Genomic DNA, 72,089 nt, shown 5'->3' on the forward strand with positions numbered 1-72,089 from the left:
AAAATCGGAAGTTAATTCCATGAAATAGCATGAAAAATAAACAAAAAACGAAAAAACCATCTAGGTGCACATTCTTGGGCGCACAAAGGGTGCTGTCAGCAGCAACCCGCGCGCACAAGGGTGTGTCACCACCCCTGATTTTTTTAAAACTTTAAAAAATCATAACTAATTCAAATAAAATCGAAATTAAGTTCTGTAAAAAAGTGAATTGCTTAATTTTTTCCAAACTATCCAAAAAAAATAATTTCAGAAACGAAAATTCAATTATTTTTCATAAAATTTTACAAGCATCAATCAATCATCATATAACACACAGATCAACATGAAACCATCCAAATCAACACATATCATCGTTTTAATTCAAATTTCATGAAAGTAAATCATTACCATGGCTCTGATACCAATTGTTGGAGATATTTTACCAGGATCTAGATTTACTAACAAGTATGTTTCATTAACATCCTAATCTGAATTTCTAAAACAATGAAATAAACACATATAAAGTTTAGGAAACCTTACATTGGGTGTAGTGGAATATAATCACTCCTTCCATTCAGATCTCTAGCCCTTGATTCCTTTCTGTAGCAGAGCATTATCAAGATCTGAACCTGGATCTCTTTCTCTCCTTCTTGTTAATTGGATTCTTCACAATTTTCCACACTATGATTGAGATACCACTTGGTGTGTGTAGGCACTCACTCTATCACTCAAGGCTGAATAAAAATTTAAGAAGAAAAGAGAGGGAATGGTGGTTTGAGCCATATGAATAGGAGGCTCAATTTTCTGAAAGTGAATTTCATCTCAACTGTTTTGTGTGAGTGTGAGCCATCACTATCAATTTATAGTTAACCACCTAGATTTAGGTTAGATTTAATTAGCATTAAAATAATAGAAAAATAAAATGGTAAATTACACACTAAGTGGCCGGCCATGTAATGGATTGGGCCCCACTTTGCAATTTTGCCATTTTATCATTTCTACATCTCATTTTCTCAAAAATACCAATTTTCTAATTTAACTAGTTAAATGCCAATTCTAATTATTTAATAACTAAAAATTAATTATTAAATAATATTGTCATTTAATATATTTATTAATTAGACTAATCAAAGTCTCTTAATTAACACATGAACCCTAGAAATTCTTTCTTCACAATTTTGCCCTTGCTTAGTGAAAATTCATAAACTAGACATAGTCTAATTTTAGAATTATGATTAATCAAAATCAATTAACTGAGTCTTACAAGCGGTATGGTCTCAACTAGTATGGGGACCATGGGCCCATATAACCGAGCTTCCAATAAGCAGATCAAGAACTTACCAAGTAAACTCACTGACTTATTAATTCCTTGTTGCATCCACGCATAGAACTTGGAATTGCACTCTCAGTCATATAGAACGCTCTATATGTTCCACGATATAGATACGCTATCAATTATCCATTATTATAATCCCAATAATCAATGATCCTCTATAGATGATCTACATTGCATAGGGATAAAATTACCGTTACACCCTTTCAATGTATTTTATCCTTAACACACTTGCCAAGTATAAATAATATTATAGTGAACTAATATAGTCACTAAAATGAGCGCTCTATCTTTTATCTTCATTTAGCAAGCTCGAAGAAAATCATCGTTTCACTTGTAAATACCTATAGAAGTTATAGATTCCATATCTATGATTAGCCCTCCCACTCAATTGCACTACCATGTTCCCAAAATGTACGTATCACCCTGACCCAAAAGTAGGCTTAACTAACAAATCAAAGAACATGTATAATACTCTTGAGATCGAACCTAACCATATCAGGATTAAGATCATTTGATCTAGGATAAACTAGGTGATATTGAATTGAATAGATATTATGGTAAATTTAACATATCTAATCAAAGTTCAATATCGGTCCCTTCCAATGTATACTCCATACATCTGATACTGGTAAACTTTGCCAATGCCCTGGAAAGGACATAACACTTATCCAAGGTGTAAGTATACCTATCGCTGATTATCATGCCAGTCTAAATCCAGTGAACTGCCAAATCAGGGAATTAAACTTTCGAACTTATAAACATGATTATATTCCACTGTGCTGACAACATTGTAATCATGAACAAATACATATGTTCTGGACTTAATAGAATTTATGCATTAAATAATCATGAAATAAATCATGTGAACCATGCAACATAAAATGTTATTTTTGATCTTTATTAACTAGTAAATCTGATTATACTGAAATGGGTTTTATTTAGGGCACAAAACCCAACAAAACAATAATACAAAATCGGATCAGTTTCACAGAGGAAAAATAGTCTGATTGGGGTTTTTGGAGGAGGCTTACAGTGGACTAAGCCTTGGAACCCAAAGTTAGGGTTCGGATATCCCAAAAGCCAGAGGATTGTGCATCAAAGAAGAAAAAAAAACAACAGTTAGTACTGAAATTAGAGAGAAACAGAGAGAAAAAGAGAGTATCAAACACTGTAAATATTAGGAATTACCAATTCGTACCTGTGTGTATTGAAATCCAATTCTTGTAATCTCTGATCTTTGAAGATACATAGTGGAACGAGGCGAGCTCGAAGAGGACTTACCCAGCACAATATTTTGGGAAACCTCTATAAAAATCTGGTGTTTTCTTCTCCATTTTCTTTTCTGAATTTACTGCTGTGTTTATTCTATTTTATGGGTTTTGTTCATCGGGTTAGGTTGTATTTCCTGTGTTAAAATTGTTGTGCGATTCTGTAGCTGCCTTCGTGTTCTTCAGTGAAGAATCACGAAAGAGAAGGCTCGGTTTAAGGTTTTGTTCTCTGGTTCTCTGGGTTGTTTTAATTCTGGGTTGGTGGTGTTCTTCGTGTTCTTCAGAGAAGAACAACGAAGAAGATAAGGCTGCTCTGCTAGGGTTAGCTCTTGGAGGCATGTTGTTGTTTGAATGATAAAGAAGCAATATATATATGTCTGATTCAACTTTAGGGTTTCTTGTGTGATTAAAAACGACTTGTAGCTCTTAAATAAAAGGGTTGTCGTGTGGTTTATAAGCTGAGAGTCAAAAGAGGATTTGACTGGATAATAAAGGTCAGATTTGACCTTGGTATACTGATTAATGGTTTTCTATGTGTAAGGTTATATTAGGAATAAATTCCTACATCTTCAAATTCTAACTGTCTTTATATCAAATAATCTCAATAGTTTCGAGAAAATTTTTAACGATCTTTAAAATTCTTGAAGTATAATGAAATTTCGTATTTTAATATTCCCGGTTTAATTATTTAATTAAGTGATTAATTAAATGTGGAATAATGAAACTGGTATTGAAAATATTTTTTCCGTAATTACAGATACAACTCTGTAACTCCAGAAGAACCCAGAAAAACAAACAGTGCATAAAAGTAGAAACACACAAGGTTTTTGTACGTGGTTTCAACAATCTTTTCAGATTGTTACTAGTCCACAGGGCCATGCCCAGAGATAAGATTCATTATATCAGCATCAAAAATACAAAGTAATTGACTTATGCATAAATAGAGTTCCTCTTATTGTATGCCGCAAGCTTGATGCATTCCACCTACTAACCGAATCTTGATAAAACTCCAAGAGCTCGAAATCCCTTCGATCACCTTGAAGAGTGCTTGAATACTCCCGATTCAAGACTTAAAAAGCAATCTCCCGAAAGCTTGTAAAACATTCTCCCAAAGGTTGAGTGCTTGAATCCTCCCGATGCAGGACTTGAAAAGCAATCTCCCGAAAGCTTTGAAAAACCTTCTCCCGAAGGTTGTGTCCTTGAATCCTCCCGATGCAAAAGCAATCTCCCGAAAGCTTTGAAAAAACCTTCTCCCGAAGGTTGCACTGTTGTTCTTCTTCAATGTAGACTTGAATACAGACTCAAGACAATACACACTACAAATAAACAGAGTAAGAGTCGAACAACTCTTCTCTACAAAACAAAGACACTCTTTCCTTAAGATATGTATACAATTTTAAGTGTATAAAAGAGATACTAAACCTAGTTGCTATAAGGTGTATTTATAATCAATATACACCTTATTGACAGCTTACACACAGTCTGAACAAGACCTCATCTCACTAGAAACTTCCCTAAAATAATTCTTCAATCAGCCCAGGAATTTCTATTTCTGTACCTACAAAATCGTGGGCAGTAAGTACAACTTTCTCTTATAGAAAAGGAAAGTTTAGTTTCGGTTTTCTCTTCAAGAAATCTGATCTAAGAAAATGGAAAACTCACACAAGATCCAAATAAACAGCTGGTTAGATAAGAATAAATGTGTAATCAAAACTTACCGTTTTTATCTCAATTATTATAAATAAGAAAGCTTACAACTTTCCTTCCAAGTTTAGATACAAACAATAGGAAACCAAATTAAACATACCAGTTGAAATTAATAGGAAATAATAAAATATTTTTGTCAATTAAATATGCTAAAAATGGAATTAACATATAATTTAATACATTAATTAGCAAAAATTCTAATTAGTCAAACTGCAATGAAACCATATGTACATAATCCCTATATAAAATGTATTTTAAACGTAGGTAATACATAATAGACCCATATATTTACGTTGACAGCCCCGCATCCACTCCTAGAAGTAGAAATGAAAATGAAAAGTTTGAATCATAGATAGAGATCTTGAAGGAGAATATAACCTTTTTTTTTTACATTTTTTTTTTTTTTTTGACAATGAACGAAAATACTCAAAAGTTTATACAAGTTTTTTTTTACATTAAGGAGAATATATTTTCATTTTTTATTTTTTTAAGGAAACGAGAATATAATATTAGTTATATATATATATATATATATATATATATATATATATATTATATGGGATATAAAACTAGAAAGTTGAATAATGTGAAAACTAAGAAGATGTCAAATGAAATCTGGTACATGCAATCAGGATGTGTGTGCACCAAATCAATCGATTTCAATTCATGCTTAAATTGTCAGCACTAGTAGGTATATGTAGTAATGCGTGCATGCATGCAGTTCTTTAGAATTTTAATTGTCACAAATAATTGAGACTGGAGTACATGATATTAGCCACGAGATTTAAGATCAAGAAAGGAAAAAAAATAAAAGGCAAAATATACATTATAGTTGTTTCAGCTTGGTTATTTCAAGGTCATGTCATCTTCATGAGATTTATTATGAGTGGTCCTATATATTTATGTTAAAGATATTGAATTCGAACATTGAATGTAAAGAAAAGTGTATGTTAATAGAATAATATATTGTTTTTATTATTATTTTATTTATATATAAATGTCAATATATACAGTTAGAAAATGGTCCAATTTCTTTTTCCCATTTGGCTAGAACATTTTCCAATACAAAATTTTGAATAATCGCTACATAATGTATACAGATACAGATACAGTTTCACTTTCACTTTCACATTTTCGAAAAAGAATAAAAAATAGAAAGCTCATGAATGATTGAGTTGGGTTTAGTATGTTTTTTGTGCATCGAAAGTGAAATGCAAGGATATCCTTTTTTGAGAAAATAAAAATAATTGAATAAATTTTTTATTATTATTATTAATAGAGTGCATTAGGTGATTAATGAAGACCACGTGGTTTGATTTATTAGAGTTGTATTTTGATTGATTCATTGTCGGGTCCATCATCACCTAACAGCAACTAATGGCTGGAGATATATAGAAGAATGGGTCCTCTCTCATCTCAATCTTTATATACTTATATACATATACATTTATCATCATCATCATCATCATCATCAAGAAGAACACTACTTGATTACTTGACCATGATACCTTTTAACATTCTTTTGACTAATAATTTGTTTAAATCTATACATGTATTGAAATTGTATAATGTACATAGTAATTTTGCAAACTAGTAGTTTAATAACCTTTACAATTCAAGACAGTTTTCGTTCTTCTTATTAGACTTTACTCCAAATTTGTCTTTAAGTCGGTTTGTGTTCATTATGTCAGTTAGTGGTTGACCGTTATTTCTGTTAATTCATTTTACCGACTTAGTTGGTTGGTTATCTCTTGTATATATATTTGTATTCTTGTACTCGTTTTCATTCAATTAGAGAGTATTTTCATTTCTCTCAATTGTTCAATTTTGCTCTCATTTCTTTTCGCAACATGGTATCAGAGCAGGAAAGAATGCTTTCCCAGATCTGATTTCAATCACTTCCGCCCTTCTCCTTCCTTGCTTGTCGTGCTTTCTTCTCCGAAAATGGCGGTGACTAATCAGACTCTCTGAAGTCCGCTGTTCCTTCTTCTCCGATTAGTACTCTATTTCATGTGTTCTTTCCTGGTTCTCCTTATCCAGGGTATTTTCTTTTCTTATATCACCATGTCCAATGACGGCCAAGAAATTGGATCTAGAGCTGAAATTCCAAGCACTGTCATCGCTGGAGATCAACACCAAGCTACAGGTCCTAACAATCAAAGCCTTCGCGTCGTGAGTTTAAGAAATCCTCTTGAAGACCCTTCGGATCCATATTATCTCCATCATGGAGATAACCCTAGTAACATCCTTATCTCTCAACCCCTCACTAGCCAAGATAATTAAATTTCTTAGAGTCGTGCTATGGAGCTGTCAAAAACAAACTATGATTCTTGAACGGTTCTATTCCTAAACCCTCTCCCAATGACTTTAATCTTTACAATGCTTGGATTAGAAATAACAACATTGTTATATCATGGATTCTTAATTCTGTGTCTAAAGAAATTTCCTCTAGTTTGTTGTATGATGAATCTGCACTAGCTATCTGGACAGATCTAAAAATTTGTTTTCATCAAAGAAACGGGCCACACATATACAATCTTAGGAAAAATTTGATGAATCTTTGCCAAGAAAACCAGACCATCAGCATGTACTATACTAGGCTGAAGACCATCTGGAAAGAGCTGTCGAATTACATACCAAATTGTACCTGTAATGGATGCACTTGTGGTGGCGTGAAGAAACTTCAAGAACACTATCACATGGAGCACATCATGTCTTTCTTAATGGGTCTCTCGGATCACTACTCTCAAATTCGAAGCAATATCTTGCTAATGGATCCCTTAGCAGAAGCAAATCATGTTTTTCATCTGGTGACTCAGGAAGAGAGTCAAAAAGGTGGCTTCACTACTGGTAATGACTCTAATTCCAACTTGGCTTTTGCTTTTCAATCTGATAAAAATACCACTGCCAAGCCTGATTCTCAGAGCAGCAAGAACCATCCACCTAGAAGGAATAGACCTTTTTGCACTCATTGCAATATTCTAGGACACATGATAGAGAAATGTTACAAGATTCATGGATACCCTCCTGGTTTCAAAGAAAATAAATCGAAAGATGCTTCAGCAAATCAAATGCAAACCAAAACCGATTCCAACACATCTACAGACGAGGCTCATACTCTTTTACCTCAACTCAATGCAGCTCAATATTAGCAGCTTTTAAATCTCATTGCTAACCAGCAAAATGGTATGACAAACACAAGTCCTAGTTCTTCTTCAGGTTCCACAAGTATCATACTATCCAACCATTGCATCACTCCTCATAATGAATCTTGGATAATAGATTCTGAAGCTACAAACATAAAATTGTTCCAATATGTTTGTCCTATGTCTAAAATCAGGTTAATTCTTCCTAATAATGATTTTATTTCTATCCAACAAAGTGGTTCTATTATCATCAATAAAGATCTTACCCTCAATGATGTCTTATATGTTCCTAATTTTAAATACAACATCATTTCAGTTAGTTCTTTAACCATTGATGATGCAATTAGTGTACAATTCTTCACTAATAGTTTCCACATTCAAGACAAACTCAACAAGATGGAGATTGGCAGAAGTAGAACTATCAATGGCTTGTATGTACTGGACAGCCAGCCTCGATGTGCTGAAGTTCACTCTGTTACTGCCGATCTTTGGCATGCTAGACTTGGACACCTTTCTCAACAAAGACTTGCTCTTTTAAGTAAAGAACTGAATTGTAATGTGAATTCTATGCATAAAAACTCCCCATGTTATATTTGTCCTTTGGCAAAATAAAAGAAATTACTCTTTCCTAATAAACGTACTTTTACTGCTAACAAGGTTGATCTTATTCATTGCGACACATGGGGTCCCTATCACATTCCTTCTCATTCAAACTATAAGTATTTCCTCTCTTTGGTTGATGACCATAGTAGATTTACTTAGATTTATCTTCTTAAACAAAAATTTGATATTGCTAATGCAAATCCTCAATTTATTTTATATGTTCAGACACAATTCAAATGCATTTTTAAACGTTTTTCGATCGGACAATGCTCCCGAATTGGTGTTCAAAGATCTTTTTGCTGAACTTGGAATAATGCATGACTTTACTTGCATTGAAATTCCTGAACAAAACGCTATAGCAGAAAGAAAATATCAACACCTCTTGAATGTTGCTAGTGGCCTTTTCTTCCAAGCCAAAATGCCCATTCAGTTCTGGCGTGAATGTATCATGACAGCCACTTTTCTCGTCAATAGAACCCCTACTCCTCTCCTCAAAAATAAAACACCTTATGAGCTTTTATTTAATGCTGCCCTTGATTACACCAATTTAAGAAACTTTGGTTGCCTTGCCTTTGCCACCACACTTGTTGCTAATCGAACGAAATTTGCTCCTAGATCCAGGTCGTATGTTTTTATAGGATATCCTCAAGGAATTAAGGGATATAAGCTATATGATATCAATAACAAACAAATCTTCACATCAAGAAATGTTGTCTTTCATGAAAATATATTTCCTTTTCAAAGATTGAATGTTGAAGCTACTGGTATTGATCCACTCTCTCGCATGGTTTTTCCTTCTTCACATATTTCTAACACACACATAAGTGATTTTCCTACAGTTCCTCAGATTCCTGTGCCACCATCACAAGAACAACCACCCCAAGATCACATCATCGACAATGAATCAGTCAATGCACCAGCACCAGAAACAAATGACACTCCTGGCCCTATTGATACTGCCAGTAACTCGGGCCCTGCCCAACCAAGAAGACCAAGTCGACAAACAAAACCTCAAGCATATTTAAGAGACTACACCTCATCCTCTTAAAAATTTTATTTCTTATGATAAACTCTCAGATTCTCACAAAGCTTTTGTTCTTGCAGTTACAGCCCTATTCGAACAAGGAAACTACAAGCAAGCTAGCCAATATAAGGAGTGGAATCAAGCAATGCAATCCGAACTTTATGCACTTCTGAGAAATAAGACTTGGACTGTGATCAAGCTTCCTCCAAATAAAAGAGCTATCGGATGTCGTTGGGTCTATAAGTTCAAGTACAATAGTGATGGCTCTATTGAAAGATGTAAAGCTCGTCTCGTTGCACAAGGTTACAATTAGCAAGAAGGTCTGGATTTTTTTGATACCTTCTCACATGTTGCTAAAATGGCGACATTCAAACTTCTTCTTGCTATCTCCTCCATCAAAAAATGGCATACTCTCCAAATCGACATCAACAACACCTTCCTCAACGGTGATCTTCATGAAGAAGTTTACATGACCCTGCCTCCATGACTATCTATTCCTCACACAGAAGACACTTTAAATCTCATCTGCAAACTACATAAATCCATCTACGACCTTAAGCAATCATCATGGCAATGGTATAAGAAACTTTCTGATGCTCTCATTTCAGATGGATTCAAACAATCACAAGCTGATTACACCTTGTTCACACGCAGTTCGAAAGAAAGCTTCATTGCTCTCCTTGTCTATGGCGACGACATAATTATTACAGGCCCCAACATTCAGCTCCTGCATCAAATACAAAATTCCTTACATGCTCAGTTTCAACTCAAAGCCTTGGGACAACTAAAATACTTCCTAGGATTTAAAATTGCTAGATCATCCGAAGGAACTTTTCTTTGCCAAAGAAAGTACACCCTGCAACTTCTCGAAGACACTGGTTATACTGACAGCAAGCCTGCCAAAACACCTATTGTAACGCCCTAATGCTAAGGCACGCTACAGTAAATTTTCAATTACAGTGTAATCTTTGCTAATCAAAGAATTTTCTTGAAAAATGTGTCAAATTAAAACTTTTATATTAAATATTAAACTTTATATTATATCAAAATATTTACAAGTGCCGAGATCCCGTTTTCAAACTTCTAAAACACAATATTCCAAAATACATATTAATCAGGTCGCACAGCGACTACAAAATACAATTCCCAGATGTCCCAAGACCGAACACTCCAGGTCGCGCTGCTTTGACATGAACAACTTCATCCGAGCTCAGGTTCACTCCTGTTCAGCTTTCACCTTTCCTTTACCTACACATGGAAGCAGATATGTGAGTCGATAGACTAAGTTTGAAAAACATATAACATATCATATCATTTCTGACTTGTATTTAGGCGCCCATACACCTATTTACAAGGCTCAACAGATGAGTAAGAACGTTCCATACCAGGGTATAGCCACTATACCACATACACTACGTACCTCTCTGTACGAGTGTTGGTAGGGTTTGCTTCATACCCTGAGTACCTCTGAGTGATGTACCACACACACTCAGTACCTCTCCGTACTTATGCTGGTATCACGGTACTCTCAGATAACAATCACTATACCAATACACTTTATACCTTAACCGTATAAGTGTTGGTAGTGCAACCAACATTTTAAGCATGCATATACACATAACATATACATAACTCAGTTATTGATATCACACATTATATTCAGTTCTGACCTTCTTTTCGAATTCAAGTGTGTTTGCCGACCTGAACGGAAAGTCTCGTGCTAGATGGATGCCCTAATCACATTATAAACCGGGTAAGTTACATGATCAAAACCCTAATCCCGGGAAACCCAAAACCATAACCCTAGGTTCTGTTATACTTCCTAGAGGTTACCCAAACTCTAGAATTAGGGAAACACCCAACCACGACACTGAAATGGACGAAAATTGAGAAAATGAAGTGTTCGGGAATCCTACTAAAACCGGCTAGCCGGTTTTAGAGGTCTGGCAAAACTTGCTAGGCGGTTAGCACCAGTTCTCCCCAAACCCTTCACCTCTTGCTCAATTTTCCACCAAATGCTACCAAACTTTTCAGAGTACCTAAACAATGCATAGACAATATTTTCCAACCAGTATTTCACAGAAAAACCCAATGAATCAGTTTATGCCATTAGATTTTAAAGCTTTGAACTCAAAGCTCAAACTTGCACAACACCCATTCCAACCATCGAAGTCAGCTACATGAAGCTAATACCAATTCAATTGAACCCTATAATTCGAATTCTAAACATACTTAAACCTAACAGGCCCCAAATAGAAAAATCATAACTTGAAACTAATAAGAACCTTGAGAAAACACAACTAGAAAGTAACTAGGGTTACCTTAGCTTAAACCTCCTTGAATCCCTTGTTGAAATCTTCAAAGTTCAGCAGAAAACTCCCTTATTCTTGCTAGTTTCGAAAAGAGAGAGAGAGAGAGAGAGAGAGAGAGAGAGAGAGAGAGAGAGAGAGAGAGAAGGAAGGAGAGAGCTTCTCTTAATTTTTGGTATTTTCTCTTAATTTCACAAAATGAGATAAATGAAGGTTGATTAAGTTAATCCTTGCTGAAATAGTTTGCTAGGTGTCACCTTCTTAGGGCAGCCACCTATCCTTCACTAAAGGAAATGACTAAAAGGCCCTCCAAATTAATTCTAGGTGTTTCTCAAAACTAGGGGTAAAATGGTCAAATTCCATAACCCCGCTTAACCCCGATACTTTATTTTCTCTAAAATATTTCCCACTAAGGAATAAGATTCTAAACTCACCCATGTGATCAAACTAGCCATCCATCGCATTTTCCGTTGTCGCCGAGCAAAAATTACAAAAATAACATATTTCACATATAAGTCAAATAATACCCCCTAGAGTTTAATAAAATCTCCGGAATTGAGAAATTATAACTCTAATATTCATTCCTAAATATTGGAGTCTGCAAACAAATAATTCATAAATAATTATAAAAATAACAGAAAAGTACTAATTGCCTTAACTAATCCAAATTACTAAAGCGGTCATTACACCTATAGACCCAAGGAACAAGCTTGATGACCAAAAAGGAACCATCCTCGATGGCCCTTCTTCATACAGACAACTCATCGGACGATTACTCTACCTCACTCTCTCAAGACCTGATATCACATATGCCGTTAACACACTAAGCCAATTCATGTCAGCACCACGAACCCCTCATTTACAGGTTGTACATCATCTATTGAGATATCTCAAAGGAAGCCATGGCCAAGGACTTCTATACAGTTCCAAATCTTCTCTCCATCTTTGAGGATTCTCCGACTCAGATTGGGCATCTTGTCCTACAACTAGAAGATCCACCACTGGTTTTTGCATTTTTATAAGAGACTGTCTTGTTTCCTGGAAGACCAAAAAGCAAACAACCATTTCCAAAAGTTCTGCTAAAGCAGAATACCGCGCTCTTGCTGCTACAAGCAGTGAAATTACTTGGCTTCAATACCTGGTGAATGATTTCCATATACCTCAAGACACACCCGCATTCATCTATTGTGATAACCAATCTGCAATTCACATAGCTAACAACCCTACATTCCATGAATGCACCAAACACATCGAGCTTGATTGTCATTTCATAAGGGAGAAAATAAAAGCCTCAACGATTTGTCTTATCCTTATTAACACTACATTGCAGCTTACTGATGCATTCACAAAGCCACTACCTTCTACTACTCTTCTTTCCCATGTCCACAAGAAGGTTGTTGATGACATACACAGTCTATCTTGAGGGGGGGATATTAGACTTTACTCCAAATTTGTCTTTAAGTCGGTTTGTGTTCATTATGTCAGTTAGTGGTTGACCGTTATTTCTGTTATTTCCTTGTACCGACTTAGTTGGTTGGTTATCTCTTGTATATATATTTGTATTCTTGTACTCGTTTTCATTCAATAAAACAGTGTTTTCATTTCTCTTAATTGTCCAATTTTACTCTCATTTCTTTTCGCAACACTTCTAAATAGGGTGGTCATCTCATCATAGAAATTGAGGTATTTACTTGAATTCTATTTTCCTCCAAGAGAAGACAAAATAAGATGGGAAGAGAGGGCCTGTAATAATATTTAGAGAGCCAAATAGATTTTCTCCAACTAAAAATACAAAACATGTATAAATCTCCAACTTCACATTGTATTATTGATAGGTGGCAAACTTCGAAGAAAAACCAAAACATTTCAATTAAAAATGTGTAAGTAAACAACAAAACCTACAACATTATACAGCCAGCTATCCATAAACGCAACAAAATAATATTGTCTTTAATATATAATCTCTAAGCTTTGTAGCTTGTAAGAAATATACTCTTTTTTCTTGGTCAGAACTGAGTAATATGCTTAAACTTTAAGCAATATTTCTATCTATTAAAATAGAATTGTATTATTTTATCATAGACTAAAAGGATGACGAGAAGTAATTAGCCAAGAAGCAGATTTGTGATTTGAGTCATTTTTTAGTAAAAGAAATGCTGGGGCACAGTTAGGTGTCAAGCATTACAAAGTGGCATACTAACCATTCATAATGTACCATACTAGTATTGTATTGAATACTTTACTAATAACAATGCTTTTTGAGTAAATATGTCTTATTCGAAAATGAAAAGACAGATACTTTGGTAAAGAATTACACAAATTTAGCATTTATAAAATACAATAAAATTCAATATAAACATGTTATCTAAGTCATAAAGTGTTAAAACAATTCTAAACACGTTAAACATTTAAAAAGATAAAAATGAGACACAAATCGTATCACCTTATTTGTGAAAAGGTCTGATAATTTTTTATTTTTTTTACATGAACAGCACAGGATATTAAAACCATTTTCTCTAGGTAAGCTCCAATTTTCAAAACTGTGGCTAGTACTAACAGCTTTGTTACTAGTCCAAACTAAATTTACGCAGTTTCTGGTTTCATACATAAAGATTTGGTACATAATTTGCATTGAGCAACTAGCCCATTCATTCACCTTGGTTCATCTCATTTTACTCTCCTATATAATATTATCTACTACTTGAGCAATACATTCACAACTCTTTTCTTTTTTTTTTTTTTTTTTGATGCAAAACATTTACAACTCTTTTCACTAAAAAAAGACAAATATAGACAGAAGAAAGAGAAAGTAGCCAACTCAATTAATTAGGCAGTAATTAGAAAGTTGGGTCAGATGGATTTTCACCTTCAACATTATCTTCAAGAACGAGTTTGACACCATTGTTTTTAAGCGCATTAACAATAGCCCAAACTTTGGTACGGTTCTTAAAACCTTTCTTCTCTACCTCCTTATTTACATCAACATGAATCCCTCTTCCTTGTCCCTGGTCAAGGCCTTCCACCCTCAGCCGCATAGCCAGCACCTCTCCCACAACCATGGCAGCCTTTGCATTACAAGACCGGCCACACTCGAGCGAGTTCTTGATTGAATGTTCAACTGTTGATGCCGTCGCAATGATTCGCCCATTGTTTCTGTCTACCACATTCGCTGTAATGTACTTCAGGGACATGAACAACCGCAATACATACCGTTTCAAAACTGTCATTTTCTTTTTGAGGCTCCTGTTGTGTTTATTAGACAATAAAAGTTGTGAAATTGGGAAACAATGGACAAATAAGAAGAGTCATATTGAGATTACAGTCTCGCAACCCAAAATCATAATGCCTAAGAACCAAAACCTTTGCAACGCACCACCAGTACCAATGTCACAACAACCTATGGCTAAGAGCACAGAAAAAAAGTGGTACAGCAAACTTAGTGTTGCATAATGCATCATTAAACTGCAACAATATCACATCACAACCCAGTGATCACAAAGATTTGACACATACCTGGCAAAAGGTCCATGTTTATCAAACTTTTCATCCAAGATATGACAACGACACGAGAAAAAAAATAGTAACCATATGATCTTATTTGACAGCCCCAAAAATGAAATCGTTAAAGCATTGCATAATGCATCATTAACTCAAACCTAATTCCTTATAGATTTTTTTCAGAACCTTAGTCTTGAAAGTCCCGTCTCAGCAAATAAAGGAGTAGAAAGTAGAAACAAAACAATAAAAAGATCCAGGATACAAAGCTGTAAGCTATAAGTGCCTAAATGGCAATTTTGATAAACAATATCTACACAACAAAAAAAAAACAAGAAATAGATTTTATGGCTTTGATGGGATGTCAGTGTGTATATAGTGGCTCCAGGGGAGTCAGTGTTTCTAGAGCCATTGTAAGTGGACCTACAATGACTCTCACAAGAATACATGTAAGACTTGAGATGACTCTTCATGGGAGTCATATGAGGGGTCATCTAACATAGAGCAGAACATGGAACTTTAGATGGCTGTTCATGGGAAGACAAAAATTTCAAACAATTCGAACACACAATAAATTTTCTTTCAAATATCTTCGTAGCACACAACATTTCTAAAACATACTTCACAAAAAACACACAAATTGTTAACCTCCATTATTACCATTATTACCGTAACACACAATTTTAATCTCACTACGGCGGGTGAATATTTAAGATATTCAAACTCCTCTAACATGTGCATAAACAATCAAGGAAAAGAGAGAATTAATGTACGTACTTCTTGCAGTTAACCAACAGTAAATTAATTAAGTTTCCAATGTTCCTTGCTAAGTCTTAAACACAACCTACAAATTATATAAATTATAAAATGATATGAGACAATGTGATATAGAAAGAAACTTGTACCACTTAAGCTTTAGCTATATAAATGTAAAACAGAAGAACCAAGCAAGGTCTAGAACTATAAAATCATTGAACTGTAGAGAAAGAAGACAACTTTTTAAGCCCATCCTTTGTTTCTTCATCATATTCTTATCATTACAACATATGATATCATTTTAGTTACATAATAATAATTCATATAAGCTTTGGTTTTGTATTATTACACGCATGCATATATATACCCTTACATTTTTCCAAACCTAGGCAATAATAAGCAAATGCAACTCTTGCCTAGCTATTTAAGCATTAATAAACGTTTCAAAAATTAATTAGATATAACCAATTAACAGAAGCCCCTGTACTGAGGAATCTGTTTAAGGGATTCTGAACAAGAGACTAACAAACCAGTAGAAAAACTGACTACAAGCTGAGTAAGCCCAACAGGAACTACAGAAGAGCAAACAAAACTCTAATATTCATTCTCTATTCCACAATACTTTTTCACTATTAGTAATCGATATCCCAAACAATTTTCTTATTAGATTATTCATTAGACTTCGACTCATTAATTTATTTTTAATTGGTAAAACGAGAGTACTGGAAATTATATCATTTGTTGTCTTGTTTATTTGGATTATGAAAAAGTAAAAAACTGATATTGCGGATGTATGGAGGGTGGAATATTGAGTCCATTTTCTGCAAGTTATGAGACACAAACCTTGAAATGGAGGAGAATGGAGACTCAAATATTTAGGGGTTCCTTCGGGTTTCAATGGAGGACTCCGGCAACGGTATGGATGGCAGATGAAATCCCCTTCGGAGAATGCCGTGTGGTCGACGTTGAAGAAAACTTCGTGCAACTGGTTTGCCCCAGTCGTAGTCGGGAGGGTTGGGTGGGTGGTGGACGCCTTCGGTCGTCTTGCAATTAAGTCGAGAGAGAATGATGGCATTGATTGTGTTATGATGAGGGCATTTTAGGGATATTAGTATATTTTTTAAGATATATACATTTTAGTTACACTCCTATAGAAACTCAAATTTTGCAAAGAAAACGCTGAAACTCAAAATCAAGTAAGATAAAACCTTCAGTTCCAGTTCAAACCGTCCACTTTACTCAAAAGTTCACTACCAGCAACTGCACTAACCCCACTTAAATCCCTGCAAACATAATAATACGCAAATTTTGAGATATTGAGCTAAAGGGTAGTGTAGCTAAATTTTTAGAAATGAAGGTTACTTGTCATTTAGCTAATTATCCCCAAATTTTTAGTCAAAAAAATTCCTGAAAACAGAAAGTCATTTAGCGTGAAAAGAAATAAACAACATCTTTGTTTGATTATAGAGAAAATGAAACTTAAAAATGGAAGATTAAAAAACAAAAACCATTTTACCATTGGTTTCACTATTAATTTTGTTTCATTTTCATTTTGTCGACAACCAAACAAAGAAAAATTCAGTTCTAGTCGTCCAACCACATTCTTAAACGGGAAATTTGATAAATTACTTTTGGTAATGTTGGTTTATTTTTTAGGACAACAAATTTTAGGTTAATTAGGATTTTTACCCCCTAAATTTTGATATGTACCAAATCACTCTCTATGAACTTTTAAGGTCGTTAAAAATACCTCCTCAGATTGTTGGTTTTAAGGACTTTTATCTAATTTTAGCAAAAAAAAGTCTAACGTGGATGATTTAGTACATATTAAAATTTGAGGGCCACAATTTGGTAAATATCAAAGTCTGTGGAGCATGATTTAATACACAAACAATCACTGAAATAGTAAAATTAAATGAAATTAGACAAAAGTCCTTAAATCTAACAATCTCAATAGTTCATGGAAAATTTTTAGTGGCCAGAAAAGTTTAGGGAGCATGATTTGGTCCATGTCAAAGTTCGGGGGCCAAAAATCCTAATTAGTCTAAATTTTAAGGATTTATTGAACCATATCGTGTTTTCTATCAATTATTGTATTATTATCAGACTACTATCGGATCTTTATTCCTACCACCATACCTATCATCGTACCATATTGGACCACTATTAAATCATATACAAAAAAAAATTACAGAAAACACAAATTTCACATTCTAGGAAACAAAATAAAAATTTCTATTTGGAATCTAAAATTAAAAGTCAAAAACTTAAATTTATACCAAATATACATGAGTAATTATTCTTTCTTGGAGCACCACTAATAATCTAACTCTAAGTCTAATTTGCCTAAAGTAAACATATACAAGTAGGAGATTTAAAGATCGAAGATTTATATCATTTTGGGATAGAATATCAGGAATATAGTCATTTGCGTCATCCATTTCATAAGAAAAATTAAAGTGACATCATAAGCAAATGATTTACAAACTATTCATCTAATGATATACTAATTAAGTAAATTCGAAATAAAAAAGCTAAGTGGAAACTAATAAAGGATAATTTCGATTAAAATAAAAATCCAATGATGTCCCGGTAGGCGAGAGTCAAAGTTATTCTTATTTTATTAATCTCTTCATTGTTTTATATTGTAAACACTAGTCTAAATTGTCATCTTTGGATGTGCAACTAGATGTTACATTTATAAAAACTTATCTGTTGAGATCTAACACTATTATGTTTGTCTAATGGATGACAATCAAGTAAAGGAACATTGGAAGATAATCAAGTAAATCTTAAGATCAAGAAGAGAAACTATGTGTTAGTCGATAAGGGTGGTATTTTTAATACTCTTAGACTACACCAAATCAGGTTTCTAGACTTGCCTTGATGCTAGAAAGTCTACTGATAAGATGGTGATTACTTTGGGGTGGAGCAATGATTTTGGAGAAGTGTAAAAACCGATCTGGAGTCTCTAACTCTACCAGTGAGACTAAATGTTACAGTTGCAGGAAAGATACTTATTCAGTCTATGGAAAGTTCTATACAGTTTTTGGCATTGTACCAATATTAATTAACTACTAGTATTACTTCCTGACTAACACAGAAGTAGTTGCCAAAAAGTAAGGAATCTAGTATCCCTAGAGGAGTAGACATATAGAGAGAAATTTTACAATATCAAAGATTTTGTGATTAAGGAAATGTAATGGTGGAAGAAAAGTTTGTATTGAATATAGCATGTCAGATCCTATTATGGAGAGATTACTACATACTACACTTGATTTGGATATCAAGGTGTTGAGATTATATGAAATGCACTTTTTTATATATTCGTGCAAGTGAGAGTTTGTTGGGTTTTGTGCCCTAAATAAAACTCATTTTAATATAATCAGATTTACTAATTAATAAAAGATCAGAAATCATTTTATGTTGCATGGTTCATATGATTTATTTCATGATTATACTTAATGTATAAATTCTATTAAGTCCCGAACATATATAAATATATGTATATATATTTGTTCATGATTATAGTGTCGTCAGCACAGTGGAATGTAATCATGATTATATGTTCAAAAGTTTAATTCCCATGATTTGTCAGTTCAATGGATTTAGACTGGCATGATAATCAGCGATAAGGTATACTTACACATTGGATAAGTGTTATGTCATTTCCAGGGCATTGGCAAAGTTTACCAGTATCAGATGTATGGAGTATACATTAGAAGGGACCGATATTGAACTTGGATAAGATATCATAAACTTACCGTTATATATATTTTTCTAAGTCAATATCAATGGTTGATCTTAGGTCTATGGATCTTAATCCTTATATGGTTAGGTTCAACTTAGTTGTATAATTTATGTTCCTCAATTTGTTCGTTAAAGTCGACCAATTGGATCTTCTCGTGACATACAGATTAAGGTCATGGTAGTTAATTGATTGGGAGTGTTGATCATAAATATGGAATCTATAGCTTCTATAGGTATTTAGAAGTGAAACGATGGTTTCCTTTGAGCTTGGCTTGATAGAGATAAATGATTGAGATCTCATTTCAATAATTATATTAGTTTACTGAAATATCATTTATAGGTAGCTAAGTATTTTAAGGATAAAATACATCGAAGGGTAGAACACTAAATTTGTCCCTATTCAGTATAGATCATCTATAGAGGATCTTTGACTATTAGGATTGTAACTATAGATAATCATGACGTATCTATATCGTGGTACATATAGAGCGTTCTATATAACTGAGAGTGCTATTCAATTCCAAATCTATAGTGGCGCAAGGCGGAATTAATAAGTTGAGAATTTACTTGGTGAATTCTAGATCTACTTATTGAAAGCTCGATTATATAGGCTCATAGTCCCCTCACTAGTTGAGATACTACTGCTTGCAGACTCAGTTAATTGATTTTAATTATTCAATTATAATTCTAAAATTAGAGTATGTCTTATTTATGAATTTTTACTAAGCAATGGCTTAATTGTGAAGAAAAGAGGTTTTGGGGTCAATTTGTTAATTAAGAGACTTTGTATGGTCTAATTAATAAATTACATAAATGACAATTTTATTTAGTAATTAATTATAATTATTAAATAAATAGTTTTGGTATTTATAGGATTGAATCGGAAAATATGGTATTATTGAAAAGAAGAATAAGTGGTTGAAATAAAGTGGCAAAAATCTAACTAGAAATTGGTCTTATAGTGTACGACCATGATGTAAATTTTTGCCTAATATTTTATTCTTTTTTAATCCATGTAATTCAACCCTAATCCCTAGTTGAAACACTATAAAAAGAACATGATACTCTCACTCATCCACTTGATATGATACTCTCACTCATCCACTTGATGCCTTCAACCAAATCAAACCTAGTTTTCTATATCAGACAACTAGTAAGATGAGAGAGTTCCTTCCTTATTGATTTCAGCCTCCTTCATTGTTCTTCACCATTCAAAACCTTGAGTGAAAGAGTGACATGCCCACACATAGCAAGTCAAGTAATCAATCATAGTGAGTAAGACGGTGGTAACCAAACCCGAAGGAGAGAAAGAGATCTAAGTTTAGATCTTGATAATGCTCTACGACGGAAAGGAATCAAGGGCTAGAGATCTTGAACGGAAGGAGTCATATTATTCCGTTACAATCAATGTAAGGTTTTCTTAAACCCTTATGTGTTTATTTTCATTAATTTAGAGAATTCATATTTAGGATGTTAATACAACATATTTATTAGTAAATCTTGATAATGGTAAAATATTCCCAACATTACAAACGTTCCTAAAAGAAAATCCTATTTTGCAGCATTAGAGACAGCATATGTAGCAGCAAACCAGATCAGAAAAAGAAACTTGCCAAAATAGTGTCCAAACATGTATTTGGACTTGATACCTGCTAAAATCAGTGTGATTGATCTGATCTTATCAAGACACAATCAAACTCATTAAGGAGAAATAACCATGGTCAAAGTTTCCATATAAAGCCAACTTTCCATAAAAGAATTTCTTTTCTTACAAGAAGTTTCCAAACTTAAAAAATGGATAGCTAAATAAGATTCTTTCCTATGATAGAAAAAAGCATTGAAAACATATTATAAAGGTGAGAAAATCGGTTTATTAACACAAAGAAATCTCACCATAAATAAAAAATATTTTGACATCTAAATTGCAAAAAAAAAAAAAACAGACTTTACAAAGCCCTAACCAATAAAATTTTCCTCTCAAAGTGACTTTAGAACTGAATTATTGGATTGAGAAATTGCTTTGTATCCTTGTATTGCTAAACTATGATATACTAAACTAGTCAATCATTTGTGGTAATTTATTTATTGTCGTGTATGTTTGTTCATTTGGGGTAATTTTGTTCTGTTGTGTATGTTTGTTAATTAGTTTTTGATAAAGGGTTTTTTTTTAGTTTTATAGATTTATTTTTTGTTTGTGATTTTTGATGATGATAATGATGATCATGATTAATGTTTATCTGTTTTTGTTTTGGGTATTGAATAATGACTCTTTACTGTATTTATTCGCTGATTTTCTAGTTCTACATTGTTAATCAATACATTGATTTTTTTATGTAAATATTTTGATTATTTATCTATTTGGGGTTTAATAATAAGAATGGGTTTGATTTGTTAAAATTTTGATTTTGATAATTTGAAGAGTTTTAAGAGAAACCTTTTTCTTATTGAATGAGTTTCTATTATTGTAACTTATAATTTTTACAACCTGTTTGTTGGGTAATATAAGGATTGTAGTCTTTTTTCTTCTTCTTTTTTTATATAACTTAAAAATTTTCTGCTTAATATGCTTAAAAGTTTGTGTTGGAGAGAAAGAGTAAAGTAATAGACTTGAATAATTCTTGTTTTGGGTTGTTTGTATATTTTTGTTTTAATATTGTTGGATTAGTTAATTGTTTTTCTTCCATTTTTCTTTGCTGAGTTAGTTGGTTGAATATTTGTAAATTTTAATGTTAATCTTGATCTTTACATTTGTGACAGTGTTTGTGCTTATATTTATATTTTATTGTAATTCTCAAGTAAAAGATATTGTAGTAACTTGTTTTAGTATTTAGTCCATTTTAATAGTTTTTTGGAAATGTTGTGTTTTAGCAGGGGCGAGAGTCTTATGGTTTTTGGGCTTAATTAGACCCTGAGATGTGTGAACGGTCTAAACAAGTGATACCAGGGCTACTTAAGAAGATACAATAATTGGAGAGTGAAATTTCCTCCATTACAACAACCCATGAAGAACCTTCCTATCTCGTGGACAAAATTCATAGCATGTCACAAGCTGAATTAGTTATACAAAGCTATGGTCAAAGCAATCATATTGTTCAAGTTATGGAGAATAAAAATATTAGAAGTTGCATAAAACCTTTTCTATTTTGTATTGTAATAGTAATGGTATTGTTATATTTAAAATATTAAGTTGGAGAATTGATGAGTGTTTGGGGAAAAATAGAGCAATATTTTGTTTAGATAGTTGATGATATTGTAATGATTTGATTTAGTATTATCAATTATTGTAGTAAACTAGTCTTTTTGTAAGAGTGAATAATTTTGAATGAAATAAAGTACTATTTCAATTATAATTTATTCTTGAACTTGGAATCCGTTTGTATGATATCACCATCATAAGATAAATAAGGTTTACATCATTCTAATACATATTAAAACAACATGTAAAGTATAATTGACTTGAACTTATCTTGGAACAATATGTTTGTATAGAACCTGTTTGTATGATATCACCATCATAAGATAAATAAGATTTACATCATGATTCTAATACATATTAGAACAACATGTAAAGTATAATTGACTTGTAACGTATCTTTGAACAACATGTTGCAAAAGTATAATTGTTCTAATACATATTAGGTCTTGAAAAGTTTTACAAAAAAGCAACATGTTGACTATCATAATCTCCTTGAATGTTACACAAAAACTACCTCGAATGATCAAAATACTACATGATTCAGGGATATACATCATGATCTAACATATATCATCGTATTAGCTTCTAAAAAGCTTTACAAAAAATAACTTGCGTCTCATAATATGTTATGACTATCATAATCTCCTTGAAACTTTACAAAAAACTAACCCAAACGATCAAAATGCTACATGATTCAGGGCTATACATTAAAAACGTTTGCACAATTCATAATCTTTTAAGAAGCTGCAGTTGAGGTCCTTGCTTCAACTGCACTTTCCCTAGCCTTTTGTCTTTCTTTTCTTTTTTTTTTTTTGTTGATTGTTTCTTTAGTTGGATTTTTGACAGGAGGGCGCCCTCCCTTTTTCTTCTCAACCTACACAAATATAACTTATAGTTCAATATCATTTTACATTATTAAATTATCAAAAATACTTAGAACAAATATTATAAATAATGTATGTTCAGCTGCATTCTTTAGGAGGGGGTGGCTAATTAGTACTCAAGTTTCTTTTCTTCTTTGGGCTTCCGAAGAGATTATTTTTATGTGGAGGTAGTATAGGATTACTTCGTTTGTTTGGCCAGTTGTCTAGGCTCGGGACTGGGCCCACTGTACCTTCGTAAGCTGTTTTGTAAGCTAGTTTATGGTACCACGATTGAATATAACCTCACACTTCATGTTTGGCAAAAAATATTGTGGCCAAACCATGTCCACATGGAAGCCCCGTCAGCTGCCATCTTCTACAGGTGCATGTGTGTGTATCCAAATCAACAGTTAAGCGCTTTCCATCATTCATGGTTACTTGAAATATTGTGCATTTGCACGTTCAATAGAGCAATATGCAGAAATTTCTATTTGCTTATCCAATATCTTTATGATATTGTTATGCACAGTGTTAACGCCAATTTTCGTTAACTAAATTTGAGCCTCACGGTAATAATTCCACACAGAAAAAATAAAAGCTATAGAAAAATCAAAAATGAACACGGGGTTTTTTTTACGTGGTTTTGTAGTTAAAATTCTACATAGTCCACGAGTCAATCTTATTCAGATTTATGAGTATTTTTTTTAGGGCCTCTTTCATATGAGTTTTTTTGTCCCCCCTTTCTCTTGATCTTGTCAGCCACCATTTATAATTACATAGTTGACAGTAATTTACAAAAGTTGGCAATAATCGTTACAGCGATTATTCCCTCAAATCAGGGAATTTGATTACAAATCAAGCTAAATAAATGAAGTTTTTACACAGCAGTGAATATTCCGCTTTTGTTGGGCTTAAGATGAATACGTAATTAAAGATATATGGTAAGCCTTATCTCATAGGGATGCCTCGCTGAGAATGGAGCCAAGTTAACTTTGATAGCGAGCAGTTGCTTGTCATTTGGCTTCTCGAGACCAATATTGTTTTAACTTTGATAACAATATTTTCTGGTGTCGCGATGATCTTCCTCGCATGCATACCTTTTTCTAGCGAGATAAAGGCCTCGCTGTCTGTTATCTTGACTTGCCACACTATCTACACTCAGTTTGTATATCGTATAGTATACGATAAGTGCTTTTAGTGTTATCGTTTCTCTTCCACGCAGCATGGTTAAGGCCTCGTCATGCACACGTGCACCCACATGGTTTCTCGTTAACACATAAATTAGCAGTTCGTACGTATCCGTCTCGTAGAAGGCTATTCAGCCGACCGAGTTATAAACATAGCCTGCAAATTATATTTCTAATGAGTCGTTCCATGCTAAGTGTACTTTTTGTTTGCGTGTTTGAGTACTTCATTCTTCCCAACTCGACACGTGTCTTCTTCTAATGTGCTTACCGAATTTTGAGTATAACAATTGCCCCTTAAAAAGTTCTTTTTAATGATTACAAAGGGTATTTCTGTCATGTTCCTCTTTTTTGTAAAGACGCATATCCTCTGATTATGGCGGTTGTGCGGTTTCGAGGTACATCAAAATTAAATGACCATCTTTTCCACTTTCGCTATGAATCATGTCCATAGGATCAAATCTTTCTCTTATTTAACAAAAGCACTATCATGGGTATAAAATAAGAAAAAAGGAACCACCTTTACACCATTTCAGAAAGTTTTGAGAAAAACCCTTAAACTTCTTCGTCAAGGATCACCATTAAATTCGTCCAAAGACTTGCATGCCATCCTTGTCCTTGACCTTTTTCCTGCGAGTTTCCTCTGACTTCATCTTCTCAAAGCGATCCTCGTTTCGTTTGAAGGTTTGCAGACAGAATTACCAGGCATTGCCCCAAGCCCTAACTTCAAACGGTAAGTTGCTTTCTTCTTTCTCATGTTTGTTACATATTGTAGATCAGTTACTTGATTTGTTTGCATCGTTATCATCTCATCTGGTTTTGGTAGTTTTTTTATAGGGTTAAAACTGCTCATACTAGGATTCAGGAAATATGTAGATTGTTTTAAGATCTCTAACTCATTACCATCTGGTTTGATAAAATTCTCTTCCAGGGATTGGGACTGCTTTTTGATGGCAGCAATGTACCACTCTGGTTCAGGAATTTGTCCTCCATAAGTTTTAGAGTTTGAGTTTCCTACAGAATCAGCCATCCCATATAAACCCAACCCCTCAAAACCCACCTCCAAATTAGAACTAAATGATGCTAGGGTTAGGGAACACATAGTGAGAACCCACTAGGAAGATATTTCTAGTCACTACAAGCGCTTCTTGAAAGAAATATCTGAAGGCAGATGCCGTTTCTTGCGAGAGGCAGCTTGGCCAGAACCACCCAGCGTATCCTTTATTCCCGTGGCAAAGCCTTTGTTTTTACCAAATGTCACAATTGCTTTTGAACCAGGTGACTTGGATTTTAAAATTATGCCTCCCAAGCCACGTACGTCTAAGACTCCCTAGGATCCCAGCGTCACCTTTGAGGCTGAGTTGATAGAATTGAAGGTGCGATCTATATCAGGCTATACAGGCGAGATGCTAAAAACTTATGGAATTGAACTTGGGCAATCATGCCAAGTTAGGCCAGTACGAGAGGGTGAATTCAGCTGTTACCCCCTACACGCTTTGCGAGCAGTAACCCAAGAACCAGTGGTGAGACTAGTACTAGTGGTTCAACTAGCATAGGTGCCTGGAGCCTTGAGCATATTAGTGCAGGGGCCATCCCCCCTCTTTGGGACTACTTCAAGGACTATATAAATCACATTGGGGTTGCCCCATTCCAGGTGACTCCCATCTCCTATAGGATTCTCGCTAGTTTAAAAGTCTTGTACAGAATTCTGAATTGGGGGTGTCCCACTCCCATAGAGATTGAGTATCTTTACTCAGTTAAGGCTGTTCCATCGAGAAAGAACGCCGCAGTGGGCTTTTTCTATCTTCGTACTCATGCTAGCGAGCCAAAAATTAATGTAGACTTGCCAAATAAAGTGTCTTTCAAGGACAACTTCTTCTGAACGTCTGGTCTTTTCCCCATTGGCACAACCACGTTTTGCAAACTTCGTAAGTGATTGTTCTCTCCTTACTTATTTACATCAGTCTTCCTTTTTCAAGGTTTTGACTAACATTTTATTTGTTCTGACAGCTCGTCTGACGAGACCTACTCCTACCCCCGAGATGGTTAGTAGGCACAAGCACCTGATAACTCTTCCTTACGGTCTCCGATCATGCAACTTTCTTTTGAGCGAAGTTAACTAGCGATCGGTGGACCTTCTCGCTGATAAAGAATATACTTGTGATTACAAGGTTCCCAAGTATTCTTCTTGGCAGTAGATAATTATTCCACCCGAGGACTAGGCCTGAGATCACTTGGCCCAAGCGCAGTACCTTCAAAGAAATGCCCCTCAGGTTATCGGTGAAGGAGCATCCCGAGGTAATTAATGTGGTTGGTCTCCTACTATACTTAGGGCTGAGCGTAATACATTAATTTTTATACTTGGAATTCCCTTCTCGTGGATTGCATTGCTCATAAGTTTGATAGTTGGTATCCTAGATTCCACGTCCAGATTAACTGTCACGAGTCATTTTTGGGTATAGCCGAGCAATACGGTACTATGGAAGATAGGGCAGGTCACATAGATGCGCACTGGGACTTAGAACCAATCGAGCCTTTTGATATATTCAAAATTACAGGTTGTAGGGATTTTAGCAAATATTATGGTCCTTCTACTCCTTCATCTAGTGATAGCTCGCCTTCTAGTTATTTTGGTAAATCCCTTATGTGGAAAAATATACTTCTCCCCTTTTTAATCTGCCTTTATAATGATTGTAACGCCTTGTCTTGTTTTGCAGACATGGGTTATGAAGACATCCTGGACCGTAAGGGGAAGAAAAGGACATCCAACCCTGGAGTCCCTACTGCTGCCGAAGTGGTTCCTCCCAAGAGGCAAAGGAAAACCACCTCTCATAAGAAGAAGTCACTTGCCGAACCTATCGATCTCGAGGTTTCGGACAACGAGATCCAAGAGCAATTTCTCCCTCCAGTTGTTCCCAACGCCAATGCTCCTCCTCCCGAGGTGACCCCCGCTACTACTTCTTTGATTCAGGCCATTGATACCCTGTCGGTCGCAGCAGGGGAAGCTGGGTCTGAATTTGTCCAGGCATATGGAGTCTCTTGCTAGCGCAAACTTCAAACTCTCCTGCCCCCCGATTGGGATTTTCTCAATCTTAGGAGTCCAAAAGAGATGCTTTCAAGGAGCTTGGACTGTCACTTCATGGTATGTCAGCTTTGTTATTATAATTATATTATCTTTTTATACCTCTTTCATATTCATTTGTTTACAATTCTCCAGGCTTCTTTTGCTTCCAATCGACTACTCTCTGAGCAACTCGAGTATTTGGAGGGTGAGGCTCACAAATTGTTATCCCAATGCAAGGTTGTGAGTGAGCAACGAGACAATGCTTAATAGGAGATTACCTGCCTCAAGCAAGAAGCTGAGAAAGTGAAGGAGGAAGCCGAGAAAGCAAAGAAGGAAGCCGAGAAGGCAAAAGAGGAAGTCATGAAGGCAAAGGAGGAGGTCGAGAAGACCATCAAAGTCCAAGCCGATGAGTTTGAGGAGAAGCTTACTGAAAAATTTGCTGAGAAAGAAGTTGAGACCGTAGAACAGTGCGATAAAGTTGGTTTACACGCTGTATATCGGGTCTGGCTTTGGAACCCTAACATGGATACCAACTTCTTGGAGGAGAAGGAAGAGGGAACTTTAGCTCTTTGTGAGAAGACCAAGATGGAAGAAGAAGATGGTGAGGTCGAGGAAGAAGAAGAAGATCTGTCCAAGTCTCCCAGCATGTAGACTTGTTTTATTTATCTCTCTATTCTCTTTTCGAAAATGACCCTTTGGCCGACACAATGGTTTTGCCCCTAGCGGCACTTTTCTGTAAAGATAGATTTGCAAGGTTGGATGGCCCACTTTGCTTTTTAATGCCTCACACTTTTAAGTTTAAACTTTATTATGCAGATGTTTGCTTGCGTTTTATTGACAATATAAACTATCACATGCATAAAGTTTATTAGGGTTTTCCATTGGTTGTCTTTTCCTCTGACGTTAAGTAGTTAATTTCCTACTTTACGTGCGACCAGCTTATCTGGCCATTCCTCAATCTGCGAGCAATCACTAATTTCATCTCGCGATCATCAGAAATAATCTTATTTTAAGCATATTCAAATATATTTTTAATGAACTTGTCATCTTGTATATATTTTCATTGCTAACATGAGTAGTTAAATTTTCTACCCACGTGTTGAGTTTAAGTATTTTTTTTCAAGACATTTGGATGTCTCGTTTAATACTTTCCCTTAGCGCGAGCCGTTAGTATTCAGCTTTATGCGCGAGTCATAAATTTTTATTTTCCTTTCTTGTCAAATAGTTTATTAATCAAAAATTACAGTTGTTTGATTCCTTTCCTGTCAGAAAGGTTTGATCAACGCGTTATAACGATTGGACCCCTCTTCTGTCGAAAAGGTTTGGTTAGAGAGTTATAACAGTTCGACCCCTCTTCCGTCAAAAAGGTTTGGTCGAGGCCCTTTCTAAAAAAAATTCAAAAAAAAATTATTATTATTATTATTATTTGAAACGATGGGTTTGCATTGTACTATGTATTTCCAGATCAATTCTGGTTAATCATACATATATGCCCCTCAAGTAATTTTAAAGGGTTTACACTTTATAATTACTTGTTTGAAAGAAATGATTATTTTATTCACAGTTGGAATTAAAAATATTTCATCAGTAATGTGATTGAAAATCATTAATCTCAAAAGAACTTCCCCAGTTCAATTGCTTATCTTACCAATCTTCCAGGAGCATCTAGTTTTGATAAAAACGAGTTTTGGTGTCTAGGGTCAATCCCCAACATTCTCCCACAATTGTTTCAATATCCAGGGTCAATTCCTGACATATACCGGGGTTCCAGGTAAATGGTTTTAGTTGTATGTCTTCGACTGCTACTGGTTGACGTCCAGCGTTCCACGTGTCAGCTTGATATGACAACCACAATGGACCGATATCTACTCGCATCGCAATTCTTTTACACAATTTCTTTACTAGAGTAACTGCCCCTTGTATTCTTGTGACCCGCTCCCTCTCGAGATAACCAAAGCATCCCTTCTTCTCACGAAAGAGGGTTATAATCTTCAATCGCTCGAGTTATTGGGCAGATCGAACTGATCATATGCATCATCTTGCCCCTTTATATATTGCTGAAGGTGTCCTTGTGATATGAGACCTTCTATCTTATCTTTCAACTGACAACACTCTTCCGTGGTATGATCAATATCACCATGATATTCACACCGCTTATTTGGATCCCTCTTACGCCTCGCATGTCTCATAGGTCTTAGCTCGCCAAAAACGGCTTCCTGTACATGTGCGAGGTAGATTTTTTCCCGAGTTTCATTAAGCTCAGTGTATTCAGTATAGAGAGGGATATACTTGTTGGGCTTCTTATCCTTAGGCAGCCTTTTGGAATCATGTTTTCTCTTTGATCCTCAGGCTTCCGAATCAAGTTTTCCAACAGTATCGTACCATCATGGTTACAATAATAATGTAACCATTGAATAGTCACCCAATAATAATAATATAATATTAATAAAAGTTTTATTATTAATAGTTATCTTATTATTGTTTAGCCACTAAGAAACCTCTACTTCTAGGGTATTTGGCCAACTTTGAGTACCCCAAAATACCCCGCTATTCTAAAATCAACTTATCCCAATAATCCTATCAATATTTCTAACTAAACTGCTGTAACATTTTTAGCCTCCAATCGGGTCTCTAAGATCGCCGAACCTGAAAATATTTTTATTTCACAAATAACTCATATTATATCCTCCTATTTCAAAGAAATCTCCGTAATCAACAAACTACGCTTATTTATCCACTTATCGGGTCTTCAGGATCGCCGAACTTGAAAATAATTTTATTCCACATATAGCTCCTATTATATTCACACATGCTACATAAATTTTCATAATTTATAAATTACGCTTATTTACTCACTTATAGCAAAATTTAGATTTTATCTTGAAATAGATTAGTAGAATCATAATCTCACTTATTACCTAATTAACTCATAATATAAATATAAACCCTAATTATTTACCATTAGACTTATCAAGATGTTACAAACATCCCCTCCTTATAGAAATTTTGTTCTCAAAATTTATTTAAACAATTTGGGACATTATCCCCATATTCATGATTCTAACTCTCAAATTGTTGTTTCTATCTTGCTATTTTTCTACGACATTTTCTTAACTAGTGAAATTGTCTCATTTCACAGTACTTCCTTTTTCTAGTCCAAAACTTAGACAAGATGTTTCTCCCATATAATAAATTTATCTGAAGTTTGACATCATCACAACTCAGAATATGGGTCGAGTTTGATACATATTTTCTCAGTATGGAAACATGAAACACATTATATACTCCAAGACAACGTAGGAGTTAAGGCTAGCTAATAGGCTACCTAGCCTATTTACCCCAGTAAATAAGTATCTAATATTTCTCTCGTACCACACTTATTAAGATGCCTAACTAGTGGTACATTTAATTATCACTTTTAAATAAACACATCGTCAGGGAAGAGATTCTAAGATAATCTAACCTTCATCAAATATGCTCACAACATGTTTCTAATTTATTATTGATCTTCTCAGGTTACCCACCTTTCAAGAATAAAACATCATACTATTTTTGCTTTAATCTCTACGGTTCTCAATAACCTTCTTTAATTCTTAACATCATAGTTAAGGATATCAATCTTGAAATTTTACAAGATTACACTATTCCTTCGGATGAATTCCATATCCTCATTTATTGTATAAATTATCTATACTGATAGATAGCATATCAACTCAATATGTCCAATTATTACTATTCGGTCGAAATCATAAGATCCCACAATACATAATTTATAATTATGTCTTTCCATTCCTTGTATGGGACCTCCTAAGATAACCAACTGACTTAGCTTAATAACAAGTTAAGTATTCATTTCTAATAGGTATTCAATTAGAGCATTTCTTATTTCCACCCACTAACTTGAACTCATCTTGATACCTTGTAAATATTTACTTGTTAACACATTCTTTCCTCTTGAAAATCTCTGGAACGACTATCAATTCTGCATCCTAATATGAATCTTTTTAGTGTACTTTGTCCTCACTCGTACACTTTCTGAGATGACTCCCCGAAAGATTTTCCATCTTGAGATTACCTAAGTTAAGTATGCTTAAATCCAATGTAAGCTCATGGTGGGTTATCAGAAAGTAGATGCTTCATTGTCGTTCCTAATTGTATTTCTTGCTTTTATTCTTTCGTAAAAAAAATCAAGTCCCATCACTCCCTTCATTGACCTCTTACAATTCCTCATCGGTTTTGTTCACTTAAACTTGAGGAATTTCCATCTTATTGTCAACTTGAATCTTGTTCATTTCTACTTATTTTAACTTGCATCAATTTCTCTTGAACTGACACAACTTTTAAATTTTCCAATCACTTGCACACTACAAGAAAATGTTACATTACCAGTGGAATTATTAGGGGCGGACTAAATCCGCCGCTAATAATAGGGTTAATTTTTTTAAAAAATAAAAAAAATTGGTTTGTGTGGGAATTATCCCGGTATTAAATTTCAAATTTATTAGCGGCGGACTATTACCGGCGGTAGTCCGCTGCAAATAATATTAAATAATATTTTAAAAATTACATTTTTATGATTACCGGCGGATCTCCGCCCCTAATAATTTTATATATATATATATCATCTTCATCTTCACTCTTCATTAATTTCTATCTCCCCCTCTTCGTCTCTTCGTCTCTTCGTCTCCGCCCCTACCACCATCAATCCCTCTCCTCTTGCTCCTTTAAATTTACCCCTACATATCACCACCTTAATGATAATCTTATGGGTAAGTATGTTTTCTGATTTTTTTTTTTTGTAATTATTTACTTGAGAAATATCTAATTATATATTTAATAATTGGTCTCGCTTTCTCTCTTTTTTAGTCATTTTCTCTGTGTGGAAATGCTAGAGCACTGCAACAAAGGAAATCAAGAGGAAACCAATGTTTTTGGGCCAGTTTCCTCTCTCTTTTTTATAATTATTTTTTTAATTTTTATTAATAAATGAGGTATATATGTAAAGATGAGTATATATATAATTTTTTTTAGAAACTGATATATTATTTAATTATTTTGAGGTGTATATTTTTTGATTAAATATAAATTATATGTGTATATATTGATTAGGAGTATACATATTTATATATTTCACAAAAAAAAAAAATTATACAGTAGTCTAAAAAGTTATATTTTTTTCAATATGTATATACTTTTTTAAAATGTATGTATAATATATTTACATATATTATTATAGATGTGTATCTATATTTTTTTTTGTTCATATTTAGGAGAAAACACAATTAGGATATATTTTAGTTTTGAATAAGTAGGTATTTTATTACAAATTTTTATTTGTAAAATTATTGTGTTTTTCAATAGCTGTAAATAAGTGCCTATATATATATGGGTGACTATTCAATGGTTACATTTTTATTGTAACCATATGGTTACACTTTTCTTTGACTTGTAATAGCAAGTTACTAATAGGTAAACATTCCTTTTTTAGAATTAATTAATTATAATTAACTATTTTCTTAAAATAATTAATTAATATTTAGCAAGACCTCTTTTAGCAATTAATATTTATAAATAATTTTTTTATTTATATTTAAATCCTTACTCTAATTATTTTAACAATTAAGCCATTTAATTATAATATTTACAATAAAATTTATTTTTTTACAAAAATTAAACTTCATTTTACACAAATTATAAATTCTATTCTTATAATAAATTTTTAAATAATTAATTATTTTTAAATGATATTTAATTATTTTGTTACAATTAGATGAACTAAGTATGAGGCCTCAAACTAGTCAATCGATAACAAGTGTAGCCATTTTTTTCTAAAAAATTCTTCAACTTATTTTACTTTTTACTTTTTAAATATTTAAATAAAAAATTAAATAATTAAGTGTAATAATTTAAAATTAAAATTACAAGTATAATAAAACTTAAATTATGAAATTATATGTGTATAATTATAAATTATAAAAAATTTCGCTATAAAATTTAAATAATTTAAGTGCAAAAAAGTAAATTGCTAAAAGATCCTATGTAGTAATAAATTGCAAAAAATTAATTAATAATTATAATTAATTTAATTTTAAAATATAATTAATTTTAATTAAAGTTTTATTAGGAAATAAATTATTAGGTTACTTTCAGGTTACAAGTTATTTATTATTTATTTTTATTTAATTTTTAAATTAATCACAACCATTTAATAGTAATCCAATGACTTAAAAAAATGTAACCATGATAGTTACAATAAAAATGTAACCATTGAAATCTCTTCCATAAATATATATATTTATATTAGTGAAAGAAAATAATACTTGAGTTAATGTAATATATTAATATCTTTGTGTGTATTTATTTGTTTATTTTTTTTTTAATGAGTATGTATTTATTTTATAATATAATTTTTCCATTAAATAAGTTATTTAAATAAGAATAATATTTGAATTAAATTGTGATATAATCTTATAATTATTTAACTGAAGTACTTAATAATAATGGTGAGGTTATTGGTTCATCGCAGCAGGAGCAACAATTTTTACTTATCCTCATATGCCAACGATAGATCTTAAGATAGATCCTACGCTTGGGTGATTTTCGCATGGCATGGTAGATGAAGAGCTTCACCAAATTGACCTTAATTTGTTTTGAAGTGATGATGAACAACATTAGTGATTAGTTTATGCATTTTGTAAACTTAGACAATGTAATTATTTAGTTGGATAGTATAAGTATTAGTTAGTTTGTTTAATGGATATTGTAGTTATATATTAACTTTAAATTTGATTTATATTTAAATTAGATAATTGGTTTTTATTATATTTTTATTATTTAATGTTTTTTATTTTAAATATATTTAATATTAATTTATATAAAAAAAAATAAATTTAAAAGTATTAGAGACGGAGTGCTCTGCCGCTAATAATAGTGTCAGATTATTAGCGACGGGGTACTGTTAGTCCGCCGCTAGCGGATTTCTCAATTATTACCGGTGGACCCTTCCGCCTCTAATTCTTATATTTGCTGTAGTGACAGTTAACTACTGTTATAAAGTGAATTGATATAACCTATACGGTAGAGGCAATATTGCTCATACCAGGTACTCATAACTAAACTGGAAATACCCATTTCCCGAATTCTCAACTAATAACAATTAATCAAAGATCATTCCTTGATCTAGAAGTTTCTTTTCTATGTTTGGTAGACATCTTGATAATCTTTTCAAACATGCCCAAAAATATACATACCTCAGGTATATTCTCTATTTTATTGACAATCCCTTGGCATGAACTTCTATGCCAACTTATAGTGAGTCCCTCGTTGATGATGCTAATTCATCAACACTAGGACCCTCGTATATTTTTCCCGTCATTATCACTAAGGTTTTACTCCCTAGTTCATACACCACCATTGCTCTCTTGCAATCATCACTATCTTCATACTTGGTTAACCACTCTAAAACTTATTTTACACTCAATTATATAGTTCGTTGTTTAATAAATAACCTACTTTGTCATCCAACATTCACCAATCACGCAAATACATGTCCGTTAAATTGCATCTCAATTCATAAGCTTTACTCCATTTTGGGTGAGTGTGCCTTCCTATAATTGCTTAATAAAGTAATCTTTTTCCAGAATTTCAATGGTCTCCTTATATACTATATTGACTATCCAGTTAATTTTGAATAATAAATAATATAAAATTTAGTGTAATTTTTAGTGTTGTGATTGCAATTGCAAAAAAAATAGTGTTGAAATAGTAATTTTTTGGTGTTGATTTAACACCAAATTTAAGTTTTATCATTGGGGATGCCCTTAGAGGAGCTAATCAGGATGCTCTAAAATTGAACTCACTAAATGAAAGCTTAATTTTATCATTTGCTTTCTATAATTTTAAGATTGAGTTATCATAACACTCATCTAGTGGTGCTATTCCAATTTTGTAATATTTAAGCATTAAAATTGAGGAAAAGTTGATTATTGTTATTAATTTGTCATTCTTAACTCTTTTGAAGTGAAAATTTAAAAATGGTGGATGAAACAGTGGTATAACTCTAAAAGTTTGGGTTCAAGAATGACCCAATTGTGTCAGGGAAATTTGATTTTTTATGCATAATTTAAGGGTTAATTGGTTAGAAAAACTTAAATTATAGGTAATTGTTAGAATATGCCTACTTTACCTAAATCCCAAAATTACCCCTCTCAAAATCCCACACCCATTCTCTCTCTTTTCCTCTATTCTCTCTTTCGCCTCTCTTTCTTTCTTTCTCTCTTTCTCTCGGTGCCGCACCCACACACCCACGGCAGACCACCCACGCCGTCAACGCTCAAACCATTTCACCGACCCCACCTTCAAATGCACCACCACGGCTCACCTCCACCACCCACCCACTGTACTGCCCCCTCTCACTCTCTTCGTCTCTCTCTCTCTCGAACAGAAAAAAAAAAAAAAACATATGGTCAGACCACATGGTCCGATGGGGTCCGACCAATCGGACCCATCGGACCATGTGGTCCGACCATCGGAACCATATGTTTTTTTTTTTTTTTTTTTTTAAGGAAAACGAAGAGAGAGATGGACATGGTCGATGGTCGGACCACATGGTCCGATGGGTCCGATTGGTCGGACCCATCGGACCATGTGGTCCGACCATCGAACCATATGTTTTTTTTTTTTTTTTTCGGTCCGAGAGAGAGAGAGAGAGAGACAAAGTAGATAGAGGGGGGTATTTTTGGAGTTTTGAAAAAAGAGTCATATTTTTCATAGTGTAAAATGTATTGGTTCAAAAAAGAAATTTTGAAAATTTTTAAGTATAGAAAATCAAATTTCCCTTGTGTCAGGTCCGTAAAAGACCATCATTCAAAAGCTAGATAAATCCACATATATGTAGATAAAAGGTTTTACTTCTAGGCCAGGCCCTTTCCTAAAAGTCCAACTTTACACAGCACAGCTTAGAAAGCTGTTGAAAGAGCAAGCAGCTTTTTTTGAGTGCATCATAAAGAAAAGAAGAACCAAAATCTAAGTGCGGAAACCCTCAATTATAAAAGTGCAGCATGATACAGAGCTTTTATCAAGCTGGTAAAAGATCAATCTTTGAGTTCAGAAACCACTTTTCTATTTCTCTTTTTGGATTTTAGTCATTAGCTGTGAGCATCTTCCAAAACTGGGAATATATTCTTGTGCTTTATACTTCATAATTAATGTCTCTGCACTCAAATCATGTCTGTTAAGATTATTACACTATTATGAAGGACTATTTGGTTAAGAAACTTTCTTCCTTACTACACTAGCAAACCCAAGCCCATTTACATACCTCACGAGGAAAAGTGTGGAAGTAAGTACTTTTATTTTGAATAAATAACACATTTTTCTTTCCAAGACTTTTGTAGGATTTTGTTAATGAACTTTTTTCTTTCTGATATTTTCTTTGAAAAAATTCCACCAAACTATTACAATAGTTTCAAATGTCCCCATATCGAAAATTCATACAAAAAGTAGCCATAACTCCATTTATTCTATGTTTGGTGTGATTAAATCTTCAAAAAAAAAAAAATTACAAAAAAAAAACTGTGGGTGTTTTATCCTGTGTTTTGTCCTACATTGCTAATATTTTATGAAATTTATATTATGCTATATTTGAGTGGCATCAAATCTATCCAAAAAAAAAAAAAAAAAAAACTGTTTCACATTGCTCATCATTTTGTTGATGTTTGGTGTGATTAAAAAAAAAAATCCTATTTATTCATTTTTTTCCTATAATAATCATAATAAAACTCTGGTTCAAAAAAAAAAAAAAAGAGAATCATAATAAATTAAGATAAATAGCACTAATTTTTATTAGATAAATTAGTACAAAAACGGTAATAATGCTTATCACCAAGGTTTTGAGGTAGTGACAAGTTCTCTTTCAAAAAAATAGAGTAGTGACAAGTTGACATTGAATATGTGGGGTCCACGACCACGTCCACACCAATGAAGTAAATAAAACCTGCAAAACTTGGCCAAAACTCCATGTGGATATAACAATATGAGTTAGGCACATTTGCACGTGTAAACTAGAAGGTGGTGAACTATATAGCTTTCTCAAAGAATATTTATGTCTCTAAACTAAACCCTAATAAATTACATATAAGTATAGTTGGATTGGAAGTGTTCAAGGCCACGTATTGAACACAATGAATGGACTTTTGTTGGTCCAATTAATAGAATAGAAAAGTTAAATTAAGTAAACTTTGGCAGTAGCCAACTCAAGTTTGAACCCAACAAAGTACTCATCTTCTTCCTCTAGACATGTCTACCACATCTAATTATATTTAGAATAACTCACTTTCTAAGATGTCATCATTAGAAAAAAACCGATGTATATTATACTTTTTTAGTCAAATTTAAAGAGAAATGTAGAAGTTAGTCAGAGTATCCAAAGGTGCTTAAATTATTCCAATTTGGTAATATTCAAATTTCAAAACATATAATAAAGCATAGAAATTTGAATACAAATTAGTCAGAAATAATAAATATTAAACACAGGTAACCATGAGGAGTGACACGGTGAGTTATATGAACATATATATTAAATATTATTATTATTAACACTATATAGAGATTCTCTCTTGCAATTACAAATGTGAAAAATATCAATATATTCTTGAATCTTTTTCACCAAAAAAAAAAAAAAAAGATTTATATGTCTACTCATTTGTAAATCTATATCGAGTTTTTGTGGACTTAATATATCTAAAAAAAAGAACTAGGAGAAACAAATAATAATAAAGAAAAAGTGAAAAATTAATTTTAATTTTAATCACAAACAGTTGGTGAGCATGAATTTATGATACCCAACCTTGTGTTTTTCCAGAAAATCAACTCGGGATCGAGCTTCTCACCAGTTCTGGCCGGTTCTGATTTACACCTTGTTAGTATGAGGGGTCGTTCGAACCCTGCAACTTCCTCTGTTTTCGATTCTTCTTCTTCTAATACTACTTTTTCATTCTCTGTGTTTGCCGACTCGTAAACTATTTTCTCAGTTGAGGTTGTTGACTCGTCAACTTCTTGGGAAAGCTCGAACTTTTCTTCAATCTCCGTCTGTCTTGATTCAAAAGACTCCAATTTTGAGATGGGTTTTTCTTCATTCGAACAATCTTCTTCTCTGTCTTGGTCTTCATCGTCATCGTCTACTTCTTCGGGTTCTTGCTCTGTTTTTTCAGACTTTAATGGCGAACCCCAGAATCTAGAAGCTAAAGAAGAAGATCTATAGGGAGCAGATCTACAACGAGTCAAAAGGAAAGCATTCTTAGGTGGAGTGGTAGAACAAGTAGTAGTAGTTGTAGCAGTAGTAGTAGTAGCACTAGCAAATATCTTAGCTTCTCTTTCTTCTTCGTCTGAATCTTGACTCTTCACATCGAATCTCGAACCAATCTTACAGGTTTCTTCTCTACTCACAACCTTTCTTCGAAAACTAGCTTGAAAAAACGAACACCACTTGCTCCAAACTGAACTACACAACTTGGGTCTGAATTTCTCTGCACAATAATGGTGGCAAAACAGAGCTCTCGGAATCCATCTACACCGGCAACAAACCGAGTCCTCCACCTTCGCCGGAGCTGACCCAGTCCGGCGAGGCTTGGTGGGTTTCTTTTGTTTGGAAGACCTTCTGACTCGAACTTGGCCCATGCATGTAACTTTAGGAGAAGAAGGCTCTTGAGTTTCAATGGCGGAAGAAGGGTTCTTCTTCCTAACAAACATTGGACTCGCACGTGACCTTCCTCTGCTTTTGCTTCCCACATTGGTTCTTAGAAACCTCATCAATGGAGGTGGGAACTTCTCGGTTCGACCCGGACTGGATATAGGTTTGGTGGATAACTTCATCTTCAACTTCCAAACTCTCCAAAAATCCAAACTTTCTTACTTTCTCTCTCTGTGATTATGGTTTGAGCTTTTCTGTCTCTATGGATTAACAGAGAAGATATGAAGAAGAGAAAGAAGATATGGATGGTGGTCCTTTAGGGGGTTTTGTTTGTTTATGTTTTCTTAATTTTTTTTTTTTTTTGAAAAAAATAATAATTTAATAAAAAAATAAATAAATAATTTATCTTTACACGGATGGGTGAATCGACTGTGAAGATTTTCTATTTTTCGAGGTGGTGTTTAGTGTAGTTTTAGTAGTCTTTGCAGGGTTGTATTTGGCTGGTTGTGCTCTGGTGGTCAGTCAATTTTTTATACTATTTTTTAGGGACTTTGTTGTTTCTAAATAAAATAATAATAAAAAAATTTACTGAAAATTGGGTGGCAAAAGTAAAAAGAAAATGAAGAATTGAAATTTGCCATTGTGTTATGGAGAACTAGAATATTTTTTTTTAGGGAGAAGTAGAATAGTTGAATTGGTGAAGTTTGCAAGATAAGGCAAAGTGCAAAGTGTTTGGCTTGTCCACTCAAAGTTACTCAACCATTCATGAATCATGATTGGATGGTGATTGATTTAAACTTTTGTTTTTTTTTTTTCCCTATTGTGGTTGATGCAACTTTTTTTTTTTTTTTGCTAAATGTTGATGCAACTTTTTAATGTAGACATATTGAAACATTGACAAACAAACAATTTTCTTACTATTTGTTTTTTTATTTTTATTAACAAAATGAATTTTGAAAAAAAAAACAATATGGAGAAAGTGAAATATAAGAGTCAATTACTATATAATTTTTATGACCGAATATTTTTTCAGGTCAATATTATTATTTTATAGTTTCTGATATTTCAATTTACGGTATATGTTAAAAAAATTCAAACTTATTTCCAACGCTATAAAATATTCAAAAAATGTCAAAAATTTACAAGAATAATATTGTAACTATAACTAACATCATCGTTAAATTATTTCACCATGTATTTTTTTTTTTTTTTGGAAAGAAATTTCAACATGTATTTAGAAGGTTTAGAGTAGTACTCTTCACTCATACAGTTAGGTCTTGGTTGCTCATTTATTATATATCCTCTGAAAAATCAGGGTCAGTCAATTAAGATTTTAATGAAATTTATCACATAAACTAGTCCATAGTACAATAGGAAAAACCATTACCAAAAAAAAAAAATCTGTGTGCTTTTATGTTTGAATGGTAGTTTGTTGCAACTGTTTGCAGGTGTACTTATAAATATCATTAAATTAATAATAATAGTAAAAGAGTATAAATTTGGTAATTTAAGTGTGCAGTTATAAATCGAGCAAAAAAAAGTGACTATGGTTAACTGTCATTAAATTTGATGCCAACAAATTTTTAAAAGAGCTTCTGCCTAAAACCACCATTATTATTCTATAATATAAAATAGAGAAATTTGGAGGTTTTAATGTATCAATTCCATAAATAAAAACTTGGGTGGCGTTTGGTTGGAGGTAATTAAATGGAATGGAATGGAAAGGAAACAATTTTCATTCCATTCTTTTGTTTGGTTGCATTTTAAAGTATTGGAATGGCATTCCAATGGAATGCTCTTTCCACCATTTTGGTGGAATGACTATTCCATTTTAAAAAGGAAGGAATGACCATTCCAATGTAACAAGAATAAAAATTTAATTATTTTTTTATCAATATTTTTTATGCATTTTAAATTTTATTCCATTCCATTCCTATTCTTATTCCCATTTCCATTCCTATTCCTATATTTTCATTCCTCCCAACCAAACGCCTCCTTGGTACTTTGGTAGATTGCCGACCTCATAATTGAAGGGTCACACTAGTCAAATCACTACTAGGTACTAACTTCCTAGACCTTACTTTACAGTAGTTTTTCCTATACATTTGGACTACTTCGTCAGCCTCATCATCTTCATCTACATTTTTTATTTTGTCTCTAAATAACTTTATGTATATAGAACCTAAACCTATGTAAGATATTACGAAAATTCAAACCAAATCCTTTGCGGAATTTCCCCAACAAATATAGCTCCATAATTTACATTGATGATTGGGGTTTGCCAAAAACATTACATATGTATGTGCCATCTTTATCATATCAGATTATGGCGATACTGCACTATTCCAAAAAGAGTTTTTGTGCTTCTTCTATCAATATAATACAACAAAAAAGGAACAATTACAGGTTTATAATTTCCAGCAAAAAATCATACATCTGGGTCAGTGGGGTCATCATCCCCACCATTTTTATAGATTTGGGAAAGAAAGAAAACCCCTGACCCACTTGGTAGGCACCACCTTTCCCTCTCAAGTCTCATCTGTCCCAACTCCAAGGGCACATTCAACCACCAGAGCACTATATGAATTTATTACTGAACACTTACCCTGCTAAAATTCAAATCCAAACAGATAGATAGTTTCTGAGTAATAATATATAGTTATTTGATAGTGTTTAAGTGGGCTAGGCTACTGAGCTGTATTCTATGACCCAACAAGGAAACAAAAAAGTCAACTTAGATTTCAGCCTTCCTTTCTGCCTTTCTGGCATAATTATATTAAACCAAGATCCGGGCAAGGGCCACATTGCCAAGTCAATTTAGGATCACTTTGTTAACAGGGTTTTAGCTCTAGACACTAGGCCATTAAATAAAGTAATCCGTAAACTGTAATATAATATTGCTGGTGCAGAATGCAAGAAGAAATATGAGACTTCAAGACCCTTTCTTTTTCATTTTTTTTTTGTTGTTGGCCTAACATTGCTGCACAGACTTGAAACTCTAAATGGACCCACACCAGACAATAGAATATGCCTGGAATCTATTATTTCTCAATAGAATAGAATTTGTGATTACCTTTGTGCCCACTTATGAAATAACGTCATATTTCATGATATTTGAATCAAGAGGTCTTTTCATCCCAACTCCAGGTTCTTTTAACTCAGATCCAACCTTCTTGTAATTCCAATCAAGGGCCTGCTCTTGTTCATCTTCTACCTCGGTTTCATCATCTGGGAAGAAGAGAAAAAAAAAGGGTAATAAAGAAGTCTTTATGTCAGATTAAGTTCCATAGCTGCAGCAATTAATATATATATATAATATTTATAGCACCCAAAAAAAAAAAAACACAACAGAGCCTTTTGAGAAAAGTCCTGCCTGAGAAAGATGAAATAGAGAACTGTGTAAGGCGCTTAACACAGTCCTTCAGTGTTTGGAGCTCAGCCTCTTTCTCATGAAGTTTGCTTTGGGCCACATGCAATTCAGATTCCAGCTCCTCTATTTGGTTTTCCTGTCGTTCAATGAGCAAATGACAAAGTTTTTGATCAAGCTCTACTGGCAGAATTCCATAATCTTGTCTCTCTTGTTCAGCAGGGAACCGTTGAGCTGAAACTTCGGTCTGTACAAAATTTCTAACATCAAAATGACATGATGTTCTAAGTTGGAAACACAAATGTCTGAAAGACATGAATTAACAAAAGCATAAGCCATTTCTTTTCATTTCATTGGTAAGCTATTAATGCTACTCCTGCTCTGTTCACCACATTCACATTTTCCTAAAAACTAAAGGGGTTATTTTATTTATTATTATTTATTTATGTTGTGAAAGATAAAGGCTTCATTCTGAAAACTGTAGTTTCTATCAGATCACAACAAGAAAAATAAAATTAAAAAAATCCACGTGTCAAGAATCCACATAGAAGCACACAGCATTAATAGCTCATTTAAGTTACATGGCTAGTTTAAATTGTTGGTGAAGATGACAGCATGGCACTAGTAATGTTGAAGAAAAAGCTTTAAAATGTATTATGTAATCAATGAAGGTAAAAGAAATTGAGCATAGAAGGGTACCCAAAAGCTCACCTTGACCAAATCTACTGAACACTCTATGTCAGAAGCTTCTATAGTGCACCATGGCAGTTTTTGTAGTTCAGATTCAAGCTCCTTTTCCAGTTGATCCATTTCCTGCACCCCTTGCCCAGGCTCTTCTGTAAGAGCACTACTTCCACATTCACCATCAATTATCACAGGACTGAAGTTGTTGATGTTACTAGAACCAAGTTGTTCATTTCTCCTTGACTTGTTAAGGTCTGCGTGAAAATCATTGTGGTTTGAAATGACCTCACATGCATTACATGTAACATCAAGAATTGGAGAAACTTTCCTTTTATAAATCTCTGTTTTTAACTCTTCGACAACCTTTGCCGTCTCACTCATTGCTGTATTTAGTTTACTGAACTCGCCTTTGCCAGCTGACATCATGTACATTATCCCAACCCCAAGTCCCCATCCAAATAAGGAGGTATCTGAAGAAACAAACACAACAAGAAACAAAAAATGAAAAGTTTAAACTAACAAATTCAGAAGTAACTTGTTAGAAATACCAATACCAAGTACCCCAAGACTGAAAGTACACATACATGCATTCAGGAAAGTTCATTACTCATACATAATTTCTCTCTGAGAAAATTGTATCCTTATTGAGTTATTTTGAGCTTAAGCACTTTTGATTTGATAAAGCTATACAAATTATCCTTTAGCAAATTCAATACCGGTAGTAAGCTTAACCATGAACCAGCCCAACGACAAAACCTATAAACATATCACATAAACATCAACATATTTAAGTACTTTAACTTGTGCTTCTTCCTCTTTTTCTCAAAAAGCTTCAAATTATTATAAAATTTGAACCGATCTCTAGTCGAAAAACAAAACATTTTGGGTTTATTAATTTCAATTGATAAAAGAAACTAATCAATTATTCAGTAAAATACTTCAGACTTCAATTTTACTCTCTAAACAAAAATTTACTCTCAAACCAAACAAGGATGGAAGCAGAGAAAAGGGCATCTAACCATTAGAGGAAGAACAGGTTTCGTTCTTTCCAGCTACTTTTTTGGTAGTCTTCCTTCTCTTTAAGCAAACACCAAACCTCCTCACACTCCTCCTCTGCTCCAATCCATCAGATCTCTCAAACCCAACTCCTTTCTTCAACTGACGACCCAAAACCCTTCTTTTCTTAGTCAAATTCTTCGAAGCAACCCGACCCCCATTCACCTCCGTACTGGAAAACCTAAAGATCCCATCCTCACATTCACAAGCGCTTGCATGAGACAAACCCCGATGACTTGAAGACCCCAAAAACCTGATTCCATGGCTGTCGTCCTCTTCCTCCTCGTGATCGAGAAGACTTGTTGGTTTCTTTTTCTCGGCGGCGGCGGCGGCGGCAGTGGGATCAGGGGTCGGCTTGAAGAGGTGTTTGGCGACTAAGCCTGTGGATCCAGCCACGGCGGCGGCCAAGAGAGCTTGCCACATTCGGGATATGGAGTCTAGGAGTAAGCAATGAGGCTATGCTATGGTGCTTCTAACTCTCTCTCTCTACATTCAATGTGATTGAAGATTTGAATTTTGCAGTGTCTCACCTACCTTCGAGTTTCATCACTCTGGTCTCTCTCTCTCACTCACTCACATGCTTCCCGCTTTCATACGATATTTTTTTATATTTGAAGTTAATATTATATTGGCCCCAAAATTATGACTAAATTTCACTATTATCTATATAATTTGAAAAGTTTCTATTTTGACACTGACTCTAGTGTCAAGTCTTTTTTTTTTCTTTAAGGAAACACAAACACTCATCACTCTTTCCTTTTCTCTATTTTTCTTTTAACATTTTTTTGTTAGCAATTAAATTGTATCTTTCTAAACTTTCTGGTTTTTCAAAAAAAGAAAAAATAAATAAACTTTTTGTAAAGCAACCTATTTGTCTCCTTTACAACCTGCTTGTCTCCAATTCTGTTTCATTTCCACATAAATGATATTTGACATCATTTTTAATTTTCTCTGTTCTTTTTGCTTTCGAACTTTAGATGTATCAAAATGACATTTAGGAAGCTCCAAAATGAGTGCTCAGTGCATAGATTGGCAAATGACCTAGTGTGTTGGGCTTCGCTTATCCGATTCTGATTCCATTTCGATCGTCCGTCTAGTTTTTCAAATTAACTAAGATTCATGAAGTCAGAAAAGTCAAATTAACAACTTCACATTTGTTATTTCCAACATGGGAAACTCACTCGAAAATGAAGAGTTTCAATTCTCTCATTTTTACAAAACAACAACATCTTTGACAACTGGTGACCAACTTCGTCAGAATACAAAAACAGACTAAGTGATATCAAAATATCACTTAGGAATCATAAAGTATATCCCCTGGATGTTTTTTCACTTACCCAGAGTCCAAATTGATGTCATATGTCAACCTGGGTACTGGGATGTCAACTTGGGCGCTGGATGTCAAATTGGGTGCTGTGTCATGAACAACCTTTAGTAAAATAGCTACAACTCACTCAATGTTGATTTGATTGACATGATTCAACATACGTTTAGAAGATATTTCAATGCTATATCAAGTTATGTATCACACTTCAATCACAATTCGGAAGCTGTCAGCCCCAAATTTCACCTCCAAGGGAGTTACAAAAATAAATTTCAAATTACCCGGAGTGGGTCCTGCCGTCGTGACCCAAACTTCAAAAATTGACAATCAACTTTAGAATTTAATTTTCACCATTAAATTATTATATTCAGTCAAAAATAGCCAACTTGTATTTTTTTTCCTATTTTTGTGGGCGTCATTTACCTATAAAAGGAGAGCTCCCTTAGTCTATTTTTGAGAGTCTAAACACTTTCCACAAGGTTAGAGCTTCTCTCTCTCTCGTTTCTCTCTCTAGAAATTAGAGCTTTGACAATTAGCCTTTTTTCTGTATTACCATCCCGTGAGAAATAAAAAACTCGAAGTAGACGTAGCTCCATTACTGTCGCAATACAGGGAGTGAACTACTATAAATTGTTGTGTCTCTCTTCACTTTTACTTAACAAAATTTTTATTCTCGCCAATCTAGCGAGCGGGTGTGGCTTGGAAGTCTGTGTCCGAATTTCTTAGTCAATATTTTGGTGCTTTCATTGAGAGCCACTACTCTAAAAAGTCACTAGCAAGATAGTTGCAACACGCTCTATAAGTGTTGATAGAGGAATCCCAACTTGTGGCCAAATAACTAGGGACACGCCAGTTGATGGAGTTAGAACTGGGACTACTCTTGTGCCCCAGGTGCCAGGAGCAGGCCTTAGAACCAGCTCTACACCTTTCCTTCCAAGGCCACCACAAGCTTCTGGGGACTGGCACCAATGACCAGATCCCACCTGAGGAGCCTCACGTGGAGATTGATGACCCTGAGGAGGTCGATCCTCGGGTTGCCTAGCTCACCCAAACTATGGCTGATCTACAACAATAGTTGCAAGACTCTCTCGACAACCAACACGAACAGTTTCAACACTGGTTCGTTAAAAACTGGCAGAACATCGAGAGCCAACGAGTTGAGCAGGAACAGCAGAGAGCTAACCTGTCTCAATACTCCCCTTATGGGTCTTTCAATCTGAGTTTGTGAGAGAAACTCCCTATCAACTAACTGGTCATGTGGGAACTAGTGCTCAAGGGGAAACCCTTAATGCACGTAACACAACTACCACACTTGGTAACTTGGCAAGCACTAAGTAGACACTAGGCGTGGAGACCTCCCGGAGGGAAAGAACCCTCAAGCAAGAGCTCGAAAGGACTCAAGCTCATGGGCGCCAACCAATGGGCCCTCCACCTGATATGGAATGACCTCGGAACATTGAGAGAACCAACAAGACTCCTCTACCGAGTCCTTCTCAGCGCTCTCATGATGCCAAGCCCTGAGACCCTACATGGGGGAAGGGACCTGCCACTCAAGATAACCGAGGCGTATAAAGACCTTACTTTGAAAATGGAGGATATGAGATTTGGTGGGTTAGGACCAATGAACCACTTCACACTCGAAAATACTTCCGATATGAAAGGGGTGAGTTGTGTCATTACTATGCACATTGCCCCGATGGCTAGTAGTATGATTACTTCCCTCGAGTAAATGAAGAGAAGTTAAACTTGAGCAACCAGTTCAATTCTCTTCATACTTGTGATCTGAATGAAGATTCTTTAAGGGGAGTAGCCACTACAACACTCTGGATGATCACTCCCTTAGCGGATCATCCTGAGATGATCTGGAGTTCATCCTAGAGATAACACCAGAGTTGCCTTCACGACCCCATGGTCAGGAGGCAACAACAAGACCCATGTCGACTGGAGCCCATGGTTGGCTTGGAAGACTAAGAGACGTGTGTGACCTCTTGACTAAAAGACGGTTGGTGGAAGCGAGAGCTTCTAGGGGAGACCCAACCCCAGTAACAGAAGCTCCAACTGGGACGTAAACCACTGCCCAAGGGATCAACCGGGCAGAATTTGATACTTTAGCGACCTTAGTGAAAGGGGTCACGACCCCTAAATTTTTAGAGTTCAAACTTGATAGAGAGAGTCGTTCACCACTCTTTCAAAGAATCAAAGCTCTTTCTATCCCTCCAAAGTTCAAGAACCCTTTCAAGCATAAATACACTGAGAAGGAACATCCACTATCGCACATTCACTTCTTCAAAGTGTAGACCGATCTACAAGGTGTGAGAGATTATGTCAGGTGCAAAATTTTCCCTATCACACTGACAGACCTAGCTCAGCGGTGGTACCTTAAGCTCTCCCCTGGATCGATCAACTTATGAAAAGATCTAATGGATGCTTTTGGCAACTAATTCGCTCCTTCCCGACAATGCAAGATTGAACCCAATGATTTGGTAGATGTCAAGCAACAGGAAGACGAGCCCCTCTAGGACTACATCCAACGGTTCTTGGAGGAAGTCGCTAAGACCGAAAGTCTTAGCGAGAATGCAAGGGTAATAGAACTTGGAGCTAGACTCAGTGCGGTGAGTGTAACTTGTGGCGAGCTAATTCAAGATTATAATTTTAGCCACATTGGGAACAATATTGGGTTGTAAGTTTGGGGTAGAAAATTAGCTCACAAGGCATACCATTATATACTATCAAGCATATTCTTTTGATATATATTATATAAATAGACTATGATGATATTTTTCTTGTCTAGAATATATATATATAAAAATAAAAAAAACAACAGCAAAAGGGGGATAAAAAATAGTGTGCTTACAATTAAGTTTGGGTGTTCCCCCAATTTTTTTTCAAAAAAAAATAATAATAAGAATAAACATAGCAAGAGAATTCTATTACAATACCAAGTACTTGTGAGTATAATGAGTTTAGGAAAGTGAATCATGAGAGAAAAATCATGAGGGAGAGACTCGATTTTTGATAAGTGAAGTGGTTAGGTGTTGAGCTAGCTAAAATACATCCTTTACTATACCCTAGCCCAAGCCTTATATTACAAGCTTAGTAAAGCCCTATTGATCATGGGGATAAGTTTAGACTACATTAGTGGAGAAGAATGCACTAGTCCAACTTATGGAGCTTTAATGAATGTCAAAATCCTAGGGTAGTTGTAGAGAAGTTTAAGGTTTTGGTGGGATACACTTGTATAAACTATTGATTATGTGACTTTGGGGAGGTATTAATGATATCCAGTGAGAAAAGTTTGAAGGGGTAGCATATATGGTAAAGGCAGAAATATTTTTCTATTCCATTTGATTCTATTTTTTTGAGAACATCAATGTACTATTAGACTATAATATAGTATGAACGATAAAGCATATATAAATGATATGTAATGCGAAATAAACTGTAAATATATCGAAACTGTACATGCAATGAAAGGATCAAAATACCTCTAGCCATTGATGTTTGAGCTTCAATAGCTTTGGTATTGGAGTTCGGGCTTCCTCGCTCTCTCAACTCTCTTTAGATGGAATTTTACTATATTGAATAGAATGAGTGAGGATCTCGGGGACTGAGACCCTATATTTATAGGTGAGATACTCCTCAGTATCTGCGCCACATTAATTGCCAGAATATTTTGACAATTAATTCAAAAAATTAAATCGAGTAATGAATATTGAAATCTGACCTTATATAGAATATTACGTAATTAATTTTGTCCAGATTCAATGAATATAAAATATTCATTTATCACAAAATGAATTCTCTATTTTATTCCATAAATAAAAATATTCTAATATTCTCCCACTTGGTCAGCATTTAGACTAAAACATTCAAACCCAAATATTCTTCATTATATAATAAACATATGAATCATAGCGATATGCCCTCATTATGAGTCGAGTATTATCTTCCATGTATTACAATATATTTATTATATAATAATGTACTTAATGTAGCAATGTACTTAAGCGAATAAATCTTAAACCTTATGTTTATTCTTGTCCTCTTATGATAATTTTCTCTGATGAAATTAAGGTACACATAAATATGAGAAAATATCAAAATTAGAGTTTCATTGAATAATTTTAGTTGTACAAATAAAAACTGCATATGGGGTAACTGAATCCCATATTTACTTTATGATCCTTGAATTTGTGTTGCGGCATGCCTTTAGTCAAGGATATGCGATCACCCAATTCAGTTTGTGTGATTAATGACCACTTATCATGCTTCTTTATGACTAAATACTTAATGTCGATATGCTAGCTTCAACTAGTACTCTTATAGTTATTAGTCATAAATATTGTAGCTGAATTTGTCACAATTTTTTTTAATGGCCTAATGAAACTGTAATTCTGAACTCTAGGCCTACTATGAAACTCTACAATACATCATATGAGATGTATCCTCAAAACAATAAATGAATTTGACTTCTATAGTAGAAATAACAATCAAGATTCTCCACAATACAATTTATTGACAATCTTAAGGACGTAATCAAATATTGATTTACGTGAATCAATATAACCAGTGAAGTACGTTAGAATCTAATTGGTAAACTGTATTTCCAAAAGGTCAATTCATCTTAACAAAATATGTAGGAATATAATTTTTAGTATCTTAAAGACACCTCATTACTTTGTATTAAAAATAAAGTGGTCTTATTTATTCTGATACTACTTAATGATCCTGAAACAAATGCAATGCAAAGTCTTATTCAGACTCTTAAGTACATCAGGCTTCTAAAAATAGAAACAAAGGAATGTTCTTAATTTATTCTCACTCCAGATCATTTTTCAGATGTTGGTTTGAGTTGAATTTATCACACTCAAAGATAAAAGTTACATTAGATGAATAATACATAATTTTTTTTAATCAGAGATGTTGTGGCTACTCTCTAATTAATTAAAATTATATATATTATTTGTATTCTTTATCCCAAATCATAATTTGAGATATGAATTATTTCACATTATATAAAAATTTTTAATCATCATTTGCTAGTAACGTATTGTCTATGTATAAAACAAATATTTCTCCCACTAACCTTCTCGTATATAATTATTTCCATAATTCTCTTTTCAAACATAAAGGAAAAGATGATATAATGAAAATACCAATTTGTGAGATGTTTGTTTTAATCTATAGGTAGACTTTTAAGGCTTGCATATGTTCACCACTATTAGAGGAAAATCTTTATGGCAGTCTGTGTACTTTCTCCTTTAGTTCACTGTTTGGAATTGATTAATGAATTGAAACGAGCAACAAATATCAAGGTCTATAATAAAATCTTTTATAAAGACAAGTGAGTATGTAAATCTCATTTGTTATTGATTCTTAGTTCAAAATAAACTTCTTAGCAATGAATTTGGTTTTATATCTTTATATTTCTCCATGTTGCTTAATGAGTATTTATCGGTGAAAAAACTTATGCTTAATGAATGTTCTCCACCCCATTAGGCAACTTTACTAAAGATATACTTCATTGCTCTTTAGGATATTCATTTATTCATTCATGGCATATTATACCACAATTTCAATTCTGTGCATTCCACAGTTTAATTTGCGTCTCAAATTATTATTATAGTTGAGCTCTTACTGTACAAAATGTAATCAGTAGAAAATATTGATTTTATTGTTCTAATAAGTCATCTTAAGGATGAACCAAAATACTCTTTAAAGAGCAAATTGTTCAACATGTATGTTGTTTAGAAATTGTAAGTAATTACTAATAACATGACTTATTAAAATTTTATCAAAGACTTGTGGATTATTAATTATGGATTCTCAATAACCATTAAAATTAAAAGTTCTTGTGAATCATAATTGATCTAATAAATGATCTTTTCTAGAAATTAGGTTCCTAGCTAGATCGATCGCTCTCACTGATCAAGTCAATTCTTAATTCCACGATTCTAATTTTATGAGATGGATGATAAAATATGTAACCCTTAGACCTTATAGCTTTCCTAATGAAATGCTCATTTATGCTATTTGGGCCCAGATCTTTTCTTTGACAATTGTACTCTAACTGTATACGGGTATTTCTAAAATGTGTACATGTCATAAAGTCAGTTTCAACCTTATCATAGCTCAAATATATTTGAGAAATAACTTTGGTCAGAACACGATCCGATATGTACACTCCCATGGAAGAGTATCAACCGACAAAGATTAGGAAAGTTTGAAGTTTGCTATGCAGGCTCCACCCCATGTCTAATAATGCTTAGTTTCTTAAATCTACCACACACCATTATTTGGGTGTACCAAGCATATGTATCGGGCAATAAACCCATGCTTTTTTTTTAAAAAAAAACTTTGCAAATGGACTGGGAGTTTATCCATACTCACGAATTTTAATGTAGTATTCTCCATTTTATATTTGATCTCACTATTTTAATATGCAAAATACACTATTTCTCTACTTACAATTTAAATGTCTTTGAAACATAAATCTTTACTTTTGTAGAAATATAATTTATGTGAGTAATCGTTGAAAATGAGATACAAAATTTGAGTCCATGTCAACGAAATTATTTGACTTGTATGATTTCTAATATGATAGAATTCTAATGTGCACCGATTTTGACTTGTTGGAATACATTTTCTTAATGAAATTCACACAAGTTCTAAATAAAGTTAGTAAATCAAGTTGTAATGAATATAATATCCCCACCATTTATTAAAATTTATTCTATTTATGGAGATATGTTCTATAATCTTTGGTGCTATAATGTAGAAGAATTCTTATTAACAACACATTTCTTATTGTCAGATTGAACTTGCATATCTTTATGAGTGACATCATTTTGTAGTAAAGACCTTTAAATATGTGTCTAAATCAAGTTTCAATAGAAACTTGGAACATAAAGGTCTTTGCTAATTATAAAACAAAGCTACTACTATATTGCTTGTTCTTGAAGTTTCTAAATGTGAGAACTCATCTTGTCCGTGGATAAGATTTGCTCACTGTTACTGACTTTCTTAGGTTTATTTGTAAACCTTGCAAGAAATTGTTAATGTGGAATAACAATCTAAAAGAATCCACTATGTGTTAATAATCATATTAACAATATTAGAATGAATTTGTACAAAACAAATTAAAATTTTATTGGTGATAATAAAGTGTGATTTATTTTTATACAGTAAAGACTGTACATTTAAGATGAAGTTATTGGAATGAATTTTAAAAATTTCTACTGGTATTGAAGAAATTTATGAATAGTGATGTAGTAAAATTATATAATTATTAATATATATTTTTGAGGTTTAAATGAATCATGTTTTTACCAATATATAAACTGTTGGAAATATTTTACCAAGATCTATATTTACTACCATGTATGTTGTTTAACATCCTAATATGAATTCTAAAACAATGAAATAAACACATATAAAATTTACGAAACCTTACATTGGGTGCAGCGGAATATAATGACTCCTTCCGTTCAGATCTCTAGCCCTTGATTCCTTTCTGTAGCAGAGCATCGCCAAGATCTGAACCTAGATCTCTTTCTCTCCTTCCTTTGATGCTGATTCTCCTTCTTGTTGATTGGATTCATCACAATCTTCCACACAATGATTGAGATACCACTTGATGTGTGTGGGCACTCACTCATTCACTCAAGGTTCGAAAATTTAGAGAAGAAAAGAGAGGAAGAGGTGGCGACTATGAATAGAATAGGAGGCTCAGTTTTCATCTGACAGAGTTAAGTGTGAATGTGAGCGATCACTATCTATTTATAGGTAACCTCATAAGTTTAGGTTAGAATTATTTGGCATTAAAATAATAAAAAAAATAAATGATAAAAGCCATTAAGTGTGGCCGGCCATGGGCTTTCGATATTGAGCCTCACTTATGCAATTTTGTTGTTTTATCATTTCTGCATCTCATTTTCTCAAAAACGCCAATTTTCAAATTCAACCATTTAAATGCCAATTCTAATTATTTAATAACTAAAAATTAATTGTGAAATAATATTGTCATTTAATACATTTATTAATCAGACATATAAAGTCTCTTAATTAACAAATAAAACCTAGAATCTCTTTTCTTCACAATTTTGCCCTTGCTTAGTGAAAATTCATAAACTAGACATAGTCTAACTTTAGAATTATAATTGATTAATCAAAATCAATTAACTGAGTCTTACAAGCAGTATGGTCTCAATTAGTGTGGGGACCATGGGCCTATATAACCGAGCTTCCAATAAGCCGAACTGAATTTACCAAGTAAATTCCCTAACTTATTAATTCCTTATTGAATCCACACTTAGAACTTGGAATTGCACTCTCAGTCATATAGAACGCTCTATATGTTCCACGATATAGATACGCTATTAATTATCCATTGTTATAATCCTAATTTGATCAATGACCCTCTAATAGATGATCTACATTGAATAGGGACTAAATTACCGTTACACATTCAATGTATTTTATCCTTAAAACACTTAGCTCCGTATAAATGATATTTCAGCGAAGTGAAATGAGATCTCAACAATTTATCTCTGTTTAGCCAAGCTCGAAGGATATCATCGTTTCACTTCTAAATTCCTATAGAAGTTATTGTTGGAAATAATTTTACCAGGATCTAGATTTACTAACAAGTATGTTGGATTAACAACCTAATATGAATTCTAAAACAATGAAAATAAACACATATAAAGTTAGAAAACCTTACAGTGGGTGCAGCGGAATAATATGACTCCTTCCGTTCAGATCTCTAGCCCTTGATTCCTTTACGTAGCGAGCATCACCAAGATCTGAACCTGGATCTTCTTTTCTCCTTCTTTGATGCAGAAATTCCATAGTCTTCCATACTATGATTGAGATACCACTTGATGTGTGTGGGCACTACTCATCTCACAAGGATTTCGAAATTTTCTCTCTTTTTCTCTCTTGAATTTCGTGGCTTATAGCTTCATCAAAGACATGCAAGAGAAGAGAACAAGGGCTGCTATATATAGGGAGAAGGGAGAGCACAACTTTCCAAATAAACAGTTTCCTCTTTTACTGTGTAATTGATTAACTGCCTTATTTAGTGTGATCCACCACTTTCCTATTATTGCTAGGCTTTGATTAGCAATTACATGGAAATTAAAATTGAAAATAATAATTGGAAAAATCACAAATAGGTGGCCGACCATAGGGTGATATGGGCCTCACTTGGATTTTGCAGTTTCCTCAATTTTATTTCAATTTCTCCAAAAATGCCATTTTTCCAATTCTAATCATTTAAATGCCAAAACTAATTATTTAATAACTAAAATAGATTATTAAATAATATTGTCATTTAAAATAATTATTAATTAGACATACAAAGTCTCTTAATTAATAATTAAACCTAGAAACCCTTTTCTTTACGATTTCATCCTTAAACTGTGAGAATTCATAAAGTAGACATAGTCTAACTTTTAGAATTATAATTGATTAATTAAAATCAATTAACTGAGTCTTACAAGCAGTATGGTCTCAACTAGTATGGGGACCATGGGTCTATATAACCGAGCTTCCAATAAGTCGAACTGAATTTACCAAGTAAATTCCCTAACTTATTAATTCCTCATTGAATCCACACTTAGAACTTAGAATTGCACTCTCAGTCATATAGAAACGCTCTATATGTTCCACGATATAGACACGTCATTAGTTATCCATTGTTATAACCCTAATGTGATCAATGATCCTCTATATAGATGATTTACACTGTACAGGGATTAAATTACCGTAACACCCTACAATGTATTTTATCCTTAAAACACTTAACCCTGTATAAATGATATTTCACCTAAGTGAAATGAGATCTCCACCATTTATCTTCGTTTGGTTAAGCTCGAAGGAAATCATCCTTTACTTCTATTTGCCAAATAGAAGTTATAGATTCCATATTTATGTTAGCGCTCCCACTCAATTGCATTACCGTGTTCCCAAAATGTACGTATCACCCTGATACAAAACTAGGCTTAACTAACAAATCAAAGAACACGAGTAACACTCTTGAAATTGAGCCTAACCATATCAGGATTTCGATCATGTGATCTAGGATCAACAGGTGATATTGAAATTGAATAGATATTACGGTAAGTTTTAACATCTCTAATCAAAGTTCAATATCGGTCCCTTCCGATGTATACTCCATACATCCGATACTGGTAAACTTTGCCAATGTCCTGGAAAGGACATAACACTTTTCTAAGGTGTAAGAATACCTATCGCTGATTATACCATGTCATTCCAAATCCAGTGTTCTGACAAATCAGGGAATAAACTTTTGAACATATAATAAAGATTATATTCCACTGTGCTGACAACACTATAATCTTTAACCAACTCATATGTTCTGGACTTAAAAAGAATTCATACATTATATACACATATAATCATGAAATAAATCATGTGAACCATGCAACATAAAATGTTATTTCTGATCTTTATTAATAAGTAAATCTGATTATATGAAATGAGTTTTATTTAGGGCATAAAACCCAACAAACTCCCACTTGCACTAATATAAAACAAAAAGTGCATTTCAAATAATCATTAACACCATGATATACCAATCAAGTGTAATAGTAGTAAACTCCTCGTAATAGGATCTGATAGGTTGAATTAAACACAACCTCTTCTCCACTATTACTCTTCCTTAATCACAAAATCCTTGATAATGTGAAATTCCTCTTGTTGACCGAGATTTTCGGCAACTATTAAAATATGATTATAGTAGTGAGCTGTAAGAAAGCGAGATGAGGATTTTTACGTGGTTGGGGCGTTAATGAGCCTTAGTCCACGAGTCTTTGTTATTAATGGATGTATTTAATACAGATTCCACACTTAAGGGACTGTTGTCCTCATAAATACAGAGAATGTTCTTGGTGAGTATTTTCTCTTCTTGCTCATATGCAACCCAAGATTCTCGACCCCATTAAATGAGCTTTGAGGGGGTATTTATAGTGTTTTGGTGGGGTGATCCCTAGAGTTGTTCTTACAAACGTATCTGTAAGTATCCATAAAGTTGGGTATTCCCAATGAATATACCATGGGTGATGCATGGTCAAATCCCTAGGTGCTGTAGGGTTTTTATGAGGAATGTCCTTTTTGCCTTGTGATTGACGTGACTCTTCGCAGAGTAGCCGTCGCTAGACTTAAATGATCATTACTGTGGCGCTGCTGTTTGGGGGTTGTGCCGTCAGACTTTATTGCGTGTTACAGTCCCAACACGCTTCCTCCCATGCGGCATTAAATGCGACTTGATTGCTCAGGAGAGGCCTGACACATCCCGGAGAGGCTTCATGCTATGCGAGCTTCCGGGAGTACCTTGTACTCCGGGTGCCTCCTCCGGGACCTATGCCCAGGGTGCTTCCTTGTGGCGTACAAAGACTCATCAAATATTTACAAGTTATCTGATCCACGTGTCCCTATTCGACTGGTCCACGTATTTTGGGCAAATTCAGGGGCAACATTTACCCCCAAGCCTTGTTTACTTGGATAAATAAACCAAGGCTTGTTTAGATGCCTCCGGTTGACTCCTCGGTTCCCTGGCTCAAGCCCAGAGCGCGTGAGGGCACATTTAATGATGACATTTAATGCAGCGATTCGCTTTTTGCAGGGGTGCCTCCGGCCGCCTCCTCGGTTTCTTGGCACGAGCTTGGGGCGCGTGAGGGTGCATCTAATGATGGCATTAAATGCAGCGATTCGCTTTTCTGCAGAGGTCGATTCGTTTCACGCCCTTTGATTGATGCGGCGCATTAATGGTGTCAGACGAATACTCAAACGTTTCCACCGCCTTTATGGCAGCTCGATCTGATCCGTTAATCTTTGGGTATTCGAATCGTGCATCTCCCCCACCGTACGATTGGTAGGTGGTGACGCCTGTTCCTCATGCACTTTTGCCTATAAAAGCCACCATCTTTCCTTCATTTTGGTTACTTTTCATTCCTTGCCATTTTTGCTCGAATTTCCCAGAGAGAAAATTCTTCAAAACAGCACGAACCGTCTTAACACTTCGCCATTTCTTCCAGTTTTTCCGTGTTTTCTATCATCAGTTCTTCTCAACTTTACTCGGCCACATTCAGGACCCCCAGTTCAACAATTTACTGTAAGTTTCTTGCCTCCTTTAATAATGACATGCTTTTACTTACTTTGTTTGTTTTCCTGGGTTCGTACTTTGAGATTTCTGGGCATGCGAGTGTTTAGGTTCTTCAGGTGTTCTGTTTTGTGTCTACTGCTTTAGTTGTAGGACCGCCATTATCACGCCTCTGTTATAATCGTGCATTTTTGTTGAAGAGAGCCATATGTTCTTCGTTCAACAGTTGCTTAGGGCATAGAATGGGGTTTTTTCCCTTCTGTTTCTTTTACACTGTAAAACCACTTTCTGCGATTTTACTGCACCCGACACTTGTTCAGGGAATCTTTCTAGGGTTTCCCATGTGACACGTGTCCGGAGGGGGCCTCTTTCCAGCGGTTAGGGGACCCCTACTCCCTTTTTCTTGACTTAGGGTTTGGTATGGGACCTAACTGCTGGAATTTTCTCTTTCTCTTTTTGTTTTTCACAGAATACAAAATGTCTGCTTCTGGTTCGAAATCTTCGAAGAAGAGCGGGAAGGGCATGGCCACTCTGGAGGAGGTTTCACTGGGACCCGTTGCCCAGGAGGGGTACAAATCCCGAGCGACCGGGTGGGAAGCGGCTGAGCTTCGTTCCACCCTAACTTGTCCTCACCAGCTGGAGAATATTATAGACGTTGCTGGGATCAAACCTTCCACTTCAGGGACTTATCACCGGCCACCTCGCGACTCGGAGACGCCTAATCACAATTATGACGGCTTCGGGGCTTGGAGTCAGACTCACCTGATGGCCGGTGCCATGCTCCCGCTTCAAGATTATTTTGTTAATTTTCTTGTATTTGTCGGCCTTGCGCCATACCAACTCATTCCTCAAGCTTATCGCCTGCTTTCAGGCTTATTTATTTTTTATATCGCCCGCGGATGGGGATCTCCCAGCCCGGCGGAAATTTTGTATTTTTACGAACTTGTATCCGTCCCCAAGAAAGGGGACAAACTTAAGGACGGTTTCTATGGGTTCCGGATCCATCCCGCTAACGAGGGGGTGGTTCCGTATAATAGGCAGACTCACGTTAAGGAGTATCGCCATCGCTTTTTCTTTTCCTCCGGGTTCAGGGCCGTGGACCACCCGGAGCTTCTTACTGAGTGGGTGCGGATCCCACCTTACCAGCGGACGCCCCCTACTCAGACCTTCCTCCGGAGGGCCCAAGCCTTTGCCTCCTACGACCGCCCCGATCTCGATGTTGGGGGTTTAGTCACCACGGAGAACTGCAGGAAGGCCAAACTTATCCTTCCTCATCAATCCGTGGAGGACTCCAACCTCTCACGGGTCATCTGTCCCAACGTGAGGGCGCCGGTTGCGGAGAAGGCCTTCCGGGATGAGCTCATTGCCACGGCAAAGAAAAAATACCAAGATTATCTCTACCGGAAGGCCCAGGAGAAAGCATACTCTCAGGCCCAGGCTGCCTCTGGGAGGGGACTTCGCGTGGGGAGTCCGGTGGTGCGAAGGAGCCAAGCAATTGCCGGGAAGTCCGAGGCTAAATTTTTTGACAAGATTCTTCAAGAAGAGATTGGGGATCGTCCTGCCAGGAGGCCCCTTCGTATTGAAGATTCTTCGGAGAAGCAAACTCCCCGGCCACAGCCTTCGGTCCCAGAACCAAACTCGGGGGCTCCTGGTGCTAGCACCTCCGGTGCCGGCGGTAAGTCTCCCTTGATAATTCGTTATGTTCCTTCCGTTGGTGAATACGCCAGTCATAGGCCTGTAGGGTTCGACGAGCGTCTTCATAGGTTTAGGATGCCATCGACCCGGTGGGGGGATCGTTTGAAGGAATTTTATTTTTCGAACTTAGGAGATTACCTAGGTCGGTCCCGGATGGGCTCCGGCCCTCCGGAACCTATTCCCTTAGGTCCTTCAGCTTACATAACGTCCAGCTGGTTCCGGCCCTCCGACAGTTATCTCGGAGATGACGCTGCCAGCATTAAAGTTCAGGACTTTGCTAGGGCCGAATTAGGAAGTTCGGGTAGGAGTAGCTTATTTGTTGTATCTTGTATAAGTGGTTCCTCACGGACATCTAACACTTGCTTATTTTGTGAAACAGGTGTCTCCATGGATGCCATTTTGGAACAGCTTGCCGGAGTTCATACTCCCGTGGCTCCTCCGGCCTTTACCTCTTCTCCCCCGGTCCCTTCCCTGAAGGTTTCTTCCAGCGCTCCCCCCGACGCTATTGACTTAGTGGATGACGAGGAGGTACTTTCGGGAGAAGGCCAAGGGAAGCGGTGGGACTTCTCGGAGGAAGTCGCTGAGGGTGCGGGAGAGCCCCGAGCCCTTCCGGAGGAAGCTAAGGAAGGCAAAGAGGAGCCTGAGGTGGCTCTGATTCGTAAGCGCAAGGGCAAAATGATTGCCCAGGATGAGCCCAAGAAGCCTCGGAGAGCCGATACTCCTACTCATGGTCTGGACGGCGGGGTCTCCCCCATGGAAGAAAATCCTGCTCCTCCCAACATCGTGCTTACCCTAGTTCCGGGGGACGAGGTGAGGCAAGAGCTTCGGATAGCCAAGCATAACTATGCTATGGACGAGTACTCCCGGGGGTACGCCGAAGTGGAAGCCCTTAGGAGGATTCTGCGGGCGGAGGTTGAGGCGAGCATCAACCACCCGGAGTACCAGGATCTGTGGGACCTTAATCTGGACCCTTTATCGGACTGGTTCCGTCCCTTCCTAGGGCCCACCTTGGCTCCTTTTGCCGGGGAGATGACCGGAGAGTTCGCTTCTCAGCTCACCCGATGCGCGCCTAAGCGGTTCGCCACTTGTGCTTCCCTAAACTCCATCTTCCAGGTCCAGGACCTCAGTCATTCTCTCACGGTGGTAAGTACTTCGCAATTTTTGCTTTTCCTTTTATTATTTATATATTTTTTTTCTTTATGAAACTTCTCCTTCTTACCCTTGCATTATGGTTCAGCTTGCTGCTGAGGCTGGCCGCCTCTCCAAGAACATCATAAATCATGGCTTCGTTCTGTCCGACTTTGGGGACATGAACGATGTCAGGAAGGTCCTTCAGGACCTCACAGCGGAGAGGCAGATCTACCAGGAGGCTGCCGAGCGCCAGGAGGCGGCTGCCAAGGCCAAGGAAGAGGAGGCCAAACGGAGGGAGGCTCAGGCGGAAGCCATGATCCGGGACGAGGCCCAGCGGAGGGACAGGATGGAGGCCCAACACCAGGAGGAACTGAGGGCTCAAAGCGAGGCTGCTGATAAGGCCAGGCGAGACCTCCGGGAGGCCAGGGAGGCTTTGGATGAAATGGTCGCCAAGGTGAGATCTTTGGAGGAAACTCACCAGGCGAACATAGAGTCCAAGGCCGCTCTAGGTGCGGAGCTGAAGGAGCTTAGGGACTTCAAAGAACAATCCATCAAGAAGGCCAAAAGAGCCGAGCTCCTCTCTCCTGTTTCCTGCGCCCGGTGTCCGAAGCGCTTTGACGATGGAGTCTACATGTCTTGGTCCACCAACGACCAAAATATCAAGCTTACTTTTTATCCCAAACCCGAGGAAATTATTGCCAAATTTCGGGAAAAGAAGAAGAAGCTTGATGCCGTGCTAGAGGCACGTATCGGACCTCGCCTTCCATCGTGGGCTGACTGAGCTGCTGTACAACTGACCCAGTATGACCAAGATTCCACTCGGTTCTTTTATTATTCTTCTTTCTTTTTTTTTGTACATATTTGCTGCTGCCTTAGAACAATATATATATAGGTAGCAGCTTTTATTTGAAGGGGAGACAATTATATTTTAAGGCCTGTCCCCGAGCCATTTATATGTATATGACCTGCCCTTTGGGCCAGGATATTTTTTATGTGATCTTTCTTTTGTCACACTTATGTTTTTTAACCTGTCCTTTGGATCAGGATTTTTATGCTTATGCTTTTTATTTTTGTGCATACTTTCTGACCTGCCCTTTGGGTCAGGATATTTTACTTAGTTTGTTTTCTGTTTGTCCGTGCGGTATACCCTAGTACCCCCCTGAGTGGCATAGAAACTTTGTTTTTAAGGCACTCAGTTTTATTTAATATAGAGGAGGTATACATTTGGACGATACAAACCCTTTGAACAAAGTCTAAGTTTTATTTCGCTACTGGTAATATTTTCTGAGGTGATCGGCATTCCAGGCTCTTGGGACGGTGGTTCCGTCCATTCTTTTTAGTTTGTAAGTGCCGGAACCGATCTCGTCCTCGATCTCATATGGTCCTTCCCAATTTGGTCCAAGTACCCCCACTCCGGGTTCTTGGGTGGCTGGGAAAACCCTTCTTAGGACCATATCCCCAATAGCGAATTTTCTGTTTTTAACCTTAGAGTTAAAATACTTGGTCACCTTCTTTTGATAAGCAGCCATCCGTATTTGAGACTCATCCCGGAGTTCCTCGACTTGATCCAAAGCTTCTTGGAGCAGTGCCTGATTAGTGGCAGGATCGTAAGTCGTCCTCCTGTGGGATGGGAATAATGTTTCTACCGGGACCATTGCTTCACAACCGTACGCCATTGAGAAGGGCGAGTGGCCGGTTGTGGTTCTGGGGGTCGTCCGGTAGGCCCATAATACCCTTGGCAATTCTTCAGGCCAGTTATTTTTGCGGAGCCAGCGGCTTCTTTTTCAAGGTGACCTTTAGGATTTTATTGACCGCTTCCGCCTGGCCGTTTGTTTGAGGCCTGGCTACCGCGGAGAAGCTTTTCACTACTCCGTGTTGGTTGCAGAAGTCAGTAAATTCCTCGCAATCAAATTGCTTTCCATTGTCTGAGACTATTTTGTGAGGCAAGCCGTATCGACACACTATGTTTTTGATAACAAAGTCCAATGCCTTCTTGGCAGTTATTATCTTCATAGGCTCAGCCTCTGTCCATTTGGTGAAGTAGTCTACTGCTACTATTGCATACTTTACCCCTCCTTTCCCTGTAGGTAAAGACTCGATGAGATCTATTCCCCAGACCGCGAAGGGCCAGGGATTGGTCATCAGGGTGATCTCGTTTGGAGGAGCTCTCGGTATGTTCGCGTACCTTTGGCACGAGTCACACTTTTGGACATAGTCTATACAATCTTTTTTCATTGTTGGCCAGAAGTACCCTTGCCTCAATATTTTCTTTGAGAGGCTGGGTCCTCCCGTATGATCTCCACAGAACCCTTCATGGACCTCTAGCATAATTTGTCTAGCTTCAGGGTCCGATACACACCTTAAATAAGGCATGCTGAGTCCTCTCCGGTAGAGAATTTGGTCCATCATTACATAACGATGAGCCTGATACTGAATCTTTCGAGACAGTGCCCTCTCTTGGGGCAACTCACCTGTGGTTATGTATTTTATGATGGGGACCATCCAGCTGGGTTCTTGCCCAACCGTTAGTGTGGTCTCTTTTATTTTGATGCTTGGCTCTGCCAAGCGTTCCACTGGTACTACCCCCAGCTCTTCGATTTCGCTGTCCGAGGCTAACTTAGCCAGACAGTCCGCGTGAGCATTCTTTTCTCAGGGGATTCTTTCTATTTTATAGTCCGAGAACTCGTGGAGCAGTTCTCGGACTATTGTTACGTACGCGGCCATCCGCTCGCCGCGAGTTTGGTATTCTCCAGAAACCTGGTTTACGACCAGTTGAGAGTCACTGTAGACTTCTACTCTTTTGGCTCCTACAGCTTTTGCCAATTTCAGTCCTGCTATCAAGGCTTCATATTCGGCCTCATTGTTTGAAGCTGTAAAGTTAAATCGGAGTGCTGCCTGGAGCCGCAGTCCAGTTGGTGATATCATAGCCACTCCGGCTCCCGAACCGTTCTCATTAGAAGCTCCGTCTACAAATACCCTCCAGGTGGGGATTGGTGGTACCGGCGTATTAGCTGTTGCCTCGGCTTCATTGCATTCGGTAATGAAGTCTGCCAAGGCTTGGCCTTTTATGGAAATTCGGGGGACGTAGTGTAAGTCGAATTGACTTAGCTCCATTGCCCACTTGAGGAGTCTTCCGGATGCTTCAGGCTTCTGGAGAACTTGCCGGAGCGGATGATTGGTTAAGATTTTGATCGGATGGGCTTGGAAGTATGGCCTCAGCTTCCTTGATGCCATCAGGAGGCAGAATACTAATTTTTCAATGACCGGGTACCTTGTCTCGGCCCCTATCATGCGCTTACTGACATAGTACACGGGGTGCTGAATTTTTTCTTCCTCCCGGACCAGGGCAGCGCTGACCGCGTGCTCGGAGACGGCCAAGTAAAGGAACAAGTCTTCTCCAAGGACGGGTTTCGATAGGATAGGAGGTTTGGCCATGTGGTCTTTTAACCTCTTGAATGCCTCCTCGCATTCATCCGACCATTCGAACTTTTGGCATTTCTTTAGTACGTTGAAGAAGGGTATGCACTTGTCCGTGGATCGTGAGATAAAGCGGCTCAGTGCGGCTACCTTTCCGGTCAAGCTCTGCACGTCTTTATGCTTCTTGGGGGATGGCATGTCCAGGAGAGCTTGGATTTTCTCCGGGTTTGCTTCGATCCCCCTTTGGCTGACTATGAAGCCCAGGAATTTTCCTGACTTGACCCCAAAGGTGCACTTTTTTGGGTTGAGCTTCATACCGTATCTCCGGACGACTTCGAATCATTCTTCTAAGTTGCTTGCATGGCTGTTGCATGCTTTGGATTTGACGAGCATGTCGTCCACATATACCTCCATGTTTCGTCCCAGGAGGCTTTTAAACATCCGGTTAACCATTCTTTGATAGGTTGCTCCGGCGTTTTTCAGTCCGAAAGGCATGACTAGGTAGCAGTATACCCCCTTATCGGTCCTGAAGCTAGTGCACTCCTGGTCTGCCGTATGTATTTTTATTTGGTTGTACCCAGCATAGGCATCCATGAAAGACAGCAGTTTAAATCCGGACGTGGTGTCTACCATCTGGTCGATCCTGGCTAGCGGGAAGCAGTCCTTTGGACAGGCTTTGTTTAGATCTGTGAAGTCTATACAAACTCGCCAAGTCCCGTTCGGCTTGGGCACCAGGACCGGATTGGCCAGCCATTCCGGATAGTATACGTCGCGGATCATGCCGCTGGACAAAAGTTTGTCCACCTCTTTCTCTAAGGCCTCGGCTTTCACCGAGTCGAGCGGGCGTCTCTTTTGCTGTACAGGGGGCATGTCTGGGTTGACATTGAGTACATGTGTGATGACATGAGGGCTTATGCCGGTCATGTCTTCTTGGCGCCATGCAAAGATGTCGATGGCGCCCTTCAGTGTTTTTATTATTTTGTCCTTTTCCTCCGGATCCAGGCTCTTCCCTATCCGGAGTACTTTGGTGGAATCGTCGTCGCACACTGTTATTTCTTCGACGTCCTCCATTGGTTCCACGACCCTTTCGGATCCTATGCGAGGATCTAACTCATCCTCTTCAGCCTTCTCTATCTCAGGAGACTCCCGGACCATGAGTACAGGTAGGTGGGTGGCAACATTGTAACATTGCCTGGCCTCTCCTTGATTTCCCCTCACAGTTCCGACTCCGGCTTCCTGGGTAGGGAATTTTAGGCACAAGTGTCGGATTGAAGTAATTGCGCCAAAGTCCACTAGGGCCGCCGGCCAAGGATCGCGTTGTAGGCTGTCGGACAGTCTACCACCACGAAGGTGCAATATTTAAATGTGCTATGGGGGGTGTCCGGGCACAGGGTAACCGGGAGCCTTACTTTTCCCATCGGGATAAGCGTCGTCCCGTTAAACCCCGTGAGCTGTGACCCACTAGGCGAGAGGTCCCGGTCGGTCAACCCTATCGCAGTGAAGGCTTCTTTGAAGAGCAGGTTCACGGAACTCCCATTGTCAATTAAGACCCTAGCCACCACTTTATTTGCGATGGGGGTCTCTATGACCAGCGGGTCGTGGTGAGGAAAACTCACCGTCTTGGCGTCTTCTTCCGTGAACGTGATGGGTTGGTCCATTAGCCGAGGCCTTTGAGCTGGGAGTTGAGTAACTTCCCATACCTCATTGTGCTTCGCGGCCTCGGCGTATCGTTTTCGCTCCTTGCGAGTGTTTCCTCCGATATGGGGACCTCCGGAGATCATGGCTACCCGCCCATTAGGCCGGGGCGGTAGCCCGGGAATATGTCGGGCGTCACCTGCGGGAGCAGCTGGAGCCAATACTCCTGCTGTACCCCCTGGTGTTCCCGGAGGCATACCCCCGGCCACCTGCCCTGGATTAAGGTGGGGCAACCTATTTTTGATCCACTCATAGAGGTGGCCCAAACGGATTAGATTTTCAATCTCGTCTTTGAGATTCTTACACTCATTGGTGCTATGACCAATGTCGTTGTGGTACTCGCATCTTTTACTCGGATCTCTCCGGGAGCTGTCTTTGTACAATGGCTGTGGTCTCCGGTAGTGCGTATTTTGCCTAAGTGGCAAAGTACACACGTTCTTGGGAGTCCGATAGCTCCGTGTACTGAGTATATTGGGGTGTGTACCCCTTCTTCTGGCGCTTCTCTCCCGTTCGGGTGCTGCCCTTGGAGGACATTTTGCTCCTCGACCCCTGGGTAGGGCCTGTTAAGCTAGCAGTCGGGGCAGCCTGTGAAGGAGCTTGTCCATTCACTCCGGACGGGTTGCCATAATGGGAAGATGCCTTGGCGCCAAAGCTTGGCCCCCGTCGTACCCGGGGTAGCAGAGAACCGTATGCCACTCACTTGTGGAGTTGCGGCGGGCGATGCAGGGGCGACACTCCTGGCATGTATCCTGCTATCCCGGTGGGATAATAGCCTCCATAAGCCACGATCTGGGCTTCTTCGAGGTTAATATACTTTTGGACTCTTTTCTGGAAGTCCTGGAGGCTAGCAGCACCTTCTTGCTGCAACTCATTCCAGAAGGGAGTCCCAGTGCGGATTCCTGCTTGGAGAAGTGCAAGCTGTTGTCCGTCATCAACCTTCTTGGTCTTCGAGGCTTCCTCTCGGAACCTCTTGATGTAATTCTTCAAGGTCTCGGTGGGCAGTTGCTTGATATTGGTCAAGGCACTAACCTCCAAGTTAACCTTTCTGGCGGCGACAAACTGTCTCCGGAAGTTGGTTTGGAGTTTGTTCCAACAGCCCACGGATCCTGGTTCCAGCTTTTTGAACCATTCCTCCGCTGATCCGCTCAGAGTGAGGGGGAAGCATAGGCATTTGGCATCATTGCTGACCCGCATGACTGTCATGACACGGTTGAACCGTGACAGGTGGTCACTGGGATCGAAGTTCCCGGTATATGCCGCCATTTCGGGCATCTTGAAATTTTTAGGGAGCTCCGCCTCCAGGATGTGCTTGGCACATGGCTCCCGATCCTCGCTGTCCGAGTCGAAGTCGTCTCCCTTCTACCTCCGGGAGACTCGAGCAATGTCTTTTCGAAGTATGGCGAGTTCCGCCATAATCCCTTCGTTTAACGTACCCGAGGAAACCACGGGCCTGTATCTTTTTTGGTCAAGGTGATCCCGGAGGTCACCTTGATTCCCATTGATTTGATTTCTCAGATCAATGAGAGGACATCTCTGTCCTCTTCTTCCTCTACCCCCTGGTTCCTGGTGCACAGAAACGCTTTTTCGGTTCCCTCGATCCTGAGGGCCAAGACTCCCTTTTTGGGGCTTGCCCCTCTGCGGACCTTTCCCTTTAGGGAAATCCGAGCGGACCTTTCGCGGATCCTGCACCTTTTTCTTTCGCCCAGGGGTAGAAGTAGGGTTTTTTGTTTGATTTTCCTCAGCAGGGTACCTTATAGGGCTAGGTTCCCTAGATTTTCTTCTTGGGAATTAGGCGAAGACGTCGGCGGCTCTCTCGTTGAGCCCAGCGGTCATAGCCTTGGGGTGCACGTGAATACCAGCTGCCTCCATGGCTTTCTGCATGGCTAGCATCACTTCCTGCATTTTTTGGTTTTGCGCTTTCTGAGCTTCGATCTCGGCTTCATGATCGATAGCTTTTTGTCTGAGGAGCACCAGCTCTGAGTAACTTCCTTCGTCATAGGCATACTCGTCGAGGTTCCCCTCGTAGTCCTCGTCGGGGACTATTTCTTCTTCTTCCTCGGACTCCTCTGCCGCTCTTGAGGCCACATCTTCCTCATTTGGATCTTGAGCATCTTCCAGAGGGCGAGGATGACGTGTACTTCTTGTCTCCACCATTCTTGTGAAGTCAAATGCTTGTTATGTAGCAGCTTTCCTCAGCTCTCAATGAAAGCACCAAAATGTTGACCGAGATTTTCGGCAACTATTAAAATATGATTATAGTAGTGAGCTGTAAGAAAGCGAGATGAGGATTTTTACGTGGTTGGGGCGTTAATGAGCCTTAGTCCACGAGTCTTTGTTATTAATGGATGTATTTAATACAGATTCCACACTTGAGGGACTGTTGTCCTCATAAATACAGAGAATGTTCTTGGTGAGTATTTTCTCTTCTTGCTCATATGCAACCCAAGATTCTCGACCCCATTAAATGAGCTTTGAGGGGGTATTTATAGTGTTTTGGTGGGGTGATCCCTAGAGCTGTTCTTACAAACGTATCTGTAAGTATCCATAAAGTTGGGTATTCCCAATGAATATACCATGGGTGATGCATGGTCAAATCCCTAGGTGTTGTAGGGTTTTTATGAGGAATGTCCTTTTTGCCTTGTGATTGACGTGACTCTTCGCAGAGTAGCCGTCGCTAGACTTAAATGATCATTACTGTGGCGCTGCTGCTTGGGGGTTGTGCCGTCAGACTTTATTGCGTGTTACAGTCCCAACACGCTTCCTCCCATGCGGCATTAAATGCGACTTGATTGCTCAGGAGAGGCCTGACACATCCCGGAGAGGCTTCATGCTATGCGAGCTTTCGGGAGTACCTTGTACTCCGGGTGCCTCCTCCGGGACCTATATTAGGGTGCTTCCTTGTGGCGTACAAAGACTCATCAAATATTTACAAGTTATCTGATCCACGTGTCCCTATTCGACTGGTCCACGTATTTTGGGAAAATTCAGGGGCAACACCTCTCTATATGTCTACTCTTTTGGGATACTGGATTCTATACTTTTGGGCAACTACTCTTTCGTTATTCAGGAAGTAACCCTAGTAGTTAAGGCAAGTTGGAACACTACCACAAATGTATAGAACTTTCCTTAGACTGAATAAGTATCTTTCCTGCAACTTTTAACATTCAGTCTCTCTCTGGTAGACCAAGAGATTTCAGATAGGTTTTTACACTTCTCCAAAATCGCTACTCCACCCCCAAAGTAATCACCATCTCATCAGCAGACTTTCTAGCACAAAGGCAAGTCTTGAAATCTGATGTGGTGTAGTCTAAGAGTTTTAAACAAACACCCTTAATGACTAACATATAGTTCCTCTTCTTAATCTTAAGATTTACTTGATTGTCTTCCAATGTTCCTCTCCTGGATTAATCTGATACCTACTCATTACTCCCACTCAACAGCAGGTGTCTGGTCTAAGGCATGCATATTAAAGCATATCTGAGACCTCTCACTGTTGATTCAAGAAATTCTTTCATGGCTTTATCTTTTCTGGAATAGTTGAGACTTTTCCTTAGATAAATAAAATCTATGCTTAGAAGTTGTGAAGCTTCTATAGATTGTCATTGGAAAGAAAATGCTCCAGCATCTTACTAAAGTAAGTTGCTTGCATTAAAGTAAGTAATTACCAGGTATACCACAAGCCATAGGTTTAGATAAACTCAAACCTATAATACTAGGAACAGGAAGTTTTGTTAAGTCCATTGAATAGACTTATGAACGAAAATTTCCTTTCATGTCCTCGTAATAGAAAACTTTAGGTTACTCCATGTGAATGGATCAAACCATAGTTCTATTGGCTTTCTTCTTAGTTTCTTATCTTGACAATCCATTACTTGTTTAAACTCACAATGGATTTTAATCACTAGTGTCTTCCATGTCATAAGAAGGTGAGTTCCTAGAAACTCTCCCACTACAACAAGGTACCGTGAACTATGTCTAAGAAAACTAAATGGTATAGACCTCTTCGGTTGTGTTTAGACAACAGAGGCACTGGGATCATCTTGTAACGAATAAGATGATAGAACACTTATAGAATCAAGAAAAAATATCTCCTTTATTTGCTACTTTATTTTCAGACTTAGTCATTTTCTTAGAAAAGTAGTATTTGTTTAAACAAACACTTTCTTATCTAATGACTATGGGATGCTCCACCCCTAATCACTTGGAATAGCTAACAAACATGCAAACTAGGGTTAGCAGTTCTAGCTTCTCTTAAGATTAGATCATCCATGAATCTAGTAATGATTTACATTAAGTATACAACCATTGCATCATTCTGAAATTTTATTACCATAGAAGGATTTAGGCAACAACTAGTAACTAATGCAAATTGAATTTCTAGGGAGGTAAGTTTGGATATAATTCAAAATCAAATTAATGATCTTTGAACTGCATATCTACTAACTTTTTCTCCACCCCTATCATTTCGCAAGATCTTTAACCACTTACCTTCACCATTGCTAGAAATTCATGAAATTTTTCAAACATTTCAAATTTCTTTTGCATAAGGTAAAATCTAGAGTGATCGTTTTAAGAATACAACGAAAACTTATATCCACCCCTGAATGTACATCCATCTGCGAATGAGATGATTATACTTTCAGTGGATATAGGCATATTAACTCTTTGCAGAGAATGATCTTGTCAAAACCACTATGAACAAGATACAAATGCCTTAGATTTATAAAATATGTGGTTGAATCTTTTGATGACTTAAGTTTAGTTACATCAAAGAGTTCTTAGAATAGTGCAAGTGGATTCTGGTCACAGAATACTAAACTCATACAGTTTGAATCCATTGAAAGAAAATGGTTATGAAACACTTGTGAAAGTGTAACTGTATAATTAGTAACTCTTTCTTGGACCACCACTACTAGTCTAACTCTATGATTTGCATATACAAGTAGGAGATATCTAAGATTAAGGATTTATATCATTTTGGGATAGAATTCCGGGAATATAATCATATGCGTCATCTAATTTCTTAAGAGAAAATAAGACTTTATATGATTTATAGACCATTCATCCAATGATATGTCATTAAGCTAATTCGAAATGAATAAGCTAAGAGGAATTAGGATAATTTCGTTTTAAATAAGAATCCAACGATGCTCCGATTAGCGAGAGTCAAAGTAATCTTATTTATACAATCTTCTTGTTTCATATTGTAAAACACTAGTCTAAGGTGTCATCAATTGATGAACATCTAGATGTTGCATATACAATATTTATCTTTCGAGATCTAACACTATTATGTTAGTCTAATGGTGAAAATCCATTAGGGATTTATCTCATTAGAAAAACAAGCTAAGTTAGACCAACAATGAAGATTCGAAATTAAACTACAATTTAATAACAGAAAATAACATGGTTCAATACAAATTCATACACAATTCAGAAATTATGAAGCACATAGCAAGTAGGAATGACAAGTGAAAATACTAAAACATACAATCCTAAATAATTTCCAAGGTTTTCAACAAACTGATATCAGTGTCCCGTTTAGGCGAGAGTCAAAGCTATCATTCATTGAATAGAGTTGTCAGCTCATCTAAAATGTCAAACATTCTAGCAACCTTTTATTCGATCAAGATGTGAATCCGCGTTGTCCCGTTTAGGCGAGAGTCAAGGCTATTCTATCTTATGAGCTTCCACCATTGTTTCATATTCTTGCAAGTCTTATACAGTCGCCACCATTAGGGTGATCATAAACTATATAAAAAACTTACAAGATTACTTATCTTTCGAGATTAAACGGTGCTAACTTGCTAATGAACGTTCCTCCATTAGGGAGGATTACTCACTAAAACAATAGCTATGTAAAACCAACAATGGAGATCGAATATCCTTATAATAAAGCTCATTATTTAATGAAGGGTTGTATTTTCTTCTAATATTTATTTTAATCCATTTATTTTAAATATATATTTATTTAATTAAAATTTCCAATTTAGAATGAAAAATTCTAAATATAAATTTTAATTTAATATTTATAAATTATACTTAGATGGATAAATAACGTGAATTATTTCCATCTTAGTAATAATTTCCATAAATATTTAGAAAATTATTCAATTTAAGTTGTTTCAAAATTAATTTAAATTAATTTACAACTCAAATTTAATTTTCTATAAATATACATTGCATTTCGAAAATGCTTTAAAATAAAATAAAATAAATCCTGGAAA

The 72,089-nt window shown here is 36.3% G+C and overlaps 3 protein-coding genes across 8 annotated transcripts; all 3 read right to left on the reverse strand.

Moving 5' to 3' along the window:
- Positions 1-13,918: 13,918 nt before the first annotated feature.
- Positions 13,919-17,222, reverse strand: LOC115711583 (uncharacterized). Of its 3 annotated transcripts, XM_061111802.1 has the most exons (4): positions 17,140-17,200; positions 16,467-16,906; positions 15,645-15,711; positions 13,919-14,615 (listed from the first exon to the last, which is right to left on the reverse strand). In XM_061111802.1, exon 4 carries the CDS (start codon positions 14,597-14,599, stop codon positions 14,210-14,212), a length of 390 nt encoding a protein of 129 aa, XP_060967785.1. In that variant the 5' UTR covers positions 14,600-14,615; positions 15,645-15,711; positions 16,467-16,906; positions 17,140-17,200; the 3' UTR covers positions 13,919-14,209. The 3 variants fall into 3 exon arrangements, with proteins under 3 accessions (XP_060967785.1, XP_030495805.1, XP_030495806.1); XM_030639945.2 differs by lacking the exon at positions 17,140-17,200 and having other exon boundaries at positions 16,467-16,942; XM_030639946.2 differs by lacking the exon at positions 15,645-15,711 and having other exon boundaries at positions 16,467-17,222.
- A 21,132-nt stretch (positions 17,223-38,354) lies between these two features.
- On the reverse strand, positions 38,355-40,160 carry LOC115711558 (uncharacterized). Its single transcript, XM_030639912.2, has one exon. It carries the CDS (start codon positions 39,549-39,551, stop codon positions 38,484-38,486), a length of 1,068 nt encoding a protein of 355 aa, XP_030495772.1. The 5' UTR covers positions 39,552-40,160; the 3' UTR covers positions 38,355-38,483.
- Positions 40,161-41,601: 1,441 nt separating this feature from the next.
- On the reverse strand, positions 41,602-45,070 carry LOC115710021 (protein POLAR LOCALIZATION DURING ASYMMETRIC DIVISION AND REDISTRIBUTION). Of its 4 annotated transcripts, none has more exons than XM_030638320.2 (5): positions 44,440-45,070; positions 43,448-43,890; positions 42,743-42,983; positions 42,443-42,597; positions 41,602-41,975 (listed from the first exon to the last, which is right to left on the reverse strand). In XM_030638320.2, exons 1-4 carry the CDS (start codon positions 44,897-44,899, stop codon positions 42,455-42,457), a joined length of 1,287 nt encoding a protein of 428 aa, XP_030494180.1. In that variant the 5' UTR covers positions 44,900-45,070; the 3' UTR covers positions 41,602-41,975; positions 42,443-42,454. The 4 variants fall into 4 exon arrangements, with proteins under 4 accessions (XP_030494180.1, XP_030494182.1, XP_030494181.1 ...); XM_030638322.2 differs by having other exon boundaries at positions 42,743-42,875; positions 44,440-45,069; XM_030638321.2 differs by having other exon boundaries at positions 41,602-41,978; positions 44,440-45,068.
- Between the last annotated feature and the right edge of the window lie 27,019 nt (positions 45,071-72,089).

The sequence above is a fragment of the Cannabis sativa genome, chromosome 3 (genome assembly GCF_029168945.1).
Source record: "Cannabis sativa cultivar Pink pepper isolate KNU-18-1 chromosome 3, ASM2916894v1, whole genome shotgun sequence".
Classification (NCBI taxonomy): domain Eukaryota; kingdom Viridiplantae; phylum Streptophyta; class Magnoliopsida; order Rosales; family Cannabaceae; genus Cannabis; species Cannabis sativa.

What these genes read in the sequence shown, in the direction of transcription:
- LOC115710021 (XM_030638320.2), bottom strand. Translation starts at nt 44,899, where the DNA reads ATGTGGCAAGCTCTCTTGGCCGCCGCCGTGGCTGGATCCACAGGCTTA. An exon ending in AACCTGTTCTTCCTCTAATG is followed by an intron (nt 43,891 to 44,439) that starts GTTAGATGCCCT and finishes TTGTTTCTTCAG; the next exon opens with ATACCTCCTTATTTGGATGG. An exon ending in GTTCAGTAGATTTGGTCAAG is followed by an intron (nt 42,984 to 43,447) that starts GTGAGCTTTTGG and finishes AATTTTGTACAG; the next exon opens with ACCGAAGTTTCAGCTCAACG.
- LOC115711558 (XM_030639912.2), bottom strand. Translation starts at nt 39,551, where the DNA reads ATGAAGTTATCCACCAAACCTATATCCAGTCCGGGTCGAACCGAGAAG.
- LOC115711583 (XM_030639946.2), bottom strand. Translation starts at nt 14,599, where the DNA reads ATGACAGTTTTGAAACGGTATGTATTGCGGTTGTTCATGTCCCTGAAG.